Below are 69,313 nucleotides of genomic sequence, written 5' to 3'. Positions count from 1 at the left end.
CTCCTCCAACTAACAAATCAGCCAGCTGGTATTTGAGACCCAAAGAACTTCTCGAGCATGAGGACATCTGGATGACACATGACATGTTTTTCCAAGGGGTGGACTGTCTACATGGTCTTTAGAGTAACCCGTCATCACTTGAGACGGTAGAAGGGTATGAGAGAGAAAGGGCCTCTGGTTAAACACATCTCTTTCCCAAACATCTGAGGGGTTGAGTCTGCGGATACTCCTTTTAGGTCAGGGCTGGGCCAGCAGCCTGTACAGCTTCTCAGGAACATGACTGGGGGACTATGTGGGCACAGTGGGAAGTATGGGCCTGGCCTGCCCACCAGTGCTGACTGTCTCAACAGCAGATGGACACCAGGCCCAGAGCTAGAAACAGCAGGCCTCACTGACTCCTGAGGGGACCTCACAGGCCCTGTTGGGGAAGCTTTTTCTCTAGAATGTGGAGCAGGGATTCACTGTGTGAATAATGCACATGAGCTGAGGATCCTGTGTACCAGTGGTTCTCAACCTTCCTAATGCTGCAATGTATTTTCATTGTTAAAAAGGGGTCACGACCCACAGGTTGAGAACCACTGCTGTATATCCATGACTGGCAAAGTGTTGGCTATGAGCCCCTCTGTTGCCCCCACTGTGGGTGAGCTGGTTAGTCTTGGCTGGCACGCTCCACCTCAGCATTTACCCCAATGAGGACAGAAAGGCAAGAAGACCTGGCAGAAAAAAAGCAAGCACAGAACACGCCCCGCATAGCTGGGGAAAAGTGACAGCTCCTGGGGAAACTACTGGGGAGAAGAGGCAGTTCCTCAAAAGGTTAAATATGGCATTACTTCATCCCCAGCAATTCTACTCCCAGGTGTCTACCCAAGGGAAGTGAAAACAGGAGTTCAAACAAAAAATGGCACATGAGTGTTCACAGTAGTTTAAAGGTGGAAACCATGGGTGGCGCCTATGGCTCAGTGAGTAGGGCACCAGCCCCATATACCAAGGGTGGCGGGTTCGGACCTGGCCTGGACCAAACTGCAACAACAACAAAAAAAAAGCCAGGTGTTGTGGCGGGCACCTGTAGTCCCAGCTAGTCCGGAGGCTGAGGCAAGAGAATCACCTAAGCCCAAGAACTGGAGGTTGCTGTGAGCTGTGACACCATAGCACTCTATCGAGAGCGACAAAGTGACACTCTGTCTCTAAAAAAAATAAAATAAAGGTGGAAACCAGCCAAGTCTAGCAAATGATGGATGAATAAACAAAATGTATATCTATAAGATAGGATATTGCTCAGCCATAAAAAGGAATGAAGTACTGAGGCATCCTATAACATAGATGGACCTCAGAAAACATCATGTTCAGTGAAAGAAGTCAATCACAAAAGACCACATATTGAATAATTTCATTTATATTATACACTCAGAATAGTGATTGCCAGGGACTGGGGGGAGGACAAAGGAGGACTAACTGCTTCATGGGTACGGAGTTTTATTTTGGAGTAATGAAAGTGTTCTGGAATTCAGTGGTGATGGTCATACAACATAGCAAATATATTAAAAACTAAAAAATTGGCTTGGTGCCCATAGCACAGTGGTTACAGCACCAGCCACATACACTGGGGGTGGCGGGTTCAAATCTGACTGGGCTAGCTAAACAACTGCAACCAAAAAAAAAAAAAAAAAAACTAGCTGGGCGTTGTGGCGGGTACCTGTAGTCCCAGCTACTTGAGAGGCTGAGGCAAGAGTTGGAGTGAGCTGTGACACCATGGCACTCTAATGAGGGTGACATAGTGAGACTCTGTCTCCAAAAGAAAAAACTAAAAAATTGGTTCAACACCGTAGCACAGTGGTTATGGTGCCATCCACGTACACCAAGGCTGGCAGGTTTGAACCTGGCCCAGGCCAGCTAAACAATAATGACAACTGCAACAAAAAATAGCAGGGTGTTGTGGGTGCCTGTAGTCCCAGCTACTGGGAGGCTGAGGCAATAGAATCGCTTAAGCCCAGGAGTTTGAGATTGCTATGAGCTATAATGCCATGACACACTACCGAGGGTGATGTAGTGAGACAAAAAAAAAAAAAAAAAACTAGGTGGCGCCTGTGGCTCAAGGAGTAGGGCGCCAGTCCCATATGCCGGAGGTGGCGGGTTCAAACCCAGCCCCGGCCAAAAAAAACTAAACAATATACTGAAATTCAATCTGAATTATACACTTTGAAATGGTTAGTTTATGTTACGTGAATTATGTCTTAAAAATAAGAATGCACCTATGTCAACAGTGTTCCTGCCTACATCATGCCAGATGTCTGCCCACCCTGCAACATCTAGGATGTCATTTTAGCCCTGGTCACCAGGACAGCACTGCACAGGATGAAAGGGTTTTGTTTTCTTCTTTGTTTTAAGCAGGATTTTTATAATGAGAAAAATAAGGTCTTCAAAATTGCTAGATAAAAATAATACACTAACTTCTCACACGTGGCCAAGCCAATTGCACACCAGAGTAGCAACCAAATATACTTTCCACATCAGAGACATAAGCTCTGGAGTGACAGCATTTTCTTCAACCAGGTATATACTCATACCTAATCTACTCATATGAAAAAAACAGAAAGCTGGCAGCGCCAGTAGCCCAGAGGTTAGGGTGCCAGCCACATACATCTTGGCTAGTAGGTTCAAATCTGGCCCGGGTCAGCTAAACAACAATGACAACTGCCACAAAAAAATAGCCGGGCATTGTGTAGGGCACATGTAGGCCCAGCTACTTGGGTGGCTGAGACAATAGAATCACTTAAGCCCAAGAGTTTAAGGTTGCTGTGAGCTGTGGTCCACTACCCTCAACAGAATGGGTTGGTGGTGCATGGGCTGGGAACCTGTGGCCTTGGGGCCACATGGATCCTTGAGTGCAGCCTTTTGACAAATTTTACAGGACAAATTTTACAGAACAAATCCTTTTTAGAAAGCCCAGATTCTGGGGACTCTCCTGATCCCTTATAATGGATCCCTGATCCCAGATGACTGCTTGTCTAAAGAGAGGATTGGGAAATCAAGTCTGTGGTCCTAAAGCAGCAGGAGCTCCCTCCTTAGCAGCAGTTGCCGAGAATTCATGGGATGTGGGGAATGAAGGGTGCCTGTTAGTCTCACACACAGAGCACCTTCATAATGATCCCCAGGCACCCTGTTCCCATGCTCTTCTGCCTGACTGCTTCAACAAGAACCTGCCTTCTAGCAACAGACACAGCAGGTGGAAACTGTGCTCCACAGCTGAGTCTCCTCATCTTGTGGCCCTGCTCCCACATTACACTGTCCAACTATATACCACCTATACCTGGATTGTTGCAGGAAAACGGCAAATTAAAACAGCCACTAATACTAAGGATATAGAGGAAGGAACCTTTAATTGCACAGCCCGTTGGAGAACCACGGCCCTCCATCCCCAAAGGTGACGTTAACCCTGCTGGCTCTCACCTTATGTAGTTAGTTGTGAGGGTTAATGAGATAATGTATAGCTGGCCTCAAAACCTGAAAACCACCTTTTATTACACTGAGTCTGGGACTTGTCCCCATCCTAAGGTGCTTGTTAAGTGTCCCTGTTGGTGGGTAGGTTGGTAGTTTCTGTGATTGGGCAGCTGTTCAAGCGGAGGGAGTATCCAAGCCTCTGTCAAAACTTGAAACTCAGCCATATCCTATCCAACCCCTTGGTGAACCTGGGCACCTAAAAGGAAGTCTTCCCCCAACCCACACCCTGGAGGATTCCATCTTTTGTGTAGATTCATTCCCCCAAAAGCTCAGGGTCAATTTCTTTTGCACTCTGCAAGGCACACCTGCAGTTTTCACCCCCAACCCTTCTCTTCCCTTTTTATATCTCCCCCTTTTTATATCAGTTTCTTATTTTACAATAAAACTTTGTTACCAAAAAGAAAAAAAAATTAAAAAATCTCTAGTGGCTCTCCTGGGGTGGGAAGAGCTGATCAGGCCGCCTACACATTTAAGTCACCCTGATCTTGTCCCCTTCTACTGCGTGGTTCCTGCCCTCCATAGAACATCTATAATAATTTCATTAGCCAGCCCAGCACATGGATTGCAGTGACCCAGCTTGCCGCACCTCATTTTCCCCTGCGTCTCTTTCCTGGATGCTGACACTGTCCATTCCCTTACTCAATCCTGTTGGTGACTGGGCATCAAATGCCTTGCCAAGGGAGTCTGTCTCCTTGTCTAGGGACAAAACTAGGGCTTATCACGTTCATTGAGGTCGAAGAGGTAGCTGGAGGGTACTTGGTGGGCAGCTGTCCTCTTGCAGCTCAGGAGCGAGTTGCACGTGAAGGCCTTGGCTCCAGTGCCTCAGAGAGCAGAGTGCAGCTTTTGGCTGGCTGTGGGGGGTACATAGATGCTAGACCTGCTGCCGATTGTTAGAGTCTAATGTATGTGTGTGATAGACAGAATAATGGAACCCATCAATGATGTCCAAATGTTAATCCCTCGAACATGTGAATGTTACCTCATATAGCAAAAGGGACTTTGCAAATGTGATTAAAGATCATGAGATAGGCAAGATTATCCAGGTTAGTCCTAAATACAATCACGATGGTCCTTAAGAGGAGGCAGGACAGCCAGAGTCAGAGAAATAAACATGACAGAAGCAGAGGTCAGAGTGATATGGCCACTTGACAAGGAATACAAGTGCCCTTCTCCAAAAGCTGGTTTTCCAGCAAGGAACAGATTCTCTCCTGCAGCTTCCCAAAAAAACACAGCCTCACTATATCACCTTCATTTTAGCCCCTAGACTCATTTTGGAATTCTGACCTCTAAGCTGCAAGACAATAAATACATGTTGTTTTACACCACTAAGGATGTGGTAATTTGTTACAGCAGCAAACAGAAAACTACTACAGCCTCCATGAGGGAGTCTTTGATGTTCTCCAACTCTGGCCTATCTCCCTTTTTTTTTTTTTTTTTTGTAGAGACAGAGTCTCACTGTACTACCCTCGGTAGAGTGCCATGACATCACATGGCTCACAGCAACCTCCAACTGCTGGGCTTAAGCGATTCTCTTGCCTCAGCCTCCTGAGCAGCTGGGACTACAGGCACCCGCCACAACGCCCAGCTATTTTTCTTTTGTTGTTGCAGTTTGGCCAGGGCTGGGTTTGAACCCCCCCCACCCTCAGCATATGGGGCCGGCGCCCTACTCACTGAGCCACGGGCACCACCCTGGCCTATCTCCCTTTTAAACAGAGCAAAGGCAAGCCTCAGGTCCAGAGCCTCCTTTGCTTTCAATATTATCAAGCACAACTTAGCTACCATTATCCTTCCAAGATTTTTTTTGAGACATAGTCTCACTCTGTTGCCTAGACAGGTTAGAGTGCCCTGGGTGTTAGCCTAGCTCACAGTAACCTCAAACTCCAGGGTTCAAACAATTCTCCTGCCTCAGCCTCCTAGGTAGCTGGGACTACGGGTGCCCACCACAAAGCCCAGGTAATTTTTCTATTTTTAGTAGAGACAGGGTCTCACTCTTGCTCAGGCTGGTCTTGAACTCCTGAGCTCAAGTAATCCTCCTGCTTCAGCCTCCCAGAGTGCTAGGATTACAGGCATGAGCCACCATGCCTTCCTGGTATTTATGCCTGTGGTTCCTTTCTTCTGGCACATGGTTGTTTTTAATGTTTTGGGTTGTGGTGTCAAGTTTCCTTTTCAAGCTGGGCATGGTGGCACCTGCCTATAATCCTAGCACTCTGGGACTCCAAGACACGTGGAGTGCCTGAGCTCAGGAGTTTGATACAAACCTGAGCAAGAGACCCAGTTTCTAAATATAGCTGAGTATTGTGGAGGGCACCTGTAGTCCCATCTACTTGAGAGGCTGGGGCATGAGGATCACTCGAGCCCAAGAGTTTGAGATGCAGTGAGCTATAATGTCAGGGCACTCTACCAAGGATGACAAAGTGAGAGTCTATACCCCCATCCCCCAAAAAGAAGTTTCCTTTTCTGTGAGTGAACCTAAGTAAAACAAGTGAGTTGATGTAAACAAGTAGTTCTCAACCTGGGGAGTTTTACCCCTCAAGGGACACTTTGCAATGTCTAGAGACATTTGGGGTTGTTACAACTGGGGGGGTGGGGAGTGCAGCTACTGGCATCAGTGGAAGGAGGCCAGGGAGGCTGCTAAATTTCCTAAAATGGATAGGACAGCCCCCACGACAAAATAATTAATACTGCCAGGTGGAAAAACCCTGGTGAAAGAAAAGCACATAGGCTCAGCGCAGGTAGCTCAGTGAGTAGGGTGCTGGCCATATACACCGAAGCTGGCGGGTTCCAGCCCAAGCTGATCCTGCTAAACAATAACTGCAACCAAAAAATAGCTGAGAATTGTGGCAGGTGCCTGTAGTCCCAGCTACTTGGAAGACTGAGGCAAGAGAATCACTTAAGCCCAAGAGTTGGAGGTTGCTGTGAGCTGTGATACCATGGCATTCTACCAAGGGTGACATAGTGAGACTCTATCTCCAAAAAAAAAAAAAAGAAAGAAAGAAAAAAGCACATGGTATAGATGGTTATACTAGGGGTGAGGATTGTCTGGAAGGTACTGCATTTGGTCAAGGTGGAATGGGCTCAAATCTAAATGGAAAAAGCCAGACACAAAATGCTACATAGTCTATGATTCCTTATCTGTGAAATGTCCAGAATAGGTAGATCATATAGAAAGTACAAGGGCAGACAATTAAGTTCATGAACTCATCCTAGAGTAAAAAGCTTTGGTGATCCTGTATACCTTTTCTGCATTTTCACAGTAAGTAGGTGTTATTTTTGGAAATAGATACCAAGTTTGACGGCAATTTGTCTCCATTGCCCTCCAGACGCACTCTAAATACATGGTCTTAATTTATACCTGACAAACTGAGAACCTGGAAGCGGCTCAAGGCAGCTCACCCAACATGTGAACCAGCCCATGTATCTGTCCCTAGCTGCAAGTCCACAATTACCCCTTCTGTAACAAGCACTCAAGAGAAAGCTGGGAACCAACCTAAGGCATACTGGTCAGTGCCAGAGGCAGTAGTAAGCCCACATCAGTGGACCCAGCTCAACTTGTCTGCCATGGAACCATAGGAAAGGAAGAAAGTTGGATAGTCCTATGGGAGTTAGAGAAGCAATAAATATCGCCACTGTTATTCATTCACTTGTTCCTTTATTTCAGCAGGCACAGAATCAAGACCAGCCCCACTCAATAATTACATATTTACTCCATCAGCAGCATTTTCTCTGAAGAGGGCTGATGGGCAGAGAGAATCCCTCTCTAGATCATGCTAGATCCAGAGGAGGTAAGGACTTAATTCATTTGTCCACTAAGCAACCATGTAGTATTTCTTAGGCACTTTGGATGTGCAGGAGCCCCACAGAGCTGGGGAGACATGCACAGCCCTATGCCCTTTTGCTGTGTGCTGTGTGACCCTGGACAAGTTACTTTACCTCCCAGAGCCTTCATGATTATCTGTAAAATGGTGCTGGCCAACTCATAACGTTGTTCTGAAGAGTAAGTGATCTGATTTCTAGACTCCTAATGTTGCCATAGGGTCAGGGAGGGCATTATACCAGGTTAACTCCAACTAGGAGTTGACCAGGGAACAAGACAGGAGTGACATCTGAGATTGTCACCATGAGGGAGTCAAGTAGAGCCTCACTGAGGTGACATGAAAAGAGACCAAGGATGACAAAGAGACCAGGCCCAGTGGCTCACACCTGTAATTCAAGTGCTTTGGGAGGCTGAGGTGGGTCACTTGAGGCTAGGACTTGAGTTCAAGACCACCCTGGGCAACATAGTGAGACCTCCCCCCACCCCCACATCTATACCATAAAATAACAATTAGCCAGGGATGGGTGCAGTGGCTCACACCTGTAATCCTAGCACTCTAGGAGGCTGAAGTGGGAGGACTGCTTGAGCTCAGGAGTTCAAGGCCAGCCTAAGCAAGAGTAAGTAATACCCTATCTCTACTAAAAATAGAAGAAAAAAAAAAAAGGGTGGTGCCTGTGGCTCAAAGGAGTAGGGCACCGGCTCCATATACTGGAGATGGTGGGTTCATTCCTAGCCCTGGCCAAAAAAAACTGAAAAAAATAAAATAAAATCAACCAGATATGGCAAGCACTTGTAGTCTCAGCTACTTAGGAGGCTGGAGGCAAAAGGATCTCTTAAGCCCAAGAGTTTGAGGTTGCTGTGAGCTATGATGATGCCACGACACTCTACCCAAAGACAACAGAGTAAGACTCTGTCTCAAAAAAAAAAAAAAAAAAAAAAATTAGCCAGGTAGGGTGTCAGGGCCTATAGTCCCAGCTACTCAGGAGGCTAAGGCAGGAGCAAGACTGCAGTGAGCTGTGATTGTACCACTGCACTCCAGCCTAAGCAACAAAGTGAGATCCTGTCAGTGAAATGAAACAAAATGAACAAAACACGAGAAGCCCATGACAAGGAGGACATGAGACTAGCTGATAAGACCATGGCTGGAAGGGTGGACAGGTGGTGACTAACAGTGAGGAGGTGGCCCAACAGAGCCTGAAAGTATCTTCCAAGAGGCAAGTAGCCCAGGGTATACACAATGCACTAGGAAGTGGGGGGAGGGGGCATCTGTAGAGCCCCTGGGGTCGCTATCCAGTTTGAAAAATATGGTGCCAGCAACCCTAGACATAATGGCATCCCTGCATCCCGTGGACCTGGGGAAAGTGGACCACCACAGGCATAGGTGAGTGGGTGAATGTTGGTTGTGCAGTATTCCCCACCCAACAGCTGATGGGGCTATGCCCAGGACCTCCCACCTACCCTCTGCAGCATGGAAGGTAATTCTCTTCAGGTCTATAAAAGATGTCCATTATCAAATGACCACAGCAACCATGCCACAGGCTGCAAAACAGCCTTACTTGACTGTATTCTCATTTTCACACTTAAGGAGGAAATTGAGGTTCCAGGGATGAGGATCAGGGTGGGCGATCCCACTCTGGACCCAGGCTGAGTATGAGGGTGGTTGCCTGGTTACCCATTCTCTGTCTGCTTCTAGCCTCCTGCTTCCCTACAACCAGTAGCCCCTGCTCAGGACCAGGGAGAAGCACTCTCAGCCCTTCTCCCAGACCCACAGAGCCCAGTGCACAAGGTGGAAGGCAGGGTGGCAGTGGCTGGCTATGCCTCCACTGGAGGTTGAGGTTTGATCCCTGGCCCAGGCCAGCAAAAGGCCTACATCCTTTTATGAGCTGTGAGACTTTAACAATTTGTAGACAGACCTGACCCTGGGATTGGGTCGGGAGCCTTTAGTCATTCAGTAAAGAAACACTGGTGAGCACTGTGCCTGCCTTGGGGCAAGGGTAAGGACGACCCAGCCCTAGGACTGACAGACAAGGACAGCCTGGGTCAAGGGGCTATGCCCTTTGGAGTCCGGTTGGGGGACACTCCCTTTAAGACTGAGGTGGGCGCTAAGGGCCAAGCAGCCCCATGTGTCCCCAGAGTCTCGCTGCAACTCCCGAGCACGCTGTTGATATGAGTGTGCAATCCAGTGTCTGCTGCCTCTGGAAAGCCCACGAGGGCCGTTTTACGTGCCAGTTCGGTTCACAGTTACATCTATGGCTAGCTACATACAGGGAAGTGTGAGGGGATCACAAGCTACCAGGGACCCCGGGTGGGGGCTGTAGAGCGAGGAGGGTCACTCCCCTTGCCAACACCACGCACCGCCCCCCCCCCACCAGACCTTCTGAGAGCGCGCAGGCTGGCCCCTAAGCCAGGGCTGATCTGTTCGAAGGATCCTTCTCAGAGCGGGGCGGAAGGACTGCAGGGAATTAATCTTCTTCGTCTCCTGGCTTTGTCTCTCATTCTTCCTTTCAGCCTTTGGCCACAAACCTAAGTTTCTGGCCCTTGGAGGGGTCAGCTCAAAGGGTTACCCCTGGGAACCAGGTGCGGACACAGGGCCTCAGTGATAGACATCCTGAGATCGGGAGCTGCAAACCCCTCGCCCGGCCATGAAAGACACAAAGGGCGCGCTCCGAAGGGGTCCCCAACGCGAAGACCCCCGCGCTCCCCCAGGACACCGCGCACCTACCCCCCACTGCGCGCCCTACCCCGAGATGATTCCCACCGCCAAGACTCCTGACCTCTCATTCAGCCGTCCTCGTATTCTCCCAGATGGGGCGACTGGACAAAAGGCGGTAGTCGCGGAATAATGTCAGGAGCAGACGCTAAATGAAGGAGACACTCCAGTCTTTAAGACCGCCCCTCCGAGGCTGCCGGCTTGCTAGTATTAGGGAGGGGCTCGCGCATGCGCGCGACCACCCGCGGCCGGCGGGAGGTGGTAGTGACGGCTGGAGCCCTTCCCGCTAACTCAGGTCCGCAGAACACGCGTACCTATGAGGCGGCCGTGACAGCGAGGAGGAACGAGAGAATGCGGCACTGGCTACCTCCGCTCAAAACCCGGGGCTGAGGTCAGCGGCCGAAGAAAGAAGTGTGTGCGGACTGGACTTTTGCCCTTATTAGACATGGGGATGATAGCCTCACGGAGATCGCTGCGCTTGTGCTAGCGCCCTGGACCGGTGTATTGAAAGTCGGACATCCGCCAGGAACGCTAGAGGGACCGCTTCCTTTGTTGCGCATGCGCTCGTGGTGTACTCCCGCCATCTAGCGAAACGTGCGCACTTTTTGCATCCTTGCTCCGGATTGGTCGGTGCGCATACGGTGTTCTTTTACGCACGCGCTGCTGCCACTGACCCGGAAGTTTTCCGCCTGGCTAAAAGCGTCGGACCGCTGCGCACAGTCTCTTCCTGTCTGTGCCAGGGCGGCGCGTGGTCCACTCTGAGCAGTAGAGGCGTTCCGGCTGTTTCCTCAGGTGAGGCCGCTGCGAGGTCTGGAGTCCGAGAGACTGCCCAGGGTCTTCCGCGGAGCCTGGGGGAGGCCCCAAGGCCCGGGCCTTGCCTCACTGGGCCTTACCTCTTCCTCTGGAAAAGGTACAGAGGCAGAGGACTCTGGCGAAGTTACTTGACTTCTTGTTGCGTCGCCGCCCAGGACGTCTGGAGGATGGTGGTTTGGTTTGGACTCTGCAATTTTACGTTGAGATAGAAAGTCTCCTATTCTTAGCTACGTGGTGCACTTTCTTTGCTTTGTACACGTGTCCTCACTAGCCTTTAGAGAGGGGTTTTTCAACCTTTTTTTTTTTTATCTCGTGGCACCTTCGAACCTATAATTAAACTTAGTAGCACACGTAAATTATGTTGATCCCCAAAACTTAAAACTTATGTATATATACTTACTGTGCTTTGAAGTTCCTTCCAAAACAATTTAATCTTTAAAAATTTACGTGGCACACCGGTTCAAAATCACTGTTTTAGAACCTCCTGAGTGTCCGACCAAAATCAGGACCTTTCTGTTGATAGTGCCTCATAATTCGTATGGTGGACCTTTAAGTCACATTACGTTCCCACTATGTGGGTGAGAAAACTGAGTCCAAAACAGTGTTTGTTTGATTTTCCCAGAGTCAAAGAGCATATAAAAGGCATGACTGGCATTTGAATTCCAGAATCCCAGTGGATGCAATCTTAGAGTGTTTGGCATCTACTGGGCTGTTACACCTTCATGGAGCAGATGTTGATGGGATGACTGTAAGATCTTGGGCCCAGAGGCCCTAGTTGAAATACAATGCTTCTGCTGACAGTTGAGTGATTTCTTTTCCTAGGGCTTGAAATGATGTTCACAGTCTTGGTCCCATGTAACTCCCTGATTCACCATAGAATTGGGGCCAGACTCAGAGAGTCAAACGTGAGTGTGCCTGTGCCCAAGGCTAGCTAGCCTCTTGACAGTTTTCTTTGTTGACCCCAGGATGACGGAGTGGGAAACAGCAGCACCAGCAGTGGCAGAAACCCCTGACATCAAGCTCTTTGGCAAGTGGAGCACTGATGATGTACAGATCAATGACATTTCTCTACAGGTAAGAGGTGCCTGGTGGTTAGTCTTCTTGGCTGGGGGTGGTGATTTTTCCAGGAGGGAACACTTCAAACTTGATTTTTTTTCTAAGTCAAGTGCTGAAACCATGACAGGTAAGAGAAGGATCCCTTGACTGCCATTTCTGTCGCATCCACTCTTAATACTGCCCAAAGATGGTTGCAACTTTAGTCATGAAAATGGTTCATTCTCTGTAATAAGCATCAAATTTCTACGTTTTATTTATTGTTTTTGTAGCAAAATACACATAACGGTTACTTTTTTTTTTTTTTTTAAAGACAGGGTTTATCTGTTGCCTGGGCTGGAGTGCAGTGGTATCACATCTCACTGCAACCTCAAACTCTTGGGCTCAGGCCATCTTCCTGCCTCAGCCTTCCAAGCAGCATCAGCCACCATGCCTACCTCATGTTTCTTTTTTTTGTAGAGACAGTGTCTTGCTCAGGCTGCCCTCGCTCAGTGCTAGGATGACAGGTGTTAGTGCCTGGCACAACTTACTGTTTTCAAGAATAAATGCGCAGTATCTCTCTCTTACATGTGGGTATCCAGTTTCTAGCATTATCTCTTGAGGAAGCTGAATTCTCTTGGCAATTTTCCCCTTCCCATCGTGAATTTCATGGACTTTAGAAACTTGCTTTTATGGATCCTTTCTGCACTAAAAGAAATTATTAGAAATTATATTTTGTGGCTGCATTGGTATAGAGATGATTTATAATTTGTATTTATTTTTTCCCTTATCGTTTTAAGAGGAATTAAAACAATTGTTAGCTCGAAATATGGGACCTAGGCACTAATGCCTAATGAATGAACGTCATTTTCTTTTTTTGAGACAGGCTTCCTCTGTCCCCCAGCTAGAGTGCAGTGGTGTCAGCATAGCTCACTGCAACCTCAAATTCCCAGGCTCAAGCAATCCTGCCTCACTCTCCTAAGTAGGTGGGACTGTAGCTGCCCACCACCATGCCTGGACTCTTTTTTCCATTTTTGGTAGAGATGGGATCTTGTTCTTTCCCAGGTTGATCTTGAACTCCTGACCTCATGCAATTCTCCTGCGTCAGCCTCAGAGTGCTAGGACGAATGTCTTTTACATCTTAGTTTTTCTACATTAAGCACCAGCTCTGTTTGGGATTGGGGAAGTAAAAGTGTAGTGTTGGGGATGGCGCTGGCCCCGTATACCAAGACTGGTGGGTTCGAGACAGCCCCAGCCAAACTGCAACAAAAAAAATAGCTGGGCGTTGTAGCAGGTGCCTGTAGTCCCAGCTACTCGGGAGGCTGAGGCAGGAGTTGGAGGTTGCAGTGAGCTGTGACGCCACAGCATTCTATCAAGGGCGATAAAGTGAGATTCTGTGTCTTAAAAAATAAATAAATAAAAAGTGTAGTATTGGAATTAACTCCATCTTAAACACCCATGCTCTGGCTGTAGGGTGAAGTTCTTGCTAGGTGGTTTGGTGTTTGCAGTTTTTTACTGCATAATGAAGCCCAGCTTGTACACTCTTCTACTTGCCTGTTTCTGCAGGTGCTTCTCTTCAGAGTAGACACTGGACTGCCAGTATTGGTTTCCTATGTTCCTTTTCCACCACTCTTTGTAGAAACACGCAGTTTTCTGTTTTGTATATGTTCTCACATGCAAGTGATAGAATGGCCTTGAGTAAATTTTGTATAAGGCAAACATGTAACAAGCTTTATTGAAGAAGAGAAAGGAAAATTTACAGGGTGTGAATGGGTCTCCTTTGCCAGGACAAGTAGAGAGCCCATACTTTTTTTTTTTTTTTATGGTACAGTCAATAGAAATTCTCTTCAAATATAACTCCTCTGATTCCATCCCCCCCCCCGCTTACCTGTGCAAGGTTAATATTTTGGCAATTTCCCAGGCTTCCTTCTGGGGATAAGGAAGACTTGTTAAATGATTTTTTTTTTTTTTTTTTTTTTGAGACAGAACCTCAAGCTGTCGCCCTGGGTAGAGTGCCGTGGCATCACAGCTCACAGCAAACTACACCTCCTGGGGTCAAGCGATTCTCCTGCCTCCGCCTCCCGAGAGGCTGGGAATACAGGCCCCCACCACAATGCCCAGCTACTTTTCGGTTTCAGCCGTCATTGTTGTTCGGCAGGCAGGGCTGGATTCGAACCTGCCAGCTCAGGTGTATGTGGCTGGCGCCTTAAACGCTTGAGCCACAGGTGCCAAACCTTGTTAAATGATTTTTAACAAGTTTAAGAACTGTGGTCACAGTGGACACTGCAATGTCTGGATACTTTTGTATATATGTTTTATTTATTTATTTATTTATTTTTAATTGTTAAATCATAGCTGTGTACATTAGTGCAATCAAGGGGTACAATGTGCTGGTTTCATATGCAATCTGAAATATTCTTTTTTTTTTTTTTTTTTTTTGTTGCAGTTTGGCCGGGGCTGGGTTTGAACCCGCCACCCTCGGCATATGGGGCCGGCGCCCTACTCACTGAGCCACAGGCGCCGCCCTGAAATATTCTTATCAAACTGTTCAACGTAGCCTTCATGGCATTTTCTTAGTTATTATATGTAGACACTTGTATTCTGCATTTAGTAAGTTTCGCCTGTAATCTGGGTACATTTTAAGTGTCAGAACTGAGGCGGGTGCTACTGGCATACCAGATGCTGCTAAACATCCCAAAGTGTAGGTGACAGTCTCCTCAACAGTATTACCTGGTTTAAAATCCCCATAGTGGACCTCTTCACCTACTTTGGCAGTGCAGGCCCATTTATTGTCTATGGCAAGTGTATTCTGTTCTGTAAACTTTCTTAAGCTTCGTAGCTACTTTTCTTTGCCTCAAACTTTTTGTTTCATGCTTGCCTTAAAACAAATGCCCGTAGTGCAGAGTTTGAGGAGCACTGCTTTAGAAGACTGAAATCATGGGCTCTAACCTCCCTAGATTTCCACTCTTTCCTTCCCAGTATAAAGTTTCTTTTTTTAGTAACTTAATAAAATCCCTTGTTTAGGTTTTATTTTCTCATAGTGGGTGAGGCTTATATCCAAGTCCTCTGGGGAGGCCAAACAGAAGTGCAGGTGGCTGGGGGCTACTTATTGTGGGTTCTAGGCCCTGGCCAACACCCATCCTGTTCCTAACCATTGTCCCTTCATCCCCTTTCCCTGCTGCTAAGGATTACATTGCAGTGAAAGAGAAGTATGCCAAGTACCTGCCTCATAGTGCCGGGAGGTATGCTGCCAAGCGCTTCCGCAAAGCGCAGTGCCCCATCGTGGAACGCCTCACTAACTCAATGATGATGCATGGCCGCAACAATGGCAAGAAGCTCATGACTGTGCGCATTGTCAAGCATGCCTTTGAGATCATCCATCTGCTCACAGGCGAGGTAGGCTCTGTGGCCAGTGGGAACATGCCATGCCTTTAGTATATCCCCCCACACACAAAGCCTAAATGGTATATATGGCGGACTCACCCCCTATATGGTGTAACTGCCCTTGTTATAAGGGTGAGGAGAATGGGGGAGGGATGTGTGGAGCACAAATGTCAGGCTCATAGCCACCTTTTCTCTTAGAACCCTCTGCAGGTCCTGGTCAATGCCATCATCAATAGTGGCCCCCGGGAGGATTCAACACGCATTGGGCGAGCTGGAACAGTGCGCCGGCAGGCTGTGGATGTGTCCCCACTTCGACGTGTGAATCAGGTGAACCTGGGGCTTATGCAGGTGGCACAGTGGAAACAGCCACCAGGAATGGGTGGGGTCCTTCCTGGGGCAGAAAGACTTGTTCCTATCTGCCCATTTTACCTGGAGCCTCACTTCCTCTATGAAGCCTTCCTGGGTTCCCATCCTCTCCAGGGCAGATCCAGGCTCTGAGCCACCTTCTGGGCTATATTTGGCTGAGGTCTAGTTTCATTTGGGTGTATACTTTTACACATACATGTGTGCACATACACCTTTTTTTCCCTGGTACCATTGGAGAATCAGTTGTAGATGTGGTGCATATTGAGTTTTGTTTTTATCTTTTTGCACTCTTACCCTTGGTAGAGTGCCATGGCATCATAGCTGACAGTAATCTCAAACTCTTGGCCTCAAATGATCCTCTTGCCTCAGCCTCCTGAGACTACAGGTACCTGTCACAACACCTGGCTATTTTTTAGAGAATGGGGTATTGCTTTTGCTCAGGCTAATCTTGAACTCCTGAGCTTAAATAGTCCATCTGCTGTGGCCTCCCAGAGTGCTAGGATTACAGGCATGAGCCACAGCACCCGGCTATAGTGAATTTCTTTTCTTTTTTTTTTTGGCCAGGGCTGGGTTTGAATCCGACACCTCCAGTATATGGGGCCAGCACCCTACTCCTTTGAGCCACAGGCACCACCCAGCTATAGTGAATTTCTTAAGAGGTATAGAGCTATATTGAATTGGTCATTGTTCCACTTAAACATCTGTTCTCAGTGTGCCCTTGGTTTTTCCTGGCCTATTAAGAGTCCAGGTCAAGAGCTTATGTTGCTTTTTCTTTTTGAGACTGTCAGTGCAGACTATAGTGCAGTGGTAGTGTCATAGCTCATTGCAGCCTCAAACTCCTGGGCTCATATGATCCTTCTGCTTCAGCTTTCAGAGTACCAGGAGCTACAGATGTCTGCCAGCTTATCTTTTCTATTTATTTCTTTTCTACACCCAGCTTATCTTTTCTATTTATTCTGTAGAGACATGTCTCTCTTGCTCAGGCTGATTTTGACTTCAAGTGATCCTCACCCCCCCACTCCTCAGCGATAGGATTACAGGTGTGAGCCACCATGCCTATCTCTGTATGTTGCATTTTGCTGTCATAACCAGTCTTCTGTCATTTGGTACCCAGTGCAACGTGTGTGTGTCTCTCTGGACACTTGCTTTTTCTTTTTTTTTTTGTGGTTTTTGGCCGGGGCTGGGTTTGAACCCCCCACCTCCGGCATATGGGACCAGCGCCCTACTCCTTGAGCCACAGGCACCGCCCGACACTTGCTTTTTCATTTCCCTGATCCCAGATCTGGCATGATGCCACCTCTCCTTACATCTTGTGTCAGTGAAGCAGTGAGAGAGCATGGCAGCCAACACATCTGTGGAGGGTGGGCCACGGTACTGGAAGACCAGAGTGTTGGTAACCTTAGCCTGACCACTGTGCTCCATAGGCCATCTGGCTGCTGTGCACAGGTGCCCGTGAGGCTGCCTTCCGGAATATCAAGACCATTGCTGAGTGCTTGGCAGATGAGCTCATCAATGCTGCTAAGGTGGGTAGGGAGAGACCTTAGCAGGGTCACAAGTTGGGCATTTGGTGGGGATTCTCCAAAATCAAGAGCTAACCATCTGCTTCTTTTCAGGGCTCTTCCAACTCCTATGCCATTAAGAAGAAGGATGAGCTGGAGCGGGTGGCCAAGTCGAACCGCTGATTTCTTGGCTGCTGCCTAATAAACCTGTCTGCCCTTGGGGTAGCCCTGCCCACCTGTGTGGTTGTCTGTCTTTGGGGGGCAGTGCTGGAAAGGGCACCTTTAACTGCTCATGTTCTGGCATGGCCCTTGGCCTATGGGAACCTAGAAGCACCATTGACACAGAACCATGGCTAACAGGTGGGGCCCAGGGTACAGACCAGGCTACCAGAGCATCCTAGCACTGGATGCATTACCAACCGGAACTTTCAAAGGCCTGGTGCATCAGGTGATTTCTGGTCTGGAACAGCTTGGGTAGGGCTGAGGTCTGGGTGGTCTGAGAAACATGTTGCCTAAAAGCAGCCCCAGGGAGAAATAAAAGCCTGTTTAGATGACGACCATTCCCAGCTCCTTGGCTACTGGATGATGGCTCTAACTGTCCATCTTTTAGCCTCCTGAATTCCCACTCTCTGGGATGGTGGACTGGCTTTCCTTTGCCCAGGTTGCTTCCCCAGCCACACTGGTGGCTGCAGCCCACCTGCTAAAACGTGCCCTCTTGCTCCAGTAACAGCCCATACAGATCCACCAGGATGCTAGGGACAGGTTGGGACCCACCCAGGGCCATCAGTGGTGATTCCATAGTGGAGATTCATCTAATTTTGATGGGTGGCTCGTGGTTATGCCCGCCTACTTTGTGCTGTCACCTTCCCACCACCCCCAACATCCGGCCAAGGTCAGTGTTGGTTCTCCCGGCAGTACTGCTCAGTGGGTGGGGCAGGTAGTCAGACGAGTCCTTCAGGAAATTGGGATCTGAAAGGGCGGCCCCAGGTTAGGTACTCAGCCTCAGGTAGGCAAGAGACGGGGGCCAGAACAAGCAGGTACACACCAGCCAGAGGGAGGCATCCACAGGTAGGAAGAGTCCTTTTTAGGGGAGAGTGGGGGGCCTTGGTCCCTGTCCTGGGCTTTTCAGCTGGTGGGTGCCTGTGCTTTGGTTCCAATACTCTTCTCTGGAGTGTCCAGTGGTCACCCTTGCTTTTATGGGTCTTCCTTCACGCCAATATTTAGTTATGATCTGTATCCCCTGTATGTGCCATATCCCGTGTCTGGTTCAGGTTCTGTGGTCCCCAGTCTCCTCTGTTGCCCCTAACTCTGCTCCTCTCTGCTAGCTGCCCACTTCTCTGGAGACCCTGCCCTGTTCCAGGTGACCCTCTCCAAGTTCCGGCCTGGAGTCCCCACCCATCTCAGACCCCCTTCACGCTCCCTCTGCTGCCTGCAACCTGCCCTTCCTGACCGCTTCTCTCCACAGGTCAAATCTGGATGCCCTGTCCTCGGCCGCCTTGGCTCCGTCGGTCCCGGGTCATCCAGGGCTCGGGCCCCAGCTCCCCGGGCTCACTCTCCGCGCCCCGCTCCCCGAGTAGAGGGGAGGACGAGGATGAGGAGGCCGATAGCAGCCCGGGATCAGACCCCATCCTGGCCCCCGCCTCCCCGGTGGAGTGCCTCATCTGCGTGTCGCCTTTCGACGGAGTCTTCAAGCTTCCCAAGCGCCTGGACTGCGGCCACGTCTTCTGCCTCGAGTGCCTGGCCCGCCTGTCACTGGCCACAGCAGGCGGCGGCGACGCGGTGGCTTGCCCGGTGTGTCGCGCCCCCACGCGCCTGGCCCCGCGCCGCGGGCTACCCGCACTGCCCACGCAGGCCGGCCTGTTGCCCCGCGAAGCGCGCGCGCCGCTGCCACGCCAGGGCTCAGTGCGCTTTGATCGACGCCGAGGTCTGCTCTACCTGCGTCCGCCGCCAGCACCTGGGCCCCGCAAGGCGCGCGGCGCGCAGCCCCCGCCACCCCCACCGCTGCGCCTCGGCCGCCCGCTGTCGCGCCGCCCGACGCTGGACAGCCCGGCCTGGGCCTTCAACGCGGCGGTGGCGCTGGCCGTGCTGGTGGCAGCGGGCCTCGTGGTCTCTGCAGTCTACATTTTCTTCCTCATCCCACACGCCGCCTCTTCGAGCCCTGCGCGGCCCCAGCTCGTGGCGCTAGCCCCAGCGCCGGGCTTCTCCTGGTTCCCTCTGCGGCCCACGCCGGGGGCGCCCTGGACGCCTGTCCGGACGCCGCAGCCTTCGGGTGCTGACCCGAACGCTGCCCTGCCCGGGTCTGCGGAAGACGCGCCGGAGCCCGAGGGTGGCCCTAGTAAGCCAGAGCGTGGTCCCGAGGACCCGGAAGACGCCGAGGGGACACTGGACGTGCGGTCGGATCATACGTGGAGGGCAGAGGAAGGCCCTGGCTGAGTCCCGTGGGCTCAGGCGGGAGGAGGGTGTGCGGGTCTCAATAAATGCTCCAGCGTTGGGCGACCTGTCTTTAGCTAGGACTTGTCTCATCCTGGGTCCTCTGCAGCGGGCATTGTAAGTAGGCATCTCTCCAAACTTGGGCCTGTTGGGGCGGCCCTGGCAGTGTCACGCTGGGACAAGGACCCTCTCAAGGAGCAATCATCCTGTTATCTCACAGGTATCCTCAGGGACGTCCAGAAGGTCACCTCTGAGTCTCATGTCCGTCCAGCTGTTGTCTTGTCTGTGATGTACCTACAGGTCCCAGGTTGTGTTGGGGGTTGCTCTGGACCTGCCTCCATGATATCCGTTTGGAAGCATCCCTGATCCTCACCTCTCTACTGGGTGCAATTGGGGACCCCCATTCATGAGGAGGTCAGCCAGTGTCACCCCATTAGGTGTGCTACTGGGGGCACCCACAGCACTGCCCTGCAGAGCCCTGGGGAGCACCCTCACCCTCCCCTGGCCTGCTCAGCCTCTGGGCTGTCACAGCTGGCAAGGGGCTCCTACTTTTTTTTTTTTTTTAAACTCAGCAAGTATTTATTCAGTGCCTACTAAAAATGTCCTGAGAAGCTGGGCTTTGTGGTGGGTGCCTGTAGTCCCAGCTTACTCTGGAGGTTGAGGCAAGATAGTCACTTGAGCCCAAAGAGTTTGAGATTGCTGTAAGCTGGGAAGCCAGGGTACTCTACTGAGGGCAACAAAGTGAAATTCTGTCTCAAAAAAAAAAGATACGGAGGTGGATGGTGTATAGAGCTATAGAGACACAGAAAACAAGATGAGGAACAACTCAGAGGCGTGTATATGTGGGTGGGGAGGAGCACCAAGCCTGACAAGTGACATTTGAACAAGGCAAGCAGCGGGAATGGCAAAAGCAAAGGCCCAGAGGCAGGGGGGAGCTGGACAGGAAGCAGGTCAGCGAGGCTGGAGAGGACCATGCAGAGGGCACCCGGCTTGGGGAACAAATCAGAGAGACTTCAGGGTTCCTCCATACTCTTGCAGCACCCCAGTGACACCACTGGGGCCTCCTACTTTTGGAGGCCAAAGCTGCTGCAGGCTGTTGTCTCTGTCATGCTCCTCCCCACTGGCCCATTGGAGGGGACAATCCCTGCCTCCACCCCAATCTGTAGTCTGTGGACTTAGTTCTTTTACTCCACTGTCCAGACTGGGCCTGGTGGATCCAGCTGGTCATGGTACACAGTCATCACCCTGCACAGCTGGCTGGGGTGGATGCTGGGGCTGAAAGAGGCAGGGGTGGCCTAGCCAGGGCTGGAAAGGGCCTTGAGTCTCAAAAACCAGCTCCCACACTAATTTTGAGCCTCGACTTCCCCTGTGGATTGTGGCTTGTTCCTATGCTATGGGACAGCGGTGGTCATGGCTCACGGAGGCCAAGGTCACCCCTGGTCAGATGGATACAGGGGCCCTCTCCCTGTCCACCAGAGCCCCCATCACTCCAATTACTTTCTTGGGGCCAGTTAGTGCCCCTTGTCCTCCAGGGCTCCGCCTGTCCTAAGTAGTATCCTTCTGTGTCCCCAGCCAAACACTGGGATTCTTAGTGGACAGCCTCCTAAGAAGGTGGCTCATGGGCTCCTGTCTTCCTCCTCTCAGAGGACTTTCTGGGTTAGTCACAGGAGGCTAGTGGCAGGTACACTCTGTGCAGATTGAACATGGAGCTTCTTTTTTTCTTTCCTTTTTTTTTTTGAGATAATCTCACTCTGCTGTTCTGGGTAGAATTCCGCGACATCATAGTTAAAAGCAATCTCAAACTCCTGGGCTTAAGCGATCCTCCTTCCTTACTCTCCTGAGTAGCTGAGATTACAGGCATCCACCACTATGCCTGGCTTATTTTTGAGGCAGAGTCTTACTGTGTCATCTCCTTAGTAGAGTGCTGTGGCGTCACAGCTCACAGCAACCTCAAACTCTTGGGCTTAAGCCATTCTCTTGCCAGGCACCCATCACAACTGGCTATTTTATGGTTGCAGTTGTCATTGTTGTTCAGCAGGCCCAGGCCCGGCTTGCACCTGCCAGTCTCAATGTATGTGGCCAGCACCGTGCTCACTGAACTACAGGTGCTGCCTAAGTTTTTTATTTTTATTTTATTTATTTTTATTATTATTATTTTCTATTTTTGAGACAGTCTCACTACATCGCCCTCAGTAGAGTGCCATGGTGTCACAGCTCAGAGCAACCTGAAACTCTTGGGCTTAAGCAATTCTCTTGCCTCAGCCTCCCAAGTTACTGGGACTACAGGAGCCTGCCACAATGCCCGGCTATTTTTCAGTTACAGTTGTCATTGTTGTTTTAGCTGGTCCAGGCTGGGTTCAAACCTGCCAGCCTGGGTGTATGTAGCCGGCACCCTACCCACTGAGGTACAGGTGCCACCCATTTTTTTTTTAATTTTTAGTAAAGATAGGGTTTCACTTTGCTCAGGCTGGTGTTGAACTTCTGAGCTCAAAGGATCCACCCACCTCAGCCTTTCAGGGAGCTAGGCTGACAGATGTGAACCACTGTGTCCAGCCAAACCAGGGACTTCTGTCTCCCTCCTTCCAGGCCCTAGAGCTCCCATCCTGCCTTGCCTTGCCTAGGAATGGGTGCTGTGTGTTGTGGGCCTAGAGAGAAATTTGAATTCAGTGAGCTGAAGGCTCCTATTTTATTTGTTTACATGTGTGTCCTCAGCACCCAGCACATAGTGGGTGCCACAAAGTTACTGGGGAGTGACAGCATTATAGAGGCAGCCTGGGAATGAAGCCAGGGCCCAGACTCTTCTGTAGAACTAGTTCTGGTGTGAGCTACTGCTTCCGGGTGGGAAGCCAGAGGAGGAACACCGGGGAGACCAAGGTGTGTCTTCCCAAACCAGTTCCTGGCCCAACCCAGGTGCTGAAGTCACCCATAGGAGCTGGGACCAGTGCAAATTACCTACAACTCAATTCTTTGGAACAATGCACATTATGGTTCTGCAGTCCAGAAGTCCAAGATCAGTTTCACTGGATTAAGTCGAGATGCCTGCAGGGCTAGTGGTTTCTGGAGGCTCAAAGAGAGATTCTATCCGTTAGCTTTTCCAGCTTCTACAGCAGAGCCAGCAGTGCATCATCCTCATGCTGGAGCCCTTTTACTTATAAGGGCACTCTGAGAACACTGGGCCCACCTGGATAATCCAAGATAATCTCCCATCCCAAGCCTTAATTTAATCACATCTGCAAATCCATTTTGCCATGTGTGGCAACAGATCCATAGATTCAAAAAAATAACAGCTTTATTAAAATATAATTCATATAGCATAATATTAGATGGTGTTATACAATTCATTGCTTGTATATTCACTTCATACTCTAGCAATCATGTCCCATTCCTCCCTCCCCTCAGCCCCTGGTAGCAAGTCCCATCTATTTTTTGTCTCTATTCTACTCTTTTCTTTTCTTTCACTTCACTTCCCTTCCTCTTTCTTTCTTCCTTTCCTTTCCCATTTCCTTCCTTCCTTCCTTCCTTCCTTCCTTCCTTCCTTCCTTCCTTCCTTCCTTTCTTTTTCAGAGTCTCACTTTTGTTTTTCTTGATAGAGTGCCATGGCATCATAGTTCACAGCAACCTCAAATTCTTGGGTTCAAGCAATTCTCTTGCCTAAGCCTTTCAAGTAGCTGAGACTACAGGCACCTGCCACCAATGCTTGGCTATTTTCTTTTTTTTAGAGATGTGTTATCACTCTTGCTCAGGCTGGTCTCAAACCCATGAGCTGAGGCAATCCACCTATCTCAGCTTCCCAGAGTGCTGGGAGTACAGCACTACACCTGGCTGGTTTTTGTTTTTTTGAGACAGAGTCTCACTCTGTTCCCCCAGCTGGAGCACAGTGGCATCATCATAACCATAACCTCAAATTCATGGGCTCAAGGAAATCCTCTTGCCTCAGCCTCCCAAAGCTCTGGGATTACAGGGTGGAAAATCTATTATTCTCCAGGGTAAAGGGTGAAGAGTCCATATGGCCTACCAGAACCCTCTAGACCAGGGGTCCTCAAACTATGCCCCGCGGGCCACATGCGGCCCACCGAGGACATTTATCCGGCCTGCCAGGTGTTTTTGCCACAGCTGCCTGTCCTGCTTAGTAGCCGACTTGTCCCACCTGGCCTCAGTATGCATGTGTGGAATGTGCACCAACTCTCTGACTCCGTTCCTTCCCTCTGTCTCTCCCCGCCGGGTGTTATTGCCATCCTGCTTAGCAACCCACTGTTAGGGCAGCAGTTTTGCAAAACTCTGCAAAAAACCTTTCCTATTTTTCCTTGGCACTCGACAAAAGTAATGATGTTCGTGATTCTGCACAACTTCTAATTTTTATTTGTGGGACGAATGACTATTTTGAAGTCACAGAAGAGCTTGCTGCACTGCAAAGCATCAAAGGAAAAACTACAGGAGAGGATATTTATGAAAATGTTTGCCAAACTGTGAATAGTTTGGAACTGGACTGGGCAAAACTAGCCAGTGTGACAACTGATGGTGCTTCTAGCAAGGTGGGGGTCTAAGAAAGGAGTAATTGCTTGCATTAACCAAGAGATGGACAAACATAACCATTCTCATCCAATAGCCATACACTGCCTCATCCACCAACAAGTGCTGTGTAGTAAATCACTGAAGTGGGACTTTGTTATGAAAACTGTGGTATCTTGTGTTAACTTCATTAGAGGTAATGCACTAAACCACAGACAATTTCAGGAATTTCTGTCTGAGCTAAATGTTGCCTGTGAAGATGTTCCGTACCACACAGAAGTCCATTGGCTGAGTCGAGGGAGAATTTTTTTTGAGACAGAGCCTCAAGCTGTTGCCCTGGGTAGAGTGCCGTAGCATCATAGCTCACAGCAACCTTGAACTCCTGGGCTCAAGCAAGTCTCCTGTCTCCACCTCCCAAGTAGCTGGGACTACAGGTGCCCACCACAACGCCCGGCTATTTTTTTTTTGGTTGCAGCCATCATTGTTGTTTGGCGGGTCCGGGCTGGATTTGAACCCGCCAGCTCAGGTGTATGTGGCTGGCGCCTTAGGCGCTTGAGCCACAGGTGCCGAGCCAAGGGAGAATTTTTAAACATTTCTATGACCTACTTCCACAGATTACAGCTTTTCTGCTTTCAAAAAACAAGTACCAGAGCTCAATGATGCAGAATGGAAATGACACCTTGCCTTTCTGATAGGTATAACAGACCTACTCAACAATTTCAATGTGCAACTTCAAGGAAAGGGGAAGCTCATCTGTGATATGCAATCACATGTGAAAGCATTTGAAGTAAAATTAGGCCTCCTCATCAAACAAGTGAAAGAGGAAAATTTCTGCCATCTCCCCACAGCTCAAAATCTGTTAGTGGAAAATCCATTGGTTGCATTCCCAAATAAAACGTGTGGATTCACTGGAAAAGTTGCAAAAGGAGTTCCAATTTAGATTTAAAGAGCTTCATCTCCATGAACAGGACATACAGCTTTTCCGTAACCCATTTTCTATTGACATTGAAAATGTGAATACGATTTACCAAATGGCACTGGCTGAATTGCAGAATTGTGACTTTTGTATTCAAGTCAAGCAGCCTTCCTAATTTCTATGCCTCTCTCCCCTCTGAGACATATTCTAATCTCAGGAACCATGCACTCAAAATGGCAACCATCTTTGGTAGCACTTATGTCTGTGAATAGACTTTTTCCAGAATGAAACATCTGAAATCTCCAACCAGATCTAGACTAACTGATGCACACTTGCATCACTTGTCATAACTAGCAGTGACAAAGATGGAACCGAACATTGACCATCTCATTAGCCAAAAGCAGGCCCTTAGTTCCCATCTAAATACTAGTAAGTTTGTTGATTTAACTTCACTTGTTCTTCATTTTAAATATTGTATTTGTTCCCCTTTTGTTTTTTTACTTCAAAATAAGATATGTGCAGTGTGCATAGGAATTTGTTCATAGTTTTCTTTTTAAACTATAGTCCATCCCTCCAATGGTCTGAGGGACAGTGAACTGGCCCCCTGTTTAAAAAGTTTGAGGACGCCTGCTCTAGACCCTGGAGGTACCTCAAACTGGACTGGCGCATTTTCTTTAGAAAATGATAGGCTTGTGCAGATGAAGTTGCTGTCTTGTCCCTCAGGTGGCTTGGGGAGCAGAGAGGCAGTAGCTGACAGCACCTTGTGTGCCTAGCCCCTTCTTGTGGATGCCAAAGGTGTATGGTTCTGGTGTGATGGATGAGGCTGGAGATTTGGGTAGAGACTTTCCCATATTTACTGCTCTCTCAGGTTTCTCTGGTGGTAGACAAGGGGCAGGATTTGGATTTGACTGATGGCATTTCTCCAGTGGTCATATTCATGAACCTTTTCCCTGGTGTGGACTTGCTGCTGGCTTCTTGGGTGGGAGATGGAACTGAAGGCTTTACCCACTCTCTTTATACACATGAGATTATGCTCCATTGTGAATTTGTCAGTGGAAAATAAAGTTTGTATCTCCTTAGGGTTTTCGATACACTGTAGAATTCATTTATATGCTGACTCTTCAATGTTCCATCTCTGAAGTTTTATAAGTGGAATTATCAGGGCCACCGCTGCTGGAACAGGCATGCACCGGGCAGGGGCAGAACCACTGAACTGTCAACTCTCCAGCCCACTTCATCACAGAGGACAAGCCTATGTCAGTGAATAACTGAGGAGTGGACTTTTAAGAAGGATTTAAGCGGCAGGCCGAGGTGGCTCACACCTGTAATTTCAGCAGTCTGGGAGGCTGAGGCGAGTGGATCACGGAGCTCAGGAGTTCCAGACCAGCTTGAGCAAGGGCAAGACTTGGTCTCTACTGAAAATAGCTGGGCATGGTGGCGCATGCCTGTAGTCCCAGCCAAATGGGAGGCTGAGACAGGAGGCTCGCTTGAGCCCAGGAGTTTCAGCTTGCTGTGAGCTATGATGATGCCACTGCACTCTAGCCCCGGGTGACAGAGTGAGATTCTGTCTCAAAGAATAAAAAGATGTTAATTCCTCCCAACTCAATTTATAGATTCAATGTAATCACAGGGCAAGATCTAGTGAGAAATGCCTCTCGCACGCTCTTCAGCGCGCCCCAGTATTGCGCCCCAGTATTACGGTGGCCACCGCCCAGCGGAGACACAGGGAGCAGGACGTGACGTCACAGAGTGGGGGTGGCCGCTGGGGCCGCGGCCAGGCTGCCTGGTGGGCCTTCTGGCCTCCGGCGCGGCGTCCTTGCTCCGCAGTTGCGGGGCTGGTCGTAGAGTTCTGAGAGCTTCTTGCAGGCCGGGTGACTTCCCTGAGGTGTCTCGGCCAAGGTGAAGGGCAGGCATCCCCTCCGCCTTCAGCACGCACCGTGGCCTCACCGGCGGGTGATCCCCTTCCTGAGACTCGGTGTCGCTCACAAGGACCCGGCCTTTGTACCTGGCCGCCCTCCCGCTTGTCCCGGAGACGGGCCCCCAGTCCCTGGGCGCGTCGCTCCTCGGCGCAGGAGAGCTACCTTAGAGCCTGCAGTTGCCAGGGGTGGTGGAGACGCGTTTCGGCGGACTCGCGGTCCAGTCCAGAGGTTCCCATGGCCCAGGAGGCGCAGGTGAGTGGAGGGTGGCCTAGGAGGAGCGAGGAAGGCCGTGTCAGGTGAGGGGACAGGCAGAGGTGGAGGAACGCCGCGAGTCTCAGAGATCTATGTGTGGTTCCGGGCCTCAAAGGAGTAGGTCCAGGTCGGGAGGACTTCATTGTAGGGCTGGGGGACGGCCATGGCAGTGGGGATCACTAGAGACGCGGGTCAGGACTGGGACAGGATAGGATCGTGGCTGCTGTGCGGGGCATTCTGGAGACACCATGTGCAGAACTGCGTGTGCGGAGACCAGGGAATTAATTGCCTATAGGGTGAACTGGTGAGGCTGTGCCTGGGGGTGTAAAGTTGTAAGCATGCTGCTGTACAGTTGTGTTCCTGGAGGGCAGAAAGGCAAACTGGAGAGCCCTAGGACCAGGTACTCGGGTCCTAAGGGAGAATGGCACTAGCCTGGTTACTAGCCTGTTGTAGCTGTGGGCTGGACACAGTGTCCAGTAGTAACACTGGAGGCACCAATGACACCAGAAGTTCTAGTAGTCCTCTGAAGTAGGAGTCCTGGAAAAAGAGAAGTATAAGGGGATGTGTAGGGGATGTGGTGGGGTAAGATTTGGGGCTCATAGGGAAAGATAATGTCAGTGGGAGATGTGACAGGATCCTAAGACACAGGTCAAAGGTCTGGATGGGTCCATCTGTCCATATTTTGGTTGTTTTTTCTGCCCACCATTGACTCTAAGGCTCAGTTGAACCCATCATTTCAGGGCCTGGTGATGTTTGAGGATGTGGCTGTGTATTTCTCCCGGGAGGAGTGGGGGCTCCTTAATGTGACCCAGAAGAGTCTATACCATGATGTGATGCTGGAGAACTTTGCACTCATTAGCTCCCTGGGTAAGTCTCACATTTCCTCAGCACACTACCCACTTCTGCCTTTTCTCCATGGGAAGTTCTGTCCATACCAAAGCTAGACTAGAAATGCTTCTTCCTTCCCAGTTTTCATATTGTAACTATTGTGGGTGCCAGACTGGACTGTGTGCACTTTCCTTGCCTCTCTCTGAGCAGCCCAGTTAGCAGACACAACACCTGTTGCCCTATGACCTAGTGTAGCAGGGTTTGGGGGTCAGATGTTTCACACTTTGCCTATCAAATCCCAAACAGCTCTGCCTGTGTCTGGCCCTGTTACTGTTGAAGACTTGGTCCCTCCAGGTCTTGTTTTCTTTCTCCAAAAGAAATTTTATAGCGTTCTCCCTGAGCTTGAGCCATGAATTTGAATCAATAGATCAGTTTGGGAAGTATTACTATCTTTATATTGAGTCTTTAGGTCAATGAACATGGAACATCTTTTCTTTTACTTAGCACACTAATTTTTTTTTTTTTTTGAGACAGTATCTTGTTACCAGGCTACAGTGTAATGTTATCATTCTTAGCTCACTGCAGCCTCAAACACATGGTCTCCTTCTGCCTGAACTTCCTGAGTAGCTTAGAACTCCTGCCACCACATCTTGCTAATTTTGTATTTTTTGTAGAGACAGGGTCTTCCTATGTTACTCAAGCAAGTATTGAACTGCTGGCCTCCCAAAGTACTGGAATTACAGACAAAAGTTACCATGTCCAACCAATTCTTTAATATTTTTCAGCAGTGTTTTATATTTTCAGTGTACAGAGCTTACATGCCTTTTGTTAAATTTATTCCTGAGTATTTTATTCTTTTTGATGCTATTTACATGAAATTATTTTTTTTTTGTAGACAGAGTCTCACTTTACCACCCTCGGTAGAGTGCCATGATGTCACAGGACTCACAGCAACCTCTAGCTCTTGGGCTTACATGATTCTCTTGCCTCAGCCTCTTGAGCAGCTGGGACTACAGGCGCCCACCACAACACCCGGCTATTTTTTAGTTGCAGTTTGGCCAGGGCTGGGTTCGAACCCGCCACCCTCGGTATATGGGGCCGGTGCCCTACTCATTGAGCCACAGGTGCCGCCCGACATGAATTTTTTTTCTTAATTTTACTTGGATTATTCATTGTTAGTTGTAGAAATATAATTTTTTTGTATGCTGATCTTTTATCCTACAGTATTGCCAAATTTGTTTGTTAGTTCTAATAGTTTTTTAATAGTCTTTGCTATTTTTCATATATAAGATTATTATGTCAATCTGTGAAGAGATAGTTTTACTCCTTCCTTTGCCTCACTGATCTACTAGAATCTCCAGTACTTTATTGAACAGAAGTGGTAACAGTAGACATTCTTGTTTTGTTCTTGATCTTGAGGAAAAAGCATTCAGTCTTTTATTATTAAGTTAGATTTTGATTTTTTTGCAGGGGCCCATTTCAGGTGAGGAAGTTCCCTTCTCTTGATAGTTTGTTGTAGGCATTTATCATGAGAGGTCATTAGATTTTGCCAAATATAATGGAATTCTCATGTCTAATGGAATGATCATATGATTTTTGTTGTTTTATTAACATGATATATTTATAGTAATTGATTTTCATATGTTCAACCTTACATTACCAGAATAAATTCCCTCTATCATTGCTTGTAATACCTTTTTTGTTTTGCAAGCTGAATCTCGTTTGCTAGCATATTTTTCTAGGATTTTTTGCATCTGTGTTTGCTAGCATATTTTCCTCGGATTTACATCTGTATTCAAGAAGAGCAATGGGTGGCATAGTTTTATTTTCTTAAAATGTCTTTAGTTTGACTTTAGTCTTGGTAATTTTGGCTTCAGTGGTTAAAATGGGAAATGTTCCCTTCTCTTCTGTTTTCTGGAAGAGTTTTTAAAATATTGGTTTTAATTTTTATTTCAGTGCTGTTAGTACAGGCAATCTCCCAGTTACAAACATCTGACTTACGTGCAACTCGTTCTAAGAAATGGAGGCTATTATAATAAGTCCCTGAGTTACAAACATCCAACTGATGTACTGCTCTCACTAAAGGGGGTATTATGGGTCATAGGTAAATGTACCTCTTCTAACTTACATACAAAAGCAGCTTAAGAACAACCTACAAAACCTCTCTCATCCATAACCTGGATGCTGCCTGTATTCACTATTGAAGCCATACAGACCTGTTGTTTTTTTTCCCCATGAAGATTTGCTCCAATGTTTTTCTCTTTTTTCTTTTTTCAGTTTGTACTAATCTTTTTTTCTTAATTTCAGAATATTATGGGGGCATATATGTTTTGGTTACATTGTTTGCTTTTGTAAGTCAAGGTAATAAGTGTGCCCTTCACCCAGAAAGTGTTAGGTGTGAATTTACCCATCCCCTCCTCCATCCTCCCTCTTCCCACCTACTTGAATTACCTTGAGTTTTGCTTCCATACTGATGGGGGGGGGGTGTTCTTTTTTATTTCCTTTTTTAGTGATCCACTGCTAAGATGTGGAAAGTTTTTTTTTAATAATAGCAAAAATCTCTTTGTTTTATATATAGAGGGATTTTCTGTTTACTCAGTTTTGGTTAGTTTGTGTCTACTTAGGAATTTGTCCATTTCATCTAAATTATTTAATTTATTGTCATAGTTGTTCATAGTACTTCCTTATTCTTTTTATTTATTTATTTATTTATTTTGGGCCGGGGCTGGGTTTGAACCCACCACCTCCGGTATATGTGGCCAGCACCCTACTCCTTGAGCCACAGGTGCTGCCCCACTATTCTTTTTATTTTTGTAAAGTCACTAGTGACATCCCCTCTTTCATTCCTGTTTGTAGTGAATTGAATCTTCTCTCTTTTTTTTTTTTTTTTTTGTCAGTTTAGGTAAAGGTTTGTCAATTTTGTCGATGTTTTCAAATAACCAAATGTTGGTTTTGTTTATTCTCTTATTTCTCCAGACTCTTATTTCATTTATTTCTGCTCTAGTCTTTATTATGTCCTTCCTTCCTCTAGCTTTGAATTAATTACTTTTCTTTTTCTTGTTCCTTGACACATAGTTAGGTTACTGTTTTGAGACCTCTTTAAAACTGGATTTTAATAGCTATAATTTTTCTTCTGTGCACCGTATTTCCTGCTTCCCATAACTTTTGGTATGCTATATTTTCTTTTTTTTTTTTTAACTTTTAGCAGTTGTACCTTATTTTTATTTATTTATTTATTTTGCAGTTTTTGGCCGGGGCTGGGTTTGAACCCGCCACCTCCAGCATATGGGGCTGACGCCCTACTCCTTTGAGCCACAGGTGCCGCCCTATATTTTCCTATTCATTCATCTCAAAGTACTTTGTAATTTTTGTGTGATTTTTTTTTTTCATTGGCTGGTTATTTAGGAATATTTTGTTTAAATTCCATAAATTTATGAATTTCCCAAATTTCTTTCTGTTGTTCATTTCTGTCATAAGTCCTTTGTGAACAGAAAACATAGTTTGTACAATTTCAAGCCTTTGAAATCTACTGAAGGTTGTTTTATGTCCTACCAAATGGCATATCCTTGAGAATGTTCCACATGTATGTGAGAATGTGAGAAGAACGTGTATCCTGCGATTGTTATGTGGCATGTTCTATAGGTATCTGTTGGGTTTAGTCAGTGTTGTTCAAGTCTGCTGTGTCCTTCTTCATTTTCTTGTTAGTGGTTCTATCCATTATTAAAGGTTGGAAATTGAAGTCTTTTTACTATTATTGTTGCATTATCTATTTGTCATGTCAGTTATGTCAGTTTTTCTTCATGGTAGGTTTTTCTTGTTTGTCTTTGGTAGTAAAGATAAGATTTATCCTCTTAATGAATTTCTAAGTGTACATAAGAAGTTCATTTTCTACTACTCAAGTTTCCTTCCTGGTTGCCATGATTACATCGTATAGCAGGGTAAATCAGCTTTATCTTGGTTTAGCCTCTTACTACCTATCACCTCTAGGGCTTGCACCTTCAAGATCCCATGTGTCCACCCAACTGGAGGATGATGAAGAATCCTGGGTTCTGCTGGGTGCAGTGGCTCACAGTTGTAATCCCAGCACTTGGGAGGCCAAGGCGGGTAGATTGCCTGAGCTCACAGGATCGAGACCAGCCTGAGCCAGAATGAGGCTTTTCCTCTCCCTTTGGACATTGTGGTCTGTCATCTTTGCCATGACTCTTAGGCTATAGATGATCCTGCCTTTCTGGCCTGTGTCTTGACATTGCCCCTTCTCTGTGCCTGCGTCTCTAAAAATAGCCAAGCATTGGTGGCGGGTGCCTGTATTCCCAGCTACTTGGGAGGCTCAGGCAAGAGAATCGCTTAAGCCCAGATGTTTGAGGTTGCTGTGAGCTATGACACCATGGCACTCTATCAAGGATGATAAAGTAAGACTCTGGTCTTGGTGAGTGGAGCTAGAGGATGCCTTGGTTTCAGCAGTGGCCTCACGACATGCTAGGTACCTGTATGCCCAGGTCAATGATCATACCTTATTCCCACTTTTCCTCTCCCTTTGGACATTGTGGTCTGTCATCTTTGACATGACTCTTAGGCTATAGATGATCCTACCTTTCTGGACTGTGTCTTGACATTGCCCCTTCTCTGTGCCTACAAAGAGCTTTCCACTGTTGACCACTCCGTATGTGATTTGAGATATGTACATTTTCTTAAATAATACTTGAACACCAGCTAGGCGTGGTGGCACACATCTGTACTCTCAGCTACTTGGGAGGCTGTGGTGGGGCAATCACTTGAACCTAGGAGTTTGAGGCTGTAGTGGGTTATGAGGATGCCATTTCACTCCCAATCTGGGTGACAGAGTAAGACTCCCATCTTTTAAAAAATAAAAATAAATAAATAAATAAATATTTGAAAACTAGCTAATACTTAAATAATACTTGAACACCAGATACTTTTTTTTTTTTTAGAGATCAGGTCTCACTCTATCACCCCTGCTAGAGGGCAGTGGCATGATCATAGCTCACTGCAAGCTCATTGCAATCTCAAATTCCTGGCTTAAGTAATCCTTCTGCCTCAGTCTCCTGAATAACTGGGACTATAGGCATGTGCCCCAATATCTGGCTAATTTTTGTAGTTTTTGTAGAGATAAGGTCTCACTCTTGCTCAGGTTGGTCTTAAACTTCTGACCTCGAGTAATCCTCTCTCCTTGGCCTCCCAAAGTGCTAGGATTATAGGCTTGAGTTATTGCACCTGGATGCAGATACTATTTTGCAATCAGATTTTGCTGGGACTAGACACATGCCTCTTCATGATGCTCAACTGTCACAAGCAGCCAAGGCCCTTCTAAAACCTGAATGACCTGGAGACCCCAACTCTCCTCTCCACAGTATACTCTGTCTTGTGTCCTCATCTCATTTGAGGTCTTCCCTATTCTGTTGTCTGGTGGAGCACAGTTCTGCTGAGCCAGCCCTTCCTCATCCAGGCTTTTCCCAACAACCTGGCAATTCTACAAAGTCCTCTCTGGGTGTGTCTGATGTGCATTGGTGATGAAGATACCTCCTGCCTCCAGGCCAACTCTCAGTAACTAATTCTTCTTTACCTTCAGGTTGTCTGTGTAGAGTAGAGAATGAGAAAACTCCTCCCAAGCAAGCGAAGAGTTGCAGAGTCCGCCTGTCAGAGAAGTTTTTTATGTGCAGAGAATCTAAAGATATCCCAGACACCTTAGACCTTATCCAACACCCGGATACCCATAATGAGAGGAAGCCAAGCAGGAGCACTGAGGACGGGGCAGCCTTCCCACCCAGATCCAGTCATGGTCAGCAGCAGGGAGTTCATGCTGCACAGAAGCCCTTCAAGTGTAGTGACTGTGGGAAGGTCTTCCTAAAGGCCTTTGCTCTCCTTGACCACCTGATAACTCACTCTGGAGAGAAAACCTTGAGATGCCAAACAGGCAGAAGTGCTTTCAAGGAGAAGTCAACTCATAGTAATCACCAAAAAATTCACACTGGAGAAACATCTCATGTGTGTAATGAGTGTGGGAAGGCCTTCAGTTACCCATCTAAATTGAGGAAGCACCAGAAGGTACACACTGGCATAAAACCTTTCAAGTGTAGTGACTGTGGGAAACCTTTCAACCGCAAAGATGCACTTGTTCTGCACCAGAGGATTCACACTGGAGAAAGGCCTTATGAGTGTAGCAAATGTGGGAAAGCCTTCAGTGTTCTATCTACCCTCATTCGGCACCAGAAAGTTCACATTGGAGAAAGGCCCTATGAGTGCACGGAATGTGGGAAGTTCTTTAAATACAATAATAGTTTCATTCTTCACCAGAGAGTTCACACTGGAGAAAGGCCTTTTGAGTGCAAGCAATGTGGAAAAACCTATGTGACCCGCTCTGGCCTCTATCAGCACTGGAAAGTTCACACTGGAGAACGGCCCTATGAGTGTGGTCTGTGTGGGAAAACCTTCACTACCAGGTCCTACCGCAATCGGCACCAGCAATTCCACACTGAAGAGAGGTCATACGAATGTACAGAATGTGGGAAAGCCTTTAAACATAGTTCTACCCTCCTTCAGCACAAGAAAATCCACATTGGAGAGAGGCCTTAGAAATTCAGGGCATGTGGGAAAACTGTAAGCCACTAGCACCTTGTTCATCACAAAAGGTCTCATTCTAGAAATGAAATTAAGGGGAGTAGCCTCTATGAGAAGGTCGTTTGAAAGAAGCTAAACCTTATTCATGTCAACATCTACCCTGAGGAGAGTCCACATGCATGCCAGATGTGTGGGAAGCTTTCAGGAGCTGTATTGTACTCTGACCTGCCCAGGGATGTGGCAATATCATGTCACTGCCAGTTTGTGACAGAGTCCATTCTACTCCACCATTGGCAGGTCTCCATAGTAAGTTCAGAGACAGAGAAAATCATGAATGGTGCATCCCATAATGGGTCTTGTTCTCTCCCCCAGTGACTGGTGTAGGTGTGCATATGACCCAGCTCTAGTGAAGAAGAGCTAAGCTCTTCTCTGGGAATTCCTGGGAAGGTTTACCATTTTCATGAACATTGTTGACACCACACATTGTACTTGTTACACCCTAGCAGACTGTCTCATGTTGCTCTGGACTATGGTAGTGAAGGCTTTATTATTTAAGCCACCTACAATACTGGAGGTTCTAATCCCTTTGTGTGGAGGGATTGAGAATAGTATTGGGCACTGTCACCATCAGGGCATGGTGACAGTGAGAGTGACATAGAGAGAATGACTTTTGTAGGGGGGAGGTCCCTGACTTTTTTCTGCCTCAGTGGTACAGCAGGATGGGAGAGAACAGCTCTAATAAAGGTTGTTCTAATTTGTATTGGCACCTGAGTCTCCAGGGAAAGACTTGTCACCTGGATTTCAGGCTTGTTTTGGGGTCCAGAACTTACCTCGAAGGAGGAGGTAGTTGGTATGAGATCTTCTGTGTGTCTAGGGACAACAAAAAGTGGGTCTCTTTTCCCAGGGAATGTTCTAGAACCTCCCATATTGGTGGGAGAAGTTGTCTTCAGAATCAGCTCAGAAGCCAAATCCTCTGAAATCTAGAATATGGAGGTAAGTTCTGGACTGATTGTATGACAGTCAGGAGCCTTTTGGGAAGAGTTAAGTAAGTGGGCACAGAAATACTGAGAGAAGTAACATAAAACGGGGAGTCTAGTGAACCAGAGGGCTTGAGCTTGTTGTAAAGAGGCATCCACAAATGTTCTACTAGGTGTGGTTTCAGAGGGTGAGGATTCCGGAACAACTCAGGAATTGCAGATGTGTTATTTGCTACAAAGTCAATGTCAGCTAATAATCTTCAGGTTTTCTGGATTCTCCTATCTTCCCTGTGCTGCTTACCTCATAGCCATCATCCTGGATCTGAGAGAAAAGATCCTGAAATCCTAGGGTGTGGCTTTGCAACCCAGCCAATACTCATGGTATCTGTGGGTGCCATGGCCTTTTTTGTTGTCCAGCTTTTGCTGCCACAGTGGCTGGGCTCTCCCTTCAGGAATCAAAGGAGAGAGCTGTGGAATCAATACATGGATCCAGATCTGATTTGTGGGACCTTTATTTTTTTTTCAGTTTTTGGTCGGAGCTGGGTTTGAACCCGCCATCTACAGCATATGGGGCCGGTGCCCTACTCCTTTGAGCCACAGGCGCCGCCCTGGTTTGTGGGAACTTTTGATGTTAAAAATTTTGGAAACATTTTGCCCAAAAGGAAAATAAAATGTCAGTTTAGCTAAATGTGTATATTGGATGTAGCTGTGTCCCTGGTCCAAAAATTATGCTTCCTGAGAAGAGAATGTTTCCTGGGAGGCATGTTTGATGAGAGAGCAGGAGACCCCAGACTAAGAGCCTCCAGAATATAGGGCTCAGCCAGTTCCACATGTTGGGGATTGAGATCCCTGCTGTTTCCACCTCCACCTGATTCTTCTTGACCACCACACTGTTGGCATGAGGGGTAGTCAGCACACCCGGGTGGAACACTCTTTAGGTGGGATTGCAGTTAGGGGAATTTGCAGCCTGTTTCTGTCCAACATAAGTTCTATGCCTTCCCCAGGCCTGTTCACGCTCTCCTCTCTGGGTGTAATAGTGGTATGCCTCCAACCTTGGGATCTATGTAAGAACAGAGTTAAAGTCCAACTGAGCCATGAGGGGGCTAGACCTCAAGAAAATGGGAGTAGGGTTGGCTTGGCGCCTGTAGGTCAAGCGGCTAAGGCGCCAGCCACATACGCCAGAGCTGGCGAGTTCGAATCCAGCCCGGACCCGCCAAACAGTAATGAGAACTATAACCAAAATAAAATAGCCAGGTGTTGTGCCCGGCACCTGTAGTCCCAGCTACTTGGGAAGCTGAGGCAAGAGAATCGCTTAAGCCCAAGAGTTGGAGGTTGCTGTCAGCTGTGATGCCACTCTACCCAGGGCGACAGCTTGAGGCTGTCTCAAAAAAAAAAAAAAAAATGAGGGTATGGTTGACATTAGTGATTAGAGCTCAGTTGTACTCTGTGTGGGTGCCCATAGCTAGAGAATCTTCTGTACCTTACTGAAGCTGCCCTTTGGTCCCCCACAAGGTTCCATGCACAGCAGGCAGCCAACCTGCTGGGGAGGGGTGGAGGATAATGTTTGCTTGGTGATATGCCAGGACATCTGGTCAGCCCAAACTTCACCTGGGGGTTAGGGCCTTATCATGTGAATTTGGGGAGGTCAGATTCCTGAATGCGGGAGCTTTCATTTTTAAAGCCAAGCTCTAGAATTTAATCATTTAGCACCCTAAGCAGATCAGAATAGCCCACTTTTTTTTTTTTTTTGTGGTTTTTGGCTGGGGCTGGGCTTGAACCCACCACCTCCGGCATATGGGACTGGCGCCCTACTTCTTGAGCCACAGGCGCCACCCCAAGAATAGCCCACTTTTAATGGGAGAAATGGAGAAAGGCCTGAAGAGGACTCTACTAATAACAGTGGACAGAAATATCTAATTACTCATTCATCTACCTGTGAGTTCATCAAGTATCGATTGTGTTCCTACCTCAGGCCTGGCTGGCAGAGTATTCAAGCTGAAGCTGCAATGAGGGGGGTAGGGATGGGCATGAGAACTGAGGCAGGCTAATGAATCAGAGGACTTGCTGGAATTGTGAGAACAGAGGGGCTTTCCTGGCCCCTGGAATTTGGATTCCAGATTTGGGAGTTGGGCCTGGTAGTCATCTTTCCTCTTTAAAAGAGAATCCTCCCTGGCTCGGCGCCTGTGCTTCAAGCGGCTAAGGCACCAGCCACATATACCTGAGCTAGCGGGTTCGAATCCAGCCTGGGCTCACCAAACAACAATGACGGCTGCAACCAAAAAATAGCCAGGCGTTGTGGTGGGCACCTGTGGTCCCAGCTACTTGGGAGGGAGAGGCAGGAGAATCGCTTGAGCCCAAGAGTTGGAGGTTGCTGTGAGCTGTGATGCCATGGCACTCTACCCAGGGCGACAGTTTGAGGCTCTGTCTCAAAAAAAAAAAAAAAAAAGAAAAGAAAAGAATCCTGCCTGTAAATCAAACCAAAAGAGGCAATTGAGTGATGGCAAGAAACAATCTTTTTTATCTCATTGAGCCTTGATCCAGTTGTATCTGAAACTGTTCTATGGACTTTTTAGTTCCATGAGCCAATAAAAAATGTATTTTGGTTGAAGCCACTTAGAGTTGAGTAAATCCTCTGGAAGGGAGAGAGTTCTGCTTGACTCATGGTCCTCCCCCCAGTGGTCCCACATGCCAATACCCCCTCTCCTGCTGAGGCTGGCCTAAGATAGAGTCTCTTAGAGCCCTGCACAGTCTTCTGCCACATCCACAGATGAGTAAAAGCCACCCCAGGCTCTAGAGCCTCAGACTCCAACACAGTAACTGATCATGTGTTCATTCAACCTTACTCTCAATTGCCCTTCTCTGCCCTAGGAAATTACCAACAGCATGGCATCTGCACACAAAAGTAGCCCTTAACCCTCAGTGTCACCACAGTCATCCTCCAAGGGCCTCCCTTGGTGCAGTGAGCCCATCTCACGCCTTCCCAACAGGCTTAGCATAAACTAAACAACTCACCGCAGCTTACAGGGACAACATGCTCTGTCTCTCTTCCCTTACATAAATTTTATTTATTTTTTTTTTTTTGAGATAAAGTCTCATTCTATCACCCTGGGTAGAGTGCCGTGGCATCATCATAGCTCACAGCAACCTCAAACAATCTTCCTGCCTCAGCCTCCCAAGTAGCTGCCTGTGCCTGTGCCAGCTACAGGTGTCTGTCACTGTGCTCGGCTACTTTTCCCAATTTTTAGTAGAGATGAGGTCTTGCTTTTCCTCAGGCTGGTCTTGAACTCCTGAGCTCAGGCAATCCACTTGCCTCAGCCTCCCAAAGTGCTGAGATCACATGTGTAAAGCCTCTGTGTCCAGCCTTCTCTTCCCTGAAATGAGGCAAGGTCTATTTGTTCCCAAATGCACTGGCTCATTTATTCCCAAAGGACATTCTTACATTGGAGTCACCCTGGAGAGGTCTTCCTGATCACCCAAGCTAGGTAATGTTTATCACTTTGTCACCTTTGTTTCATTTTCTTCAGAGCTCTAGCCACTAATTGTAATTGCCATGTTCTTTGGTCTGTTTGCATGTTAAATCTCTGTATTGCACATCAGGTTGGGATGATGTGTGTCTGCCCCAGACATCAGGCAAGGGTCTGGCACACATCAGGCCTCAGGACATTTGTTGAGTGAGTATATGGCTACTCTGTAGGATCTGTGCTGGGCCTAGATTTCATCATAGCTAACTCTGAGGAGGGAGAGAAAAGGGCACCTAGGAACAGAGTAATGAATCCCTCTCCCTGTACTCCTGAAACTGCTTACATATTTGAGCCATTAAAATGTTATATTTTTTAAAAGTTCACAACTGTGCAAAAGAACTGGCCATGATGACTTCTAACTGAAAGGTTAAGTTCTTACCACAGTTGCCAATTGTGCAGTTTCCTGAGGGATGCGTGATCTGTGTGTGCCTCTCTTTGCCAGTACCACTGACTCATAGGCCCCTTTCCCCATAGTCTGCACTGGGTGAAGCTGGAGTGTGGACTTGCTGAAGTATGAGGATGTCCCCTTTAACCTGGATGCTACCACATTCAGACCATCATTCCTGTCTCTTCTTGCCTGAACTTCTGTATATGTACACAAGCATGCTTTCAGAGGTGGGGTGTGCAGAGGGAAGAGAAGTCATTGTACTTATATGTTGACAGATGTGGTCAGTGACTCTACAAAAGGGCTTCTCTGACCTTACTTCTCCTTCCCCCCATTCTCAGCAGTGTCTGTGAGGGTGTCCTGACAATAATTCCAATCACAGTAGCTGCTGGACCCAGCAGGAACCATTGGCTGGACTGTTTAAAGTGATTTATATGCAACTTTCCAAAATAGGTAGTATGGTTTAACATTTTTGTTAAAGGAATATTTAACATCACTTCATAAAAATTCCATGGGAGAGGAACCTACAAAACATTTGGAGGGTGACATGTAGGCCTGTAGGTCCTAAGAAGTTCTACACAGCCTTACCCTACTTGGCCATAGTCGCTGAAAATCCCTGATATGCCTTCAGAATGGACGTATCCCCTTTAGTTCACCATACTCTTCTCCACACCCCGTGTTTCTGTGCCCATGATAGTTTCCACATGGCCCCAGTAGGTCTAAGTTATACCTGCCTACTGGGTTCCATGAGTCACGAGCCTTGGGAAGGTCCTGGGAGACAAAGCTAGTATGATGGGATATCTGCTGAGAACTAGAGACCAAAGTCTTGCTTTGGAGGTCTCAAAGAAACTACCTCACTCTTCAGAGCCAGCTCTGGGCCCATAGGTGACCCTTGGTGACCAGGCCACAAGATTTAGTCCATAGAGATCTTGAGTATCTCCTGGGAGGCCTTAGGGCAACAAGGCAAATTTGACCAAAACCAGAGTGAGGGATCTTCCTGGCCATTCTGCTGTCAGAAGTACTCAAAGTTAGTGTTCCTCACTAAATCTGTTCTTTGTATTAGGGTGAATTGTTTCAAGCCACCTGACCAGTGGACACATTTGATACAAGTGGCTAAACATCAAACCTTTATTATCTCATAGTGAGAAACAGGCAGGTGCAGGTCTGGGTGATTAAGACTGAACAAATTGTCACATGTAGACTCAAGAAATGTCCACAAAGCAGAGAAACCTTTTTTGGAAAGCCCCAGAAGATACTAGCTCAGATCTTCTTGCCAGAGCTGTGTTATACCCAGACCTAAAGCCATCAGTGGGGAAGAAAATGAGGGTCCTCCAAAGAGCTTTTTTTTTGTAAAGTCAGAGTCTCACTTTATCACCCTTGGTAGAGTGCCATGACGTCACACGGCTCACAGCAACCTCCAACTCCTGGGCTTACGTGATTCTCTTGCCTCAGCCTCCCAAGCAGCTACCCTGTTTCCCCGAAAATAAGACATCCTCTGAAAATAAGACCTATTTACAGGAAAGATAAGATGTCCCCTGAAAATAAGACCTAGCGCATCTTTGGGAGCACACCTTAAAATAAGACACTGTCTTATTTTTGGGGAAACAGGGTAGGACTATAGGTACCTGCCACAACACCCAACTATTTTTTGTCGCAGTTTGGCTGGTGCCAGGTTTGAACCCACTACCCTCAGTATATGGGGCTGGCGCCCTACTCACTGAGCCACAGGCACCGCCCAAGAGCTTATACTTATCATGATTCCCTATAGAGAATGGGAAAGTGACCATAGTCTGCTTCCTTATGCACACTGGGGGAAGTTGACACATGCCATGGGATCTTGGCAGCTAGTAGAGAATAGATGGTGATAGGCAGCATCTGACATGGCACCAATGACCCCTGCTCCTTGGTATTCATGCCCCTGTACCATCCTCTCCCCTTGACTATAGGCTGGACCAAGTGACTTGCTTCTAACAAATAGATTATAGCAAAGGTGATGTGATGGTACTTCTGTGATAGGTTACAAATAACTTGTCTTGTTGGTATTCTCTATTCCTTCTCAGCTTGCAGCTTTGATGAAGCAAGCTGCCCTTTTGGACAGGCCCCCTGTGGCAGCAAACTATAGATGGTCTCTGACCAACAGAACAAGAGAGGCCCTGAGCCCAACAGCTCAAAAGAACTGAATACTGCCAACAACTATATGAGTGAACTTGGAAGCAGATCCTTCCCCAGTTGAGCTTTCAGATGATTATACCCTCAGCTGACTCCCTGTTGTCAGCCTTGTGAGAAACTGAAGCAAAGGACTCAGGCTGCACACAGATTGCTGACCTAGAGAGATAATGAATACTGTTGTTTCAAGCCATTAAGTTTTGGGTAATTTGTTACACAACAGTAGATAACTAATATAGATGGCTTCTGCAACAGCAAACAACAGTGATATAATGCTTCATAGGATTCCAGGAGCTGTGGGTGAAGATTTCCCCACATTTTTTGCCCTTACACTCCTTTGTGAATTCTCTGGTGATTAAAAAAAAACAGGGTATTTATGGCTAAAGACTTGCCCATTTTCACTGCACTTGTAATTCTTTTTCCCACAGGAACTTCTGTTGCTTTCTCACATGGGAAAGAGAACTAAAGAGCTTCCTACATTCTTTACTCATACAGGACGTTTCTGTGTGAGTTTTTTGGTTATTTCTAAGGGTTGATTTCTTCCTGAGGGCCTTTCTTCATACCAAGTGTTCAAAGAGTCTCTCTTCGGTTTGGGCTCTCAGGTGATTGAAGAAGGCAGACGTCTTCAGCAGAGCATTCCCACAGCCACTGCTCTTGAGGGGCTTCATTGGGTACAGCCTGCCTTGAGGTGGCTGAGATTATAGTTGGTGGTTCTGTCTTCCCACTCAGCTCTTGTCACATACCTGTGCTATGAGTGCTCTGATGACGGAGACGGGAAGGTCTGTCCACCTGTCATTCTGTTTTGGGCTTTTTACTGCTCTGGGTACTCCAATGCTAGAAAAGCATTATTACCCTCCAAGGCCTTCACAAATATCTAGCCCTAGATAAGGTCCTCTCACTTCTGAACTCTGCTGGGCATAAACAGAAAAGTGCTCTTTACAAATGAGATTCTGCACTCCATCACATCTGAAAAGGTTGTCTCCTAATAGTTCTGTTGGTGGTAAAGATCTGATTCACTCTCATGAGAATGGTTTCTACCTGGGGTATAATGCCTAATGTTCAGCCATGAGAATCCATAGGATCTTTGGGATGCCAAGGATGCCATGGTCAAGGCGAGGAACAACTAGTGATGGAATACTGGTCCTGCCATGTACCCAACCAGTGAGCCCGTTGGGTGACATTCACTTGGCTAGGGAGAGCAGAGAGATGCCTGGGACAGAAGTGGCAGTAGCTTTTAACACCATATTCAATGATGTGGGCTCATGCCCCTATTTTCTTCTTTTTAAAAGATAAAGGTCTTGCTACTTTACCCAGGCTGCTCTCAAGCAATCCTTTCACCCTGGTCTCCTGAGTACTGGGACTACAGTTACGCTCAGCTAATTCTCCATGAGGAGTACTCCTCTGTCTGTGTGTGGGGGGGTGGGGGGGACTCAGATAAAGAAATATCAACAGCTCACATGGAGACTGTGCTGAACTTACACAGTAATTTTTTTGGGGGGTGGGGTGGGTAATTGGTGCCAAAAACCAGATTCTGGATCTCAAGATTCTTCTCAAATACTAAATCTGTCAGCTGTGTTAGATCTACCCATGCCCTGATGCCTACTCTTCTGCTGAGCAGCAGGACCATAAAGCCATGAAGGCAGTGTCTAAGTGACTAAGAAACCCTGGCCAGGTTACAAAAACCACTTTCCTGGACTAATGGATATCACTTCTCTCAGTCCTGAGTTCCTGCCTAGAGAGTAATGGAGGCCAAGATACAGTTCAACAGAGGCAAAGTAAATGCACATAAATTTGTATTTTCTTTTCATTGTGGCCTCAGCCACAGGAGGCACACAGGACTGCAGTTCTCAAGTTGCTCTGCACCCTATCCACAGCTGATGGGGAGCCACAGCTACTTCTTTGTTCTGGATGGCACATGCTTTATAGTTTACCAGTCTCCCCAACTCTGTATTTCCTCACACCTAGTGTTTCTTTTTTTTTGGCTGGGGCCAGGTTTAAACCCACCATCTTGCCAGCGCCCTACTCCTTTGAGCCACAAGTGCCGCCCAACACCTAGTGTTTCTCTACCCACATATAGTTTCCACTGGGCCCCTCTAGGTCTTTGCCTTGGTGACCCTGCCTACTGGCCTCCTAGAGTCATTATCACCTTACTAGGAACCAGAAGACAGATCATAAAAATTCTCCTGGGGAATCAGGGACCTGCATCTTGATCCAACATACCATTCTAGTGTTAGACTAATTTCTTCTTTCTTAGAGTAAGCTCCTGGTGCAACATAACATTCTGTTACATAGTGTTACAGACTAATTTCTTCTTCCTTAGTAAGCTCTGGGTCCTCAGGTAACTGAAACATAGGCCACTATGTTCACTCCAGAGCCTTTCAGTCTTTCCCAATCCTTCACACAGCAACCCAAAATAGACCACAACAGGACAGAGTCTCCCTGCTCTCTTACTATGCCCTGAGGCAGTTCATGTGCCCCCCAAACCATTCCCTATGTCCATTTCTTTTCTTAACCTACCCCAGTAAAACGCCTAGTACTAATGGGATATGATCAATAAGGTCTTTGTTATCACACATTATACAGCGGACAAGGTAGGTGGTTCCATGGAAGGTGATTTGTGGGCTCCCTGGACACATCATAAGAGTTACATACGGTCTTGACTGACCCCATCCATGAGGAATGTGCATCTTCCTGGAAAGCTCAAACCGAATTCCCCTCAAGGCCTCTTGACCAGTATGGGGTCAGCTCCCTGCCTAAGCCTCTCAGCAGCAATGGAAATTAAGCCATTCCAATGGGCCTAGGACAATCCTAGCTCATGCCAGGAAAGGGGGAAACAGACACAGGAAGCTGCATTCCCAATGCATAAGGAGAAGACTGGTGCAAATATTTGCATCCGGGCAGGATGGAAACTTTGGACTTCTGCCTATGTCCCAGGGGTGAGATGGCTCTGCCAAGGTATGCTGCAAACCTTGCATACCTCCCACCACCGTCAGAATAGAGGCCCAGCTCTTCAGCCTGCCGTTCCAGGACTGAGTCGAGCCTCCTTGCTCTGTTTCCACCAGACTAACTGGAGATCTGCAGTCCCCTGAATACTTTCATTTTATCACATCCAAACAATTTACACATGCTGTACAGCCTTCCGGACCTCATTCCATAGGATTCCAGAAATGGGGATTCTTCCACATAACCCCCAGCCTGGATTCAGGATGCTGGGACCCCACCCAATCGGGGCTCCAGGATGATGAAGGCTGGGTTCCCAGTGTGTCAGGGCTGGGGTACCTTCCACTAACCTGCGCGGGGCCCACGGGCAACGCTGCGGGCCCAGGAACCCGTGGGCTGGGCGGGGCCATGCGCCAGGGCGAGCCCCGCGGGCCGAGCCCGACCCCCACACCTCCACTAGGCGGCGCGAACGCGGGCGGCCGGGCCACTCAGGATCTGAGGACCAGGGAACCTCTCCGCGCGCCGGAGACTAAGGCTGGGTGTGGAGGCCCCAAGATGTGTGGCGCTGGTTTCACCTTCGGGAAATCGAAAGCTCAGAGAGGCAGATCCAGCAGCCACAGGTCACAGCTCAAGGGAAGGTGCGGGATGGAAGCCGCCCCCTCCCCAGCCAAGAGCTTCAAAAGCGCCGGCTATCGTCACGGCATATTCACTGCCGCCGCGCGGCGCTGTCCAGGGTAAGAGCCCGGCAGGTCACCGACTATGACGCTAATTCCCTGAGCCTGTCTCTTTGCCGCTGGGTCATTGCCAAAGTGAAGAGCTGAGGCGCTTCCCGCGTCGCTGCTCCGGCAGCGCGAACTGCATTACCCTGAAGGCGCCTCGCGGTGCCCCGCGCCCGCTTCCTTTTGTTTCTCTTGTCTTGGGAGTCATTGATCTATTCTGTATGCTGTCCCAGTGTTTGAAAATCACTCCCTCGAATCTTGTGCCTGGTGTCTCGTTGATTCAGTTGAAGGTAAATCTGGTCCTTGACACTCCATCTTTGCTGAAAGCAGGTTACCAGTTTATATTTATATGACTTCCTTTTTAATTTTTTTTTTTTTTTGAGACAGTCTCACTCTGTCGCCCTAGGTAAAGTGCCATGGGGTAATAGCTCACAGCAACCTCAAACTCTTGGGCTCAAGCGATCCTCCTGCCTCAGCTTCCTGAGTAGCTGGGACGACAGGCGCACAGCACCAGCCCAGCTACATTTTCTATTTGGGGTAGAGATAGGTTCTCGCTCTTGCTCAGGCTGGTCTTGAACTCCTGAGTTCAAGGAAGTCCATCTGCCTCCCAGAGTGGTAGGATTACAAGTGTGAACCACCGCCTCTGGCCACCTTTTACAATTTTTCAATTAATCAGAATAAGAGGGCACCTGTGTATTTTGTTCACTGCTGTCTAGCGCAGTCCCCAGCACCTAATGGTTGCACCATGGCACTGGTTAAATAAGTGAACTAATAGACTCAGTTTCCTTGCTGAAGTACAAGAGGACACAGTATGAGATATGATCAGGGATTAAGAATGCATCCCCTAAGGGGAGGTGCTCACTGTTACTTTTTCTGTCATGCTTCTCCTTCTCCTATATGCTGCAAAAGCATCAGCTATAACTGTGGGCACCAGCTGGACTCTGGCACAGGTCCTGTGGAATGACAGGTCAACAAATGTTGTTGTAACTCATTTGCCACCTGAAAGAAAGACTCAGACCCCACTTCAGGTATAAATCAGATGGTGATTTATTACACCTGAGCAGGGGACCTCCGTGATTTATTACACCTGGGCAGGTGAGTCGCTGCCCGAAGGCAAACGGCCCCGTAGAGAAAAGCAGGTTGCTTTTTATACCTTTTTTGTGCTACGTGGCAAGCCAAGCAAAAACAGAAGTAAGACATGGCTGGTTAGCTCAGGGGTGGGGTTACAGTGAGTCGGGGGTTTGGCACCAGTTCAGGGGGTTACATCGTGACAGCTGGCATGGGGACAAACTTGGGGGATGCAGTACCTTGGGAACTTTGCGTAGGTAATTTGTTCACCATTGTTCAGTCATTGCTACGGGGGTGGGGTCAGTTCTACCATTGTTACCTGTTGCTAGGAGTTCTTGGGAACTCAGGGAACTTCCTTGTTCTGTTCTGAAACCTGTTTGAGGAATTAACCCAAGGTGGGGGGGTTGAGATGTGAGGGGACGCAGGCTGAGACAGTTAGGGGCCTTTAGTGGTCTTTTTGCCCGGTCAGTTACTACAATGTGTCTCCTGAACTCCTATGGTGTGGGTATGCCAGGCTTTTTGTGGGACCTAAGGTAAACAGAGCTACGAGGCTATATAACAGGCATGGTCTTCACCTACAGGTGATCTCCATCTAATGGAAAACACAGAGATTTGACATATAAGCAGGAAAAATACCAGGATAATTCCAAATAGTGGTATTTCCAACAGAGCTCTTAAAGAAACAATACTCGAGACATGACAAATTGAAGAATGGATCTGCAGAGTGTCCCAACTAGAGGAAACAACAAGGTAGATGCAGAAATGACGTGTCTGAGGAACCATGTCATGCCGGTCCCACAAACTAGGGTGAGGAGTTTACCTTTTATTATGATGGCACCATACATGACAATTTCACTGCTAAAAGGGAGGCCTGGGCTGTAAGGAGTAACATGGGCTGAGGTTACATTTTATATGCCATTGCCATGGGGTCAGGAGATACAGGGAAGGGAAAAAGGAGGCAGCTTGGAGGCCGGGTGTGGTGGCTCTCACCTGTAATCCTAGCATTTTGGTAGGCTGAGGCAGGTGGATTGTTTGAAGTCAGGAATTTGAGACCAGCCTAAGCAAGAGTAAGACCCCATCTCTAAAAAAAAAAAAAAAAGAGCTTGGATGTATTATCAGCTTTTTTGCTGCTCCTGCTGCCTGAGCCTCTAGAATTGTTAGAGTATGTATCATTTATCCCAGTCCCTGGCACTGGTCAAAAATTCTGTGTTGGCCTTTGGGGAGCTCTGCTTTGGGTCCCTGCATACCCAGTAGATGAAGGACTGGCTGATATTGTGGGCACCACTGCAGGTAGAGAACTCTCCTAGGTAACAGAAACCCCACTGTAGTTAGCTTCAACAAAAAATCATTGCTTATTAGTACATGAAATGTCCACTTGGCATTTGGCTTCAGGCATCACTTGGATCTGGGGCTAAAATGATGTCAAAAGGGCTACTTCTGTCACCCAATGCTCTCTTCCTCTGTGGTGGTTCACAGGCAGGCCTCCCCATCAGGTCAAGATGTATATTGGCAACCCCATTCCCTAGATGCTCAGAACCACGAAAGCCTCCTCTGGCACATATCCAAGCCCCATGGGCCAATTGCCTTTCAGGGATGGAAGATCAGATAGCAAGATGTTAAGAACTCTTTCCCAATGGGGGAAGGGTCATTAGACTGAGGTGGGATAAAGCTCTGTGATTAATTTCTTCTTCACCTTGCTTGGAGGCCTGAGGCCCACATGACTTAGCTAGATTTTAACTCTGATCCAAAGCAGCCCTCTCATGTTCCCAGAAGACAGCTGTCACTTGGAGAGAGTATCACTCCCAGAGGGATGACCCAAATCCAGGAGCTGCCCTGATTGCTCAGGATGCTGGAGAGAACATTGGCTGACTTGGCACATGCCTGGCTGACTGTAGGCCTGAATGGGTGCTATTCATCACGTGGTCTGCTTCTCTCCCAGCTTCAGGTGACTAGGCAGAAGAGAGTCATTCTGCTTAGAGGCAGCGAGAACAGCAGTGCCACTTGTCCTACTATCTATTATGGGGCAAATGCTATGGGACAAAGGGAACATCATATCTGGGAACCTGTGGGCTCCCTTCAACCTGGTCTGCCTCCTGTCAGAGAGTCACACTGTTGGCCCTGGGACACAGGTATATGCCTCATGTCCATAGTTCCTGTGATCCAACTCTGCATAAAATTACTTCTGGGAAATTCCTTTTAACATTTATGAAATCAAAAGCCTCCACATAAAAATATGTATTCAGTCCTCTCAGAAAACCGGAAAATGGAGCAACTATATGTTGACTCACATCTCTGTTCCCCATGCCCTGAAACAGCCCTGGTTCTGTGGCAGCAAATATCAGCAGAAGATGAAGGCCATGGCTGCCAGGCAGAAACCAGGAACCCTGCCTGACCCACAGAAGTCACTTCTCTGCATGACAGGATCTCCCTTTTTACAGTCCTTGGGTTCCTGCCTATGCAGTAATGGCCTTGAAGTGAATAGCCCAGGGACACTACAAGAATCCTCAAAACTTCTAGATTGTTTCCCCTGGCAGTGACAAGCTTATGCTATTGTGCCCATTCTGATGGGACATGGAAAACATGTTCTAGAGAATGTGGCTGTGCAAGGCAGGGGTATTCAGGACTTTTCTGGAGCCACAGAATTGAGTCTTTCCTATGCATGCCACTGTCAGCAAATTTGGCAAACATGCAAAAATCATACTTTTTCCTCCAGAAAGCTGCTGTTTCATAATTTTTGTGGTATAATTCCCCGACTGTGGCTGCTTTCAAGCTACTCATGTAAAGTCACTGCATGTGGAGTTGAACATAACCAGCTCTTTTCAGCCAGTATGATCTGCCTCAGGACATCACCAGGCACATCTCCCTTTTGTTACAGTCATCATCACTCCCTGCCCTTAAACCTGGTGTTTCTGTATCCACTTATAGTTCCTGTGTGGCCACTACAAATCTTCAGGCCAGTGATTGCTGCCTATAGAATCCAAAGTCTAGGGTCTTATTCATGGGCAGGTGCAGGAGACAGTGGCCCCTCAAGGCTGCTGGGGAATATATTCCTGGAAGGACCCAACCACAGCTGCCCCAGGATGTACTGCAGATTGCTGTATCAAACACCCAATTTCAAAAGTTCTGGGGCCAACAGAAAGTCCTGGCATCTAAGACACATCAGTGGACCACGGAGACCTTTAGTCTGTCTTGTGAGGCCTTGGGCCACAAGGGAAATGAGGTTAAACTGGACTGTTCCTTGCTGTCAGCACCTGCCTCCCACAACAGTTCTTTTTCCTCTTTGCACCATTAGAACCCAATTTTTTTTCTCACTCTCTCCCCACACACAATGTGCATTTCAAGATTAAAATATGGCTTAAGGGGCAGCGCCTGTGGCTCAAGGAGTAGGGCGCCAGTTCCATATGCCGGAGGTGGCGGGTTCAAACCCAGCCCCGGCCAAAAAAAAAAAAAACAGAAAACCACACACACAAAAAAATATGGCTTAAGGCTCGGCACCTGTAGCTCAGCAGCTAAGGGCGCCAGCCACATACACCGGAGCTGGCAGGTCTGAATCCATCCCGGGCCTGTCAAACAACAATGACAACTACAACCAAAAAAATAACTGGGTATTGTGGCAAGAGCCTGTAGTCCCAGCTACTTGGGAGGCTGAGGCAAGAGAATCGCTTAAGCCCAAGAGTTTGAGGTTGCTGTGAGCTGTGATGCCACAACACTCTACCTCAGGCGACATAGACTCTGCCTCAAAAAAAAAATAATTAAAATATGGCTTGAATAATAAGGCATTTATTATCACACACTGTGGAGGTGGGGTCCAGGGTTGGGTATTTGGAGACTGGTCAAATCCATTATAAGTGTCACCTGTAGACTCAACAAAGACCAAGAAGGAAAATCTCTGGATGTCTGCAGGATGTCCAGATCCTGTTGGAGAGAACTAGGTCAGGATAATGCCTGAACCATGATCCTAGTGGAATCTCATCACTCATGGTTCTCCCTAGGGAACAAGATGGGAACAAGAGTGCCCTCAAGCCCAGGAGTTTGGATATCCATATCATTGTGGATTTGCTATATCTGTTGGGCCCAGAACTTTGGAAATTGGTATTTGATATAGCAAATATCCCCAATGATCTGGATAAAGGACATATAAAGTCCCTGAGTATGCCAGGTGCACACTATGGAGACCGGCTAACCAGTAGAGGTGAGATGGCATCTGGCAGTGGCATAATCTGACAAGGGCCTGGATAAGTTCACAGCTCCTGAATTTGTCCCACAAATTTGGCACTCACAGGTAATCTTCCCCTAGAGAGATGGCTATGATGTGCAAATTTCAATTTTTGACTGATGGCTTCCTTCTGAAACTTCTCACAGAAGTTTTCTCGTGAGTGAATCCTTTTGTGGTGAACAAGAAGGCCCCAGCTAAGTGCTTTCCCACATTGATCACAACCCTAAGGCCTTTCTCTAGTGTGACCTTTCTGGTGCTGAATGAGGCTGGAGCTTTGGCTGAAGGCATTCCTGTGTCCACTGCATTTAGAAGCCTTTTTTCCAGTGTGACTTTTCTGGTACTTAGAAAGTTTAGAATGGGGAGACTTGCTCTTGGCCCGAGGCGGTGTGGATCTGGTGCGGGGAAGGTGGCGGGGCTCAGGCCTGCCTGCGAAGTATTGTCTTACAGAATGGTGGAGGACCAGCTGGCACTATTGGATAAAAGCATAAATGAATTTTGGAATAAATTCAAAAGTACTGATACAGCCTGTCAGATGGCAGGACTCAGGGATGCCTACAGGGACTCCATCAAAACATTTCAGAAAAACTGTCTGTGAAATTAAAGGAAGAAGAACGAATGGTGGAGATGTTTCTGGAATATCAAAATCAGATCAGCAAGCAGAATGTGCTCATTCAAGAAAAAAAAGATAACTTGTTACAGTTGATTGCTGAAGTAAAAGACAAAAAGCAGGAATTGGAAGTGGTGACTGCAAAAATCCAGGATCTTAAGGAAGAGTATTCTAGGAAGAAGGAAACTATTTCTACTGCTAACAAAGCGAATGCAGAGAAGTTGAAAAGGCTGCAGAAATCTGCAGACCTGTATAAAGATCAACTTGGACTAGAAATTCGAAAAATTTATGGTGATAAATTGCAGTTTATATTTACTAACATTGACCCTAAGCATCCTGAGAGCCCGTTTATGTTTTCTCTGCATCTAAATGAAGCAAGGGACTATGAAGTGTCAGATAGTTCTCCTCACCTTGAATGCCTAGCAGAACTTAAAGAGAACATAAGGAAGACCAACAATTTTTCAGCTTTTCTTGCCAATGTCCGGAAAGCTTTTACTGCTAAGGTTAATAATTGATGTATAAATAGTATAAATATATAGATTCCCTACCATGTGTCTCTTTCTAAAAGAATCCTCACTATCTGTTGTCTACCTGTAATTTCCGTGTGGTGTATTTGCTTAAGTCATAGTGTCCCCATGTTGTTTGCAGTTTCAGTTCCCTGTGCTCAGTCATGGTCCCAAAAGATAGGATACTTTGAGAGAGAGAGAGAGAGACCAGTCACATCACTTTCATGACAGTATATGTATTGTTATAATTGTTCTGGGACACGGCGATGCTTCAGTTTGGGATCTGGCTAGAGTGGGTCCCCAGTTTCGGGGAGACAGAACTGAACACAGACTCCTCCAGTCCTAGAGAGTCAGAGCTGGCTGGAGGGAAGACCCCAGTCAGGGCCATGGAACTTGATTTGTTTTCTCAAGGGGGAAGTTGACTCGTTCCAAGATTAGGGGTTATCCTGGCAGTTGGACTCCCTTAAAATAGTTGGTAGTGTGTTTTTAGCACATCCTACATGCCCAGCACTGTCATAAGCCCTTTATTGTATCTGCTCATTTATATTCTCAACTGTCTGTGAGAATCCATAACTTTGCTCTACAGATAGGGGATCTACTGATAGGGAATCCAGGATGCCAGGAGTTAAACTAACTTGGAGGCACATGGCTGGCCAGTGTTGGGATCAAAATCAGTTGACAGGCTTGCAACTGAATCCTTGAGCTTCACCTAAATAGCACCTTATTGCCTTTCCATACTATACTGCAGGGCAAGTATACCAAGACAAAGTTCTTAAAGATTCTAAATAAATGTGAACTTCTGTGTTATAAAAAAAAAAAAAAGAAAGAACAGTAGCAGAAGACTTTTTCACATCTGTTGCATTCAAAAGGCTTTTCTCCAGTGTGAACTCTGTGGTGCTGACTGAGGATGGGGCTTTCACACACTGGCTGCATTCATAAGGTCTTTTTCTGGTGTAAACTTTCTGGTGCTTGACAAGGTTAGAGCTATAACTGAAGGCTTTCCAACTCTGGGCAGCCAACGCAGGAGGATCACTTGAGTTCAGGAGTTGGAGACCAACCTGAGCAAGACTGAGACCCCTTCGCCACTAAAAATAGAAAAATTAGCCAGGTATGGTGATGGGCACCTGTAGTCCCAGCTACTTGGGAAACTGAAGCAGGAGGAATTCTTGAACCCAGGAGTTTGAGGTTGCTGTGAGCTAGGCTGAGACAATGTCACTCTATACCGGGCAACAGAGTAAGACTCTGTCTCAAAAAAAAAAACAAAACAAACAATAAGTGGTTAAAGATACAGACTCCAGAGCTGGGCTCTGTAGGTACAAATCCCCACCCCCACTGATAATTATCTCTGTGCACTGAGGCATGTGCTTGGACATTCCTAATAACTAAACTAACACTTAATTGCATGGCTTCACCAAGGATATGGATAAAGGACGTATAAAGAGCAGGGAGAGGCCAGGCACAGTGGCTCACACCTGTAATCCTAGCACTCCTGGAGGCCGAGGCAGGTGGATTGCCCTGAGCTCACAGGTTCAAAACCAACCTGAGCAAGAGGGAGACCCCATCGCTCTTGACCAAGCATTTCCACTTGAAATGTTCTGGCGGGTACCCAGCTACTTGGGAGGCTGAGGCAAGAGAATTGCTTGAGTGCAAGAGTTGGAGGTTGCTCTGAGCAACGGACCTGAAACGTCCACAGTAAACTGATGCCGTGGACAAGTCAAAGCCCCGGCCCAGGGGGTTCAGGATGTGAAACGCGAGCTCTGGCCCACACCCCTCAGCCGGCATTTCCCAGAACGAGACACCCTTTGCGCCACTCGCTGCTGTGGCTTCTGCAGCTGCTGTGGTTCCGCTTGCCCAGCTTCGAGGTTAGGTCTCTGAACCGCGCGAAGAGACGCAGAGAACCGAGAACACGTGAGGCAGGATGAGCAGCCGCGCGGTGGTACCAGACGTCGGAACGCGCTGGAACCGAGCTGGGTCAAGGACTGCCATTTCCCGCACCGCGGCAAGGCTGGGCGGTTGCCAGGGAGATCGGTAATTGCACCGCCTAGGGGCCGGAAAGCTGGCCGCCCTAAATCCACCCATGCTAGAAGGATCAGCGCGTGCGTCCCCAGCGCGAATTGGTTCGATGAGAGGCTGCTGGGCTGGACTTCCGGTGTGCGGGACTGTCAATTCGGCGCCCGGCGTCTGGCGGCACCAGCCATTGGGACTGAGGCGGGGGCGGCACGGGAGGCCCTAGTGGAGCGGAGCTGTGCGCCCGCTTGTGCGCGCGTGGTGACGGCCTGTTGTACTCCCCAGCCTCGGTTTCTCTGCGTCTGGCTGGGGGGAGGGTGCTGTGGGGTGGTCGGGCAGCGGCCGGGGCCAAGTGTTTCCCTCCTCCGCTGCAGCCCCGACGCAACTCGGGCAGTCACAGGCGAAGAACGCCGGGTGACTGCCCGAGAGACTGAGGCCCACAGCCGGCTGAGGACAGGGCCCGGCGGCGCGGCGGCGTTGACAGACCTGGCGACAGGACTCGAGGGACCGCCCTCACGTAGACCTACGCCCAAGCGAGGAAATGACTCTACCTGGACGACTTCCCCGCGTCGCTTTCGTCTCCGGCTGTCCTAAAGCTAGCAGAGCGGGGCTTGGTCCCCAACCTGGCGTCCAGGTCAGAGGGGCGGGCGCGTGCAGGTCCGGACCTCGGGCACCTGTACTCGTGAGGCGGTGAAGGAAGTTCGCGGGAGGGTCCCGCCAGTACAAGAGGTGGGAAGGAGACTGAGCCCAGGGTGTTTCTGAACTGAGCCTCCTCAACGTGGCGGTCGGGGGCGGAGATGCGGGCTCCTGAAAAGGCCGGCCAAGGAGGTGGACTTCACCTCGAGGGCAGCGAGAGCCAGGGAAGGTTTTGAACAGAATTTTGACATCCTCTGTGTTGGGATTTTAAAACCTCCATTCCACCGTTTGCTTCATGGGAGTGTCGGTGTGAATGCAAGAGGTTACTGCCACAGTCGGGGGAGCGGTGGGTGCCTGGGCTACAGGGGGCAGTTGAACCCCGGTACCGCTGCTGCTGTCAGGTGTGGGATGTGAGCAAGTGTTGTGACTAAGAAACGCCGGGTTCTTCAGCCTGAGCACCTAGAGAAATGGAGCTGCTGTAGACAGAGAGGAGGATGTGAAGCACACGGGCTTTCACTCAGGGGAAGCATAAGGATTCTTTGGCATCCGGGAGTGGAGGGATCCCTGGACCTGACGTCGTTGGCGTTCTGGGCCAAAGCAGTGCCTACGAAATGCACTGAGGAGGGGATGATGGAAGGGCCTGGGCCAGGGATAGACAGGGCTCAAGGTGAGAAGTGTGTGTTGGGGTGCCTGCAGGTATGGCAGGGTTGAGGGAGGGGAGGGTGGCAGCAGAGTAGAAAGAAATTGAGGTAAGTGGATGAGGGACAGGGAAAAAAAGAAAAGAAAAAAAGAAATTGAGGGGCACTGGTGTCAAAGGAGCAAAGGATTGACTTCCATGTGTTCACCAGGTCCTTGGGGCCATACACACCCCTACACCCCACACTCCCACCCCCCATCGGGATCATTTAGTCCCACAGGCTGGAGGAGCAACATGTAAGGCAAACACAGCAGGGGAGGGTTCCAGAATGGGCATGCCCTGGGGTACATGGCTGGGACTTACACTCTTGGTTGGTACAAGAGCAGGAAGGACCTGTCTGGGAGGGTCAGGCGTGGTCATGCTGAGACATGAGTGGACACCTGAAGCTGTCCTTGGTGTGGCAACAACCCTAGACCCCATGGCTTGCTCTGACTCGCTGGTGTAGAGGACCACATTTGGGAGGGGCCATAGGTATCAGTGGCCCAGACAAGGAGAGCAGAGGGGAGGAGGCCCAGACAGATGAGGGAAGTGCCATCTGAAGACAGTGCTAAGACAGAAACAAGAAAGAAGGATGAGTGACCAAGGGATATCCAGGACAGTAGCCATCAGAGAGTCACACAGAGCTTGGTCCTGGGTCACACAGTCATATCTAATTAAATAAGGATTAGACTGTTTTGTATCTTCCCTTGGTTGCTGTTGTAGAGCCTGATGGCCTTCGAGGATGTAGCCGTTTACTTTTCCCAGGAGGAGTGGGGACTCCTAGACACAGCCCAGAGGGCCCTATACCGGCATGTGATGCTGGAAAACTTCACACTTGTGGCATCATTGGGTAAGGCCTTGGTCCTCCGTGGGAAGTGCACTTAATGATAGGCTGGCCTGCTAGGACTGTGCCCTCACATCCCTGGGAGCCAGGAGCAGGCCCACACTTTCAGACCTGGGCCCCCATGGGCTAGCAGTCTGGGCCCAGAGCAGTCTGGTTGACCCAACCACTCACAGCATCCCTCTGGCTGTCGTGTCTCCATGCCTGGGGACCCATGAGCTGTTCCATTAATTCCCTTACAATGATGCCATCTTCAGGTTCTCCTGGTTGCGAAAATGACATGATCCCTTTCTTCTTTTCTTTTCTTTTCTTTCTTTCTTTCCTTTTTTTTTTTTTTTTTTTTTTTTGCCAAAGTCTCACTCTGTTACCCTGGGGTTGAGTAACATGGTGGCATCCTAGCTCACAGCAACCTCAAACTCTTCAAGAGAACCTCAATAGAACCTCTTGCCTCAGCCTCCCAAGTAGCTGGGACTATAGGCCTATGCCACCATGCCCTGCTAATTTTCTGTTTTTAGTAGAGACGAGGTCTTGCTCTTGCTCTTGCTTAAGCTAGTCTCAAACTCTTGAGCTCAAACAATCATACAGTGCTAGGATTACAGGCGTGAGCCACAGCTCCCAGCCAGGACATGATTCCTTTCCATGAACCCTGATTCCTGTCCTCTGTTGGGAGGTGGGTGGCTCTGAGCTAGGGCTGGGCTCTCACTCGTTCCTCCTTCTCAAAGGACTCTCCACCTCCCGACCTCGTGTGGTTGTCCAACTGGAGCGAGGCGAAGAGCCCTGGGTTCCCAGGAGGAGTGACTCTACCGCAGCCAGGAACACACAGGGGAAGCACAACCCTGGTGAGTGGGAGCTCACATGGGGCGAACTTGGGACCAACCTGTGGCCAAGCCTCTTGGCCCCCTTCCTGACCGCTAGACACACTTCCTCTCCCACCTCCCACCCGATTGCTTTCCTTTCCATTATCAGCCTTTCTTGGAGGCTACAGCCTTAACTGCCCTGGAAGGAGGAGCTCCAAGGGCACAGACAGTGGTGAGACCTGCCCAGAGTCCTACCTTCAGGTAGATTATGAGGCCTCAAACCTTCCATTTCTGCCTGCCACACTTGTGAGTCAGTCGATCCTCTTCATTCATGTTTGTGTTCATCAAGTGTTTCTTGAGCACCTGTGGTGGCCAGGCCCATCCCAGGTCCTGTAGACCCAGCCTCGGCCAGGACTCTGTGGTCCTGCTTTTGTGGGGCCAGCTGGTCCCAAGAGAGGCAGTAGGTGAGCAGGGTTTATGAATGAATCTACAACATTAGATGGAGGTCAGTGCCAGGAGCAAAGGCAGACTGGGGCGGCAGTGCCTGAGCGAGGAGCACTCAGGGAGAAGGGAGCAAGTCTTGGAAGGGGAAGAGCAGCTGGGTGGCACACAGCATCTACTCAGCTTTCCTCACCCCACGTTTGAGCATCTTCAGGTGGTGCCTAGATTGTGGGAGCCCCCGATAGAGTGAGTGCCACACTCACCAGTGCAGGTGCTGTCCCAAGTCCCCCAACACCTACCCCACGGTGGGCCTCAGCCTCTTCTTTTTCCTAAACTACTCCCAGCTCATAGCATCTCTCTTGCCTGTCCAGTCAGCCTGCTTTAGTTGCCTCCTGGCCAGGATATGCTAGGTAACCACCATTTCTCTACCTTCAGGTTCCCGGCATTTGGTAGAGGACAGAGATGTTTCCGGAGAAGCAGCCTCACCAGGGGCCTTCCCTGTTATTGGTGCCTGGCACAGTGCAGAAAGCCAGGGGGGAGAACAGGGCGCCTCCCCGTCACAAGAGCGAAAACCCACAGGGGTGTCGATGGTCTACTGGGAGAGTCTCCTGCTCAGCTCAGGCACTGGCCAGGCAAGCGTCAGCCTGCGACTAACATCCCCTTTGCGGCTTCCTTGCCGCACTGAGCCAAGGATGCAGCCCCAGCGGCTGGAGCAGCTGGAGCAGCAGAAGCTATCTGCCCGGGAGGCCCCTGGGAGACCTTTCCGGAGGGTCCCGGACCCGAGGGCTGTTAGCAGTACCCAGGAACGTAGAGTGGGTGCGGAGTGGCTCAAACCCCAGAGACTCCCCAGCGACCAGGCGCCCCCAACCTGGGATGAACTGGGTGAGGCTCTGAACACTGGCCCCGGCCTCCCTGGGGAGAAGCCCTTCGAATGCAGGGCATGCAACAAAGTGTTCTTGAAGAGCTCCGACCTCCTCAAGCACCTGCGCACCCACACTGGGGAGCGCCCCTACGAGTGCGCACAGTGTGGCAAGGCCTTCAGCCAGACCTCGCACCTGACGCAGCACCAGCGTATCCACAGCGGGGAGACGCCCTATGCGTGCGCAGCATGCGGCAAGGCCTTCCGGCACAGCTCTTCACTGGTGCGGCACCAGCGCATCCACACGGCGGAGAAGGCCTTCCGCTGCAGCGAGTGCGGTAAAGCCTTCAGTCACGGCTCCAACCTCAGCCAGCACCGCAAGATCCACGCGGGCGGGCGGCCCTATGCCTGTGGGCAGTGCGGCCGCCGCTTCTGCCGCAACTCACACTTGATCCAGCATGAGCGCACGCACACGGGAGAGAAGCCCTTTTCCTGCGCACTCTGTGGTGCTGCCTTCAGTCAGGGCTCCTCGCTCTTTTTGCACCAGCGTGTGCACACGGGGGAGAAGCCCTTCTCTTGCACGCAGTGTGGACGCACCTTTAGCCGCAGCTCCAACCTCACACAACACCAGCTGCTGCACACGGGTGAGCGGCCCTTCCGCTGCACGGACTGTGGCAAGGCCTTTGCTAAAGGCACGGTACTGCTGAGTCACCGGCGCATCCACACTGGCGAGAAGCCCTTTCTGTGTGCACAGTGTGGCCGCACCTTCCGGGAGCGCCCAGCACTGTTGCACCACCAGAGAATCCACACTGGTGAGAAATCTTCCAGGGCAGGGCTGGCCTGCACCCCTAGGGCAGATGTCTATAGTGTGCATCATGGAAAGTTCCGTCAGGGAGGGAAGCAGAAGCCTGAGGTCATAGCCTCTCGTTTCTCGGACATTCTGTAAATCCCTTCTTCAGCTTCCAGACCCATGTCCTCTAGAAATCCTCCGTGAGGGAAATCTCTGTGCCTTTGAGTCAGGCAGAAGTGACACCCAGTGGCTTGGTTCCAGTTGCATATGAAGACAGGATTTGCCACTTCAGCTCTAGCTTACACCTCCGTCCCCAAAGAGGTCACAGTGCAGAAACAGTATAGGACGAGCTGGCTGGGATTCTGGTGAGCCAAGACTGTAGTTAGAGCCAGTGGGAGGCCAACAAAGGCAGTCTTGCATAGTGAGGATGCTTCAGGTGTATTTTGACAGAGATGATGCTAAGGTGAGGAAAGGAAATGCCAGCATGGGGGGCCAGGGAGGGTCAGAGAACCTTTTGATGTCTGCATACAACCTGCTGCTGGACAGATGCTGAGGATATCTCCCCCACCCCAGAACTCGGTTCATCCAAGGCTTCTGAAGCCCAGCCTAGTACACAGAAGGGCTAAGGCAGTAGGGTTGGTGCTGGCCTCCAGCAAGTGGCTGGGCACTGAATTCTAGCTTCCTTCTCTGGGAAACAGAAGAAAAGATGAGTTTACTGAACATTCATGTTGGCGGACACTCTGATAGTCAACACATGTTTGCTGCAAGCTTCTGTTTTGAGTGCTGGGATATTTCTCCACAGCTCTATGAGGTAGCTTCTGTGCCTGGTATCCCTAACGGCAAAGCTTGGACTCAACCCAGGTAGACTGGCATCACCTCCTGGGTTGTGCTCTTACCTTCTTGGGTTGATGGACTGGCCTGGTTCCCCACACACAGCCAACTCAGGCTATGGAAGCCTTCCAGAGACAATGTGGCTCTCAGCATTGGAAACACAGATCCAAGGTGATCGGCCACTGGCACTTTCTTATCCAAGTCTCAGTATTGGCTAAGGCCTGTCAATGACTGTAATTACCAATTTTAACATTATGAGGAACGTTTATATCTGAGGTGAGAACTTCAGCCGGGTGTGGGGGCTCACTCCTGTAATCCCAGCACTTGGGAGGCTGAGGTGGGTGGATTGCCTGTGCTGTGGCATGTAGTCCCAGTACCTGGGAGGCTGAGGCAAGAGAATCGCTTGAACCCAAAAGTTTGGGGTTGAGCTAAGATGCCACAGCACTCTACCAAGGGTATCCAAGTGAGACTGTCTCCAGAAAAGAAAAGAAAAGTAACTTCAGAGAAAGAAAGAGGACTGCTCATTTTTCCTGGGCTTTGTGGCTACATGGCCTGTTCTTCCTCCTCAATTATGTGGTGAACAGAGAGCTGAATAGAAAGGAGTTGCCATTACCTAAGGCCTTGTATAACACCTTCCTGAGCTCCATTTCTCCCTAGTGTAATGCTCCACCTGGTAGGGAAAAAAGGGTGCAGTTGTAGGTGGTGGCGGGGCGGGGTGGGGGGAGTAGATCTTTCCCCATTTTGCTTTCTGGGAGATTCAGCAGACCAGGAATCTTCCCTACTTGGGACCTTACATCCTGGGAAATTCATGGTCTTTTTTACTGGGACAAACAAATCGGCATTTATGATTTATAATATGCGAGTAGTTCCTGTATAGCGATGTGGACTTCCACCGTTTAATCACCCTCTCCTGACTCCAGGGTGCAAGGGTCAGGTTTAGAAAGAGTTTTGAAAGTTTTTTTTTTTTTTAGGCGGTGCCTTATGGCTCAGTGGGTAGGGCGCCAGCCCTATATATGGAGGGTGGCAGGTTCAAACCCGGCCCTGGCCAAACTGCAACAAAAAAACAGCCAGGCATTGTGGCGGGCACCTATAGTCCCAGCTACTTGGGAGGCTGAGGCAAGAGAATGGCCTAAGCCCAGGAATTGGAGGTTGCTGTGAGCTGTGTGACACCACAGCATTCTACCGAGGGCGATAAAGTGAGACTCTGTCTCTACCAAAAAAAAAAAAAAATGAAGAAAGAAAAGAAATCTTAAAATATATTTAAAAAAAAAGTTTTTATTTAGTTTTTTGGTTTTTTTGGTATGTTTTTTTGAGATAGGGTCTTGCCCTGTTGCTGGGGCTATAGTGTACAGGTATTATCATAGCTCACTATAATCTCAAATTTCTGGACTCTGAACTCAAGTGCTCCTCCTGCCTCAGCCTCCCAAGTAGCTGGGACTACAGGCATGTGCCACCACACACAGCTAATTATTTTCTGTAATGGCAAGCACTTGCTACATTGCTCAGGCTCATCTCAAACTCCTGGCCTGAAATAATCCTACTGCCTCAGCCTCCCAAAATGTAAGGATTACAGGAGTAACCAATCTCAGCTGCTGCTTCTCTCTTTTTTTAAAAAAAACAGGGTCTCACTATGCTGCCCAGGCTGGAGTGCAGTGGCTATTCACAGACACAATCCCACTTCTGATCAGCGTGGGAGTTTTGACCTCCATTTCTGACCTGGATCAGTTCACCTCTCCTTAGACAACATGCTGGACCCCTACTCCAGGAGGTCACTATATTGATAGCAAACTTAGTGCGGACACCCAATCAACATAGCACACTGTAGCCAAGAACTCCTGGACTCAAGTGATCCTCCTATCTCAGCCTCCCACGTAGGTGGGACTACAAGCACATGCCACTGAGTATGGCAATCCCAGTCTCTATAAACATTTGTGTTAATAGTAACAACTAGATACTCTTTCACCCTAATATAATGTAGATGATACTGAATATATGCAGACATGCCATTAGGAGTTATTGTCATAGAAGTTTAGGAACTTGACTTCAACCCAGGTCTCCTCAATGAGACACAGGGTAAAGTTGGAGCCAGTCTGGGGCCGAGTGTAGGAGTTGGATGCCTATATCCTTTTCATATATAGAAGTGGATAGGGGGCAACCAGAGGCCTTGGTGAAGTGGGAAAAGTGTGGCTGTCCTCCAGCAACAACTCTACTGGGATATGAGCCTTTGTAGATACTGGCCATGGAAGTGTAGCCAATGGGGAAATCAAGGCAGGAAGTGCTGCCTGTTGCTGAGGAAAGGGGTGTGGCCATGTATCATGACCCTGCAAAGGTGGCTCTATCCCATGATTTCCAAAAGCTTGCAGCCAGCTGGGTGTGGTGGCTCATGCCTGTAATCCTAACTAACACTCTGGCAGGCTGAGGTGGGAGGATTGCTTGAGCTCAGAGTTTGAGACTTGTCTGAGAGCAAGACCCCATTCCACAAAAAATAAAAAACCCAACTGGTAGTTCCAGCTACTGGGGAGGCTGAAGCAGTAGGATCCCTGCAGCCCATGAGTCTGAAGTTGCTATGAGCTATGATGATACTGTGGCACTCTGCTCAGGGCACAGGATCTCAGAACAAACGAAAACCTTGTAGCCATCCCTTATACACAAAGAGCATAAATTTGATTCCTAAACATGCCATCACGGCCAGACCCCTTTTCTACCCCTCAAACACTCAGGTTCCTGCAAAGAGGGGATTATACATGGAGTAGGTCCCCAAACTCTTCTGGTGCTGGTCCTCTGCCCAGTGACACCTGGGCTCCTGAACCATTTGTTGTCTCCCTTTGAAAGTCCGCAGAACTGTGGAATGGAGAACTCAGAAACAAAGGCACATGCTCCTCTGCTCTAAACTAACCCTGAAGAGTCAGTAACTGTAAATGTGTCCCTGGGCTTCTGGGCCAAAAGGTCAGATGGAACACATGCATCACACCAGCTCAGAAATCCACTAAAACCACCGGGGCAGTGTTTAAAACATAAACCCACAAGTGCAAGGATGGTGAAAGGGCACTCAACAGCAGTGCATTTCCGAAGCTAGAAGTGGATGATGAGATGTCACTAATTATGGAATGCCTAATACTGAGTCGGCACGGATGGAAGTGAACAGAGGTCCCACCAGGTAGCCCAAGGAGAGGAGACCTGGAATAGTTGCCTTGAAGACACCTACTTGAGAAGCCTTCAAAGCCCCAGTGCTCTCCCCACCTGGTTTAGGGTGAAAGAGTTGTTTCTGGAGAATCTGCATGACTCCAGAGGGAAAACCTAAGTGCCCCCTAAAAAGCACAACCTGATGAAGCCACTGGGAAGCTCAGTGTTGACAACTCCACCCATGCACATGCCAGGAGCTTGCAATGCTTATGCAAGACCACTGTTCATCCAACTCAGTCAGCCAGGGATTCCCAGGTAACAGATGAAACCAAACCAAAGAGGCAGGTGAAATTTAGGTTTGAATAAATAAGTCATGGTTCAACCACTTGATGTGTGGAAGCACACTGACCCCATCCCGCAGGCCAATTTAATTTAATTTATTTCTTTTGGAGACAGTCTCACTTTGTTACCCTCTGGAGTACTATGGCGTCATAGTTCACAGCAACCTCAAACTGCTGGGCTCAGCCGATCCTCTTGACTCAGCTTCCCGAGTAGCTAGGACAACAGTCGCCGGCCAAAACGGTGGGCTATTTTTAAGAGACGAGGTCTTGCTTTTGCTCAGGCTGATCTCGAATTCGTGAGCTTAAGCAATCCACCTGCATCGGCCTCCTAGTGTGCTAGGATTACAGGTTTGAGCCACCGCCATCGGCCAATTTTTGCCGTCCGATTTTAAAACTATCATTGAGCGGCGCTCGTAGCTCAGTGGGTAGAGCGCCAGCCACATACACCCAGGCTGGCGGGTTCCAACCCAGCCCGGGCCAGCTAAACAACGACAAATGCAACAAAACAACAAAATAGCCGGGTGCTTTGGCGGGCGCCTATAGTCCCAGCTACTTGGGAGGCAAGAGAATCGCCTAAACCCAAGAGTTTAAGGTTGCTGTGAGCTGTGACGCCACCGCACTCCGCCAAGAGTGACATAGTGGAACTGTCTCAAAAAACAAAACAAAACAATATCATCGCCTATTGGGAGAAACTAAATAAATAAAGGTTTGGTCTAGTTCTAGTCTAGTTCTGCTCCCCAGAGTAAATAAAAGATAAAGGAATTGTTGAGCACGTCCGTAGCCTGGACAGAAACCTCCGTCTCTCACTTTTCAGTACTGGCATCTGAAGATATGGCAGAGACTGAGGGTATAATCACGAGACAATTAACCTCATCGGCAAAGGGGTCGCACCGGAGTCACTGTTCCCTGCTTGTGCGTAGGGTGCACGGTGCAAATCGAATGAAAAACCCCGCACCCTGCTTGCGAGGGCACTCCCCAGGGGTGGGGACAAAAGCCCATGTTCAGGCTGCCCCTTCGGCACTGCACAGCGCCGCCTCCCTAGACCACCTAGAATCGCGTCTTGGCAAAACTATTCCACTCCGGGGCGCGGAGCCGCTGCTTCGAGCCTCTGAGAAGGACAGGGAGGCGCCGCTGCTGACGCTGGGACAACAGCTGGGGCGGGCGGAAGCGCTCTGTTACCTAGACTACCGCTGGGCTAAGCTAAAGATCGCACTGGGGGCGGGGGCGGGCGCGGGCTCTGATTAGCCTAATGATCCCACTTTTCGCCCTTGCCTCCCTGGCCAATGCTGGGAGCTGACTGTGCACAAGAGCTGGAGCTTGACAAGGCGTCCCGCTGGGCAGTGAGTGAATTCTGGCGCTTGGGCGCATTGGAAGAGCGGCTGCGAGACCGGAGGCGAGAGCAACCCTTCGCAGGCAGAGGTGGCGCCTGTCTTCGTTTCCTGAGGCTAATGGGAAAGGCCCGTTGGAGGGGCGGTGCCTCGGAGCAGGCAGGTGATGACGTCACCCAGACCACGCCCTTGTCAGCAAACGCAGCTCTGTAGGCCCAGGTGAGACCTCCCAGGTGATACTGGAACTTATGTGGGTCTCTCAGGTTGATTATGCCCCAGCCCCTAGAAAAGACATTCACTCCCAAAAGTATGCTGCATCTGAAAAAAGTATGTCCTTTCTCAAGTTTCTTTTAATAGAGACGTAGCAGACTGGAAGCAGAATCAATATCGAGGTGTGCCTCACAGGGTGAAAGGATGAAATGGCCCTCAGAGCTTAGCTGGACATAGTTCAGTCGTCCATGGATAAATCTTGAATATCTTGTCCCTATCCCGTGCTCTTCATTCGAGTTTGTGGAATAGCGTCCCAGCTGGATGCATGCCATAGCCCCATGACCAAATCTTTTGACCTGGCCAAAAGACTAGAGAGGGTACTGTGACTGCTGACACAGCCTGCATGCTGGCCTTTAGAGGTCAGAAAGATTCCTGGATGTGGAATCCACTCAGCCCCATGTTGCTGCATTCTTTACTGCCAGGGGCACTTGGCAATCCCTGTCATTCTCTATCCTGTTCCTCCCCCAGAAATCCTCTGATACCCCCCCCCACACACAGGAGATAGCATTTCCACCAGTGCTGACACTGAGATCTGACCCCAGCCATCCACCAAAGTGACTCTGGAAAACATCTGTCACTAGTATTTTGATCACCCCATTCCCTGTCTCTGTCCTCAGAGCCCCCAGCCAAGGTAGCTCCCAGACCAATGACTGTTCCTTACTTTTAGAACCTGGCACTTAACGACCTCTCAGGCTTTCTCTCTATTCAAGGCTGTCTGGGAAATCCAACAACAAGGTCATAGTTGCTTTTGAGGCTCCCCAAATGGCTTGTGAAATACTCAAGATTTTAAGATGCCAGCATCTAAGGATAAGATGCTTTCAAAGCAACATCTGAACTTGAGGGTCCTGTGAAGCATCTGAGGGAGCCGGCCACAGGGGCCCTCTGGAAGTGCAACTGGGTCTGTAAGGTGCCTTGATCCCATCCCAGGCCCTGAACCTTCATTTGCCACCCCTCTGCCCCTGTCACTACAGATGGTGTTACCCTTTGGTTTGCAGTTCTCTTTACTGAAGTCCAATCCCAAAAAGTGGTGAGGAAAAGCCCTCAGCCCCTTCTTTTACTAGCTAGGCCCTCAGTCACCTTCTACCAAGGAGGATTCCTACCTGAAGACCTCAGCTGTCAGTCTCCAGGGCTTTGTTTATATGCTACCTTGTGCTAGGCTTATAAAATCCACCCCTCATGACTTGGAAAAAACAATGTATATCAATCCAATAAAAGGAACAACCATGAAGTTAATGGAATAACATCAGTACTGTTTACTGACCACATACTCTGGGCCAGGTATAGTTATATTTGCTTAACTCATGTCATTTTATTTTATTCTCCCTACAACCTCATGACATTGGGAGAGTATGAGGTCTGGACACACACTGGAGTCTGGACGGCTGTCTCTAATGCTCCCTTGTCAGGCTTACTTGTTAGCCTACCATTAGGGTAAAATCACAGACCCTTCTCAGTTCTTGATGGGAACCACATGTTTCATGCTGAAGACTTTATCAGTATAGCAAATGTGGCAAAATGTTTAACCAGCATGATACACCTCTTTAGTACTAGGGTTCGTGTTAGGAAAAGACACATGAGGTTGGCGATGGTGGCTCACACCTGTAATGCCAGCAATTTGATAGGCCAAGGCAAAAGGACTACTTGGGGCCAGGAGTTTGAGACAAACCTGAGCACTATAGTGAGATCCTGTTTCTACAAAAATTAAAAAAAATTATCTGATACTCTTGTTCCCCCCCCATCTTATAAAAATAAAGTTATCTGAGCATAGAGGGACATGCTTAGAATCCCAGCTACTTGGAAAGCTGAGGCAGGAGAATCTCTTGAGCCCAGGAGTTTAAGGATGCAGTGAGCTATAATGTGCCACTGCATTCCAGCCTGAGCAAGAGCAAGACCCTGTCTCTAAACAAAAAAAAAGAAGAAGAATTAGAAATAAAAGAAAAAAAGACAGGAGAGCAGTGAATCTAGAAGACCCTTTGACTGTTCTGACTTTTTCAGTATAAAAATGAGCCAGGCATATTAAAAAAAATGGAGACTTTACATCCTTCGTATTAACCTGGATGGACGTGGAAGACATTATTCTTAGTAAAGCATCACAAGAATGGAGAAGCATGAATCCTATGTACTCAATTTTGATATGAGGACAATTAATGACAATTATGGTTAAGGGGGGAAAAACAGAAAGAGGGAAGGAGGGAGGTGGGTGGGGCCTTGGTGTGTGTCACACTTTATGGGGGCAAGACATGATTGCAAGAGGGACTTTACCTAACAATTGCAATCAGTGTAACCTGGCTTATTGTACCCTCAATGAATCCCCAACAATAAAAAAAAATAAAAATAAAAAAAAAAATGAGCCAGGCCTAAAGGTGTACACTTGTAGTCCCAGTTATTCAAGAGGCTGAGGCAAGAGGAACACTTGTCTCTACTGTTCCTGACCAGCCTGAGCGACATAGGGAGACTTCATCTCTAAAAACAAAACATGCAAAAGCAATAAGAACCTGAATCACACTTGAGAGCTCCTTTGACTGCCACTGTTATCTTGTCAGTATAAAAACAAATCCCACCTCACGGACAATATCAGTGCTTCCAAAACCTTCCTCAGCCAGATGTGGAATCTCATGCACCAGAACACTCCAGTGGAGAAGGATTTGGGGTGTGTCACATGCAGGAAAGTTTTCAGGAACTTAGTTATCTTTTTTTTTTTTTTTTTGAGACAGAGTCTCACTATGTTGCCCTCTGTAGAGTGTGGTGATGTCAACCTCAAACTTTTGGGCTCAGGCGATTCTCTTGCCTCAATGCCTCAGCCTCTGAGATAGCTGGGACTACAGGCGCCCACCACAACACGCAGCTATTTTTTTGGTTGCAGTTGTCATTTTTGTTTATCTGGTCTGGGCCGGGTTCGAACCCATCACCCTTGGTGCATGTGGCTAGCGCCGTAACCACTGTGCTATGGGTGCCAAGCCTTTGTTATCTTTTCTTACCTTCTGATTTCCTCTTAAATGGATAGCTCCCAGATTTCTTTCCTCATAGCAGCTCAGCCTTCTTCCTGAGAGATGACATGAGAGATGCTTAACACAGAGTTGAGCTCCTAGTGCTAAATGTACCAGTGCTATTTCCTTTGCTGTTCATATCACCACCACCATTCACATCCTGTATCTCACCTAAACCACAAACTGTCTGGCTTAAAACAACACAATTTTACTACTACAATTCTGGAGGCCAGAAGTTTGAAATCAGGTTCACTGGGCTAGAACCAAACTGTTGCCATGGCTGTTCTTTCTGAGGCTCTGAAGGAGAATCTTCCTTTGCCTTTTCCAGCTTGTAGAGGTTGCCTGCATTCTTGGACTCCACTCCCATCCTCATATCCACGCTACCTCTTGTATTGTCACACTTTTACTTCTATTTTTTAATTTTTTAAAAATAGCCACAGAAGCTGTGACTTTCTTGACTTTTTGCCACAAAATTTATATTTTCTTTCTTTCTTTTTTTTTTTTGAGACAGAGTCTCACTATGTTACCCTCAGTAGAGTGCTGTTGTGTCACAGCTCACAGCAACCTCAAACTCTGGGGCTACAGACACCTGCCACAACGGCCAGCTGTTTTTTGGTTGTAGTTGTCATTGTTTTTTGTTTTTTGTGGTTTTTGGCCGGGGCTGGGTTTGAACCCGCCACCTCCGGCATATGGAACCGGCGCCCTACTCCTTGAGCCACAGGCGCCACCCAACTTGTCATTGTTGTTTGGCGGCTCCGGCTGGGTTCAAACCGGCCAGCTCTGGTGTATGTGGCTGGCGCCCTCTAGCCGCTGAGCTACAGGCGCCCAGCCAGAAGTTATGTTTTCTTTAAAGGACATTTACATTTTCAGATAAGCAGAAGAACCTATAATTATTTTTGCAGGATGAGAGTAATTTCAGATTATTATGATTCCTTTCTATTTTGGCAAGAAAATATATAACTTGTACACTGACAGCCAACCATGAAATGAATGAATGAATAAAATGTAAAATTTGCACAAGGGTACATGTGAAATTTACTAAATGTAGAATATAAAATGTCTTAACATTTCTTAACTAAGAAAATGCCGGGAAGGCTATGTTAATCAGTTTGATGAAAACATTTCAAATTGTATATAAAACCAGTACATTGTACCCCATGATTGTATTAATGTACACAGTTATGATTTGATTTTAAAAAAATGTAAAATTTGCCACCGGAGGCTGCATCCCCATCCTCGCCGCCGGGCACAGCGCAATCAGGCGATCAGGCGATCCGACGGCAGGAGCGCGGCAGGCGGAGCGCCGAGGCCCCGCCACGGCCACCACCAGCACCACGGGCTCCACCCTGCTGCAGCCCCTGAGCAACGCCGTGCAGCTGCCCATCGACCAGGTCAACTTCGTAGTATGCCAACTCTTTGCCTTGCTAGCAGCCATTTGGTTTTGAACTTATCTATATTCAAGCAAAATTGCTACCCTTTGGGGCCTTTTTCTTGCACTCTTTGCTTTGGATGGTATGCCTTACATTTTCTTGTACAAAGTGGAGTTTCCTACTGTATCATGATTATAATAGGAGTGGAGAACGTGCACAAAAGATTTTTTCAAAGTGAAGGACTGGTCTGAATTGTGGGCACATCTATAATTCCTGAAAAACTTTACAGAGATGCAATAGCCGGAAGGAGAGAACTCAAAGAGCTGACATTGAAGCAAAAGGTTTATATTCTACGCATTCTGGGA

The 69,313-nt window shown here is 48.4% G+C and overlaps 4 protein-coding genes and 1 pseudogene across 8 annotated transcripts; all 5 read left to right on the top strand.

The window, feature by feature from the left end:
* The first annotated feature begins 10,667 nt into the window (after positions 1 to 10,667).
* On the top strand, positions 10,668 to 17,349 carry RPS5 (ribosomal protein S5). 2 transcript variants are annotated; one of them, XM_053605543.1, is made up of 6 exons: positions 10,668 to 10,814; positions 11,801 to 11,909; positions 15,054 to 15,263; positions 15,450 to 15,578; positions 17,042 to 17,140; positions 17,231 to 17,349. In XM_053605543.1, exons 2-6 carry the CDS (start codon positions 11,802 to 11,804, stop codon positions 17,297 to 17,299), a joined length of 615 nt encoding a protein of 204 aa, XP_053461518.1. In that variant the 5' UTR covers positions 10,668 to 10,814; position 11,801; the 3' UTR covers positions 17,300 to 17,349. The 2 variants fall into 2 exon arrangements, with proteins under 2 accessions (XP_053461518.1, XP_053461520.1); XM_053605545.1 differs by lacking the exon at positions 10,668 to 10,814 and adding an exon at positions 10,817 to 10,932.
* Positions 17,350 to 18,146: 797 nt separating this feature from the next.
* RNF225 (ring finger protein 225) lies at positions 18,147 to 19,622 on the top strand. The gene is made up of 2 exons (XM_053605542.1): positions 18,147 to 18,184; positions 18,582 to 19,622. Exon 2 carries the CDS (start codon positions 18,593 to 18,595, stop codon positions 19,547 to 19,549), a length of 957 nt encoding a protein of 318 aa, XP_053461517.1. The 5' UTR covers positions 18,147 to 18,184; positions 18,582 to 18,592; the 3' UTR covers positions 19,550 to 19,622.
* Positions 19,623 to 26,740: 7,118 nt separating this feature from the next.
* On the top strand, positions 26,741 to 37,180 carry ZNF584 (zinc finger protein 584). Of its 3 annotated transcripts, XM_053605539.1 has the most exons (3): positions 26,741 to 27,142; positions 27,883 to 28,009; positions 33,558 to 37,180. In XM_053605539.1, exons 1-3 carry the CDS (start codon positions 27,125 to 27,127, stop codon positions 34,559 to 34,561), a joined length of 1,149 nt encoding a protein of 382 aa, XP_053461514.1. In that variant the 5' UTR covers positions 26,741 to 27,124; the 3' UTR covers positions 34,562 to 37,180. The 3 variants fall into 3 exon arrangements, with proteins under 3 accessions (XP_053461514.1, XP_053461515.1, XP_053461516.1); XM_053605540.1 differs by lacking the exon at positions 27,883 to 28,009; XM_053605541.1 differs by lacking the exons at positions 26,741 to 27,142; positions 27,883 to 28,009 and adding an exon at positions 31,990 to 32,150.
* A 7,836-nt stretch (positions 37,181 to 45,016) lies between these two features.
* On the top strand, positions 45,017 to 63,852 carry LOC128596113 (zinc finger protein 324B-like). 2 transcript variants are annotated; one of them, XM_053605526.1, is made up of 4 exons: positions 45,017 to 45,269; positions 55,694 to 55,820; positions 56,534 to 56,650; positions 57,485 to 63,852. In XM_053605526.1, exons 2-4 carry the CDS (start codon positions 55,700 to 55,702, stop codon positions 58,852 to 58,854), a joined length of 1,608 nt encoding a protein of 535 aa, XP_053461501.1. In that variant the 5' UTR covers positions 45,017 to 45,269; positions 55,694 to 55,699; the 3' UTR covers positions 58,855 to 63,852. The 2 variants fall into 2 exon arrangements, with proteins under 2 accessions (XP_053461501.1, XP_053461500.1); XM_053605525.1 differs by lacking the exon at positions 45,017 to 45,269 and adding an exon at positions 53,842 to 54,292.
* Positions 47,486 to 52,380, top strand: LOC128596117 (kinetochore protein Spc25-like; annotated as a pseudogene).
* Positions 63,853 to 69,313: the final 5,461 nt, after the last annotated feature.

The sequence above is a fragment of the Nycticebus coucang genome, chromosome 10 (assembly GCF_027406575.1).
Source record: "Nycticebus coucang isolate mNycCou1 chromosome 10, mNycCou1.pri, whole genome shotgun sequence".
In the NCBI taxonomy this organism is placed as follows: domain Eukaryota; kingdom Metazoa; phylum Chordata; class Mammalia; order Primates; family Lorisidae; genus Nycticebus; species Nycticebus coucang.
This window is presented reverse-complemented; position numbering and strand designations above follow the sequence as displayed.

What these genes read in the sequence shown, in the direction of transcription:
- RPS5 (XM_053605543.1), top strand. Translation starts at nt 11,802, where the DNA reads ATGACGGAGTGGGAAACAGCAGCACCAGCAGTGGCAGAAACCCCTGAC. An exon ending in TCAATGACATTTCTCTACAG is followed by an intron (nt 11,910 to 15,053) that starts GTAAGAGGTGCC and finishes CCTGCTGCTAAG; the next exon opens with GATTACATTGCAGTGAAAGA. An exon ending in AGCTCATCAATGCTGCTAAG is followed by an intron (nt 17,141 to 17,230) that starts GTGGGTAGGGAG and finishes GCTTCTTTTCAG; the next exon opens with GGCTCTTCCAACTCCTATGC.
- RNF225 (XM_053605542.1), top strand. Translation starts at nt 18,593, where the DNA reads ATGCCCTGTCCTCGGCCGCCTTGGCTCCGTCGGTCCCGGGTCATCCAG.
- ZNF584 (XM_053605539.1), top strand. An exon ending in TGCACTCATTAGCTCCCTGG is followed by an intron (nt 28,010 to 33,557) that starts GTAAGTCTCACA and finishes CTTTACCTTCAG; the next exon opens with GTTGTCTGTGTAGAGTAGAG.
- LOC128596113 (XM_053605525.1), top strand. Translation starts at nt 54,200, where the DNA reads ATGACTCTACCTGGACGACTTCCCCGCGTCGCTTTCGTCTCCGGCTGT. An exon ending in GTCCCCAACCTGGCGTCCAG is followed by an intron (nt 54,293 to 55,693) that starts GTCAGAGGGGCG and finishes TTGCTGTTGTAG; the next exon opens with AGCCTGATGGCCTTCGAGGA. An exon ending in CACACTTGTGGCATCATTGG is followed by an intron (nt 55,821 to 56,533) that starts GTAAGGCCTTGG and finishes TCCTTCTCAAAG; the next exon opens with GACTCTCCACCTCCCGACCT.